We start from the raw sequence: 54,838 nt of genomic DNA, 5'->3' as shown, positions 1-54,838 counted from the left end.
AACTGAGTGTAAACCTCAAACTTGTTGAAGCTGTCGGGAGTTCCTCTCCAGTGGCTGCTTTCTCCTGCTGCTGCTGGATCTGCAGAGACAAGCGGCCCCAGTTCCTCCTCACTGATGTCCGTTATTATTTGTAATCTTTTGATCCGCAGAGATGATAATAATCCTGCCACATGCCTCTCTCTGATTACCAGTGCATAATGCTGAGCCTTTATTCTGGTGCCTTTCAGCTCTTGGCGTTTATGCAACAGGCCGAAGCAGAGAGAGAAAACCGCACACCCACTGCAGATTGAAGGATATCATTATTTAAAAGGTGATATTTTTACTCTGCAGCTGCAGGAAGCTGCTCTTCTTTCACTGCTTCCAGCAACAAAATCCTTCCAGTGTTTAGTCTTTTCTGACCCACTCAGCTTTTCACTGGCTAAAAATATTTTAAAGACCCGACTGATCACTTCTCTTGGCCTCAGCTTAGACCGCTAAAAGTCACTACATTTAAACAGCTGGAGATTAGGATTCAATCTTAATATCTGCAGCAGAAATTTAAAGTTTGATCTCTGAAAAGCACTAGTCATCTGCATGTTGTTATCAAGCCGCAAGAAACAGTTTTCAAGTATTTTGGGTTTATCTTAAGAGAAGGATTAATCCACATTGGGTGCTCTGGTTTTTGTGGCAGTTACTGTATTTGTGATATCAAACATGGATGTCTTTTTTTTTCTCACTGAACAGTAAATCCAGTGAGGCGCTGCCTAAAGGAGTGCCCAGTAGGGGGCGACTCCTCACCTAACCTCTGACCTCAGCAAACACTGACTGCTGCTGGTTTTTTGGGCCTGTTAGAGTCAAAGAGGCAATGAAGCAGAGGAGGGTTTAGAGACTGAATTTGCATTTCTTTGTGTCCCTTTAGATCTAATTCTAGACATTTTAAGTGTTTCTATGTTCATTTCGTGTCTTTTCAGGATTGTTTTCTGTATATTTTTGGTCATTTTTCTTAATTTTATTCAACCTGCTTGCAGTTGTTCTTTTAATATGGTGGTCATTTGGTTGTTTTATATAAGTTTTAAAACATTTCTTTTCACCTTGGTGAATTTACAGTCATTTCACATTAGGTCTTGGTTCCTTTGTGCCTCTCCAGGATTGATTTTGTGTCTTTGGTGAAGACTGAGGTTTTGTACCTCAGGTGGTAAATTCTGGACCAATGCTTATGGTGAAAAACAATTCAGCTGATTGCTGAGGGTAACATTTGTTCAATTTATTTTATTTCGTGCCAGAAAAACTAAGAAACCTTTATTGTAAAAAGTGACAGACTGGTTTTTAATTCTTTAAGACATGGATCACACTGGCTTTGCACATTTATCCAGCACAAAATTACTGCAGCTGATTGAATAAATATGAGACTGATCAATCATCGGATACTGGGCGGCGTTGAGCTGATGCACTGAGGTCTCTCTAAAGGCCTGGTCACTGACAATATGAAGAGCTGGTTTGGGAGCCTACAGCTGACATGTGTCATATGTTCAAACATTACCGCAGTTATTGTTTGACAGCTTTAGAAACCAACTGGTGAACAAAGTGGAGAATTTACAGCTGTCAGTTTGTTGAGGAGCAAAAAATACTCGCTGACTAAAGAATTGTCAATTACAAGTCCTCAGAAAAATGTATTACCCCCAAAACTGTGTTTTTATTCAGCATGACCCCAAAATCAGTGACTGAGCCGTGACCTCGTCAAGGAAGTGGTTCCCTGGCCTAGCCCCTGGGTTCAATAGAAAAAGAAGCAGATTTAGCTCCACCCCCTTTAAGACACTTGTCTTCTGATTGACAGTCTACTACAGCCAGGGTGTGACAAGCAGGTGGGTGTACCTGAGATGACCATATAAGGAGATCACCCCTCTGTGACATCACAGATCCAAGAGTAAAAAAAAACCCAGTATTGCTGAGCAGTCTGAGCTTTTGGCTCACAGGGATTTCTATTCATACACCAACCTGATCTGTGTTTACAGTGAACATCCACCTGACAAGAAAATAAAGAAAGCTGCTTTGTGACAGCAGTCAGATATTTACAGCTCTAGCCGACATTTTAATCTTCTAATTTAATCTACTGTTGAATTTGTCTAGAATATGTAAAAAGCTTTATTCCTAACCCCACAGCCCCAAGTGACATCATCAGTGTCCTTGTGTTTACTTGTACTTCATTAGAAAAAATAAAGCATCTTTGAAGCAGGTAGTGTTTAAGCTTTGGTTTCCTGTTGGTAAATGTGATTTATCTGCTGTCATTAGTGTGATCTGAAGACTGATTAAGTCTTTTTTTTGCTGTAGTCGAATGTTTGAGCTGAGGCTCCTTCACCCACTGGGACAAGATTCAAAACAGCTTCTGCATAAAAACCCAACAGAGTATTTGAAGGGGGTGACTCTGTGTCAACGGGTGCCTTTTTTTTCACTCTCTGGGCTCCTCATTCTGGCTGAGAGAGAGGGAAATCAATAGATCTCAGTCGGCTCATTGATCGTTTGGTCCTTGGAGACTACTGTGGTTGGCTGTTTTAGTCTTTAACAACAATCAACCTCTGTCTACGCCACACTCATCTCTCCTGCCTGTGTGGACGAGCAGACTGTGTCATCACAGCAACACTAATGAAGTTCTGACAGTTTAAAAGCACACAAACACCCAAAGATACCATCTTTTAATGCCAGGAACAAGATGATGATAAACGCTGTGATGACTTACAGTATGACTGGTTACCCACAGACTCTTCTTCCTATTTTTCATCCCTGAGGGCAAAACTGGTTTTACTGTTAGTATCTTTAAATGTTTTTTAGACAGAAATAGGGAAAAGGCTTGGTTCCTTGGATACAAAAAATCCATAATAACCTTTCAACATGTAGTAATTTATTTAATCAGAGCTCTTTACTGAGCAGGTCAGAGAGAAGAAGTCCAGATAGAAGCATGTGGTTCCAACATGAACGAGAACAACAACCTAAAAATGTTAATCTGTCGCGTAAAAGTAAGAGGCAAAACCTGCAGTTCCTCTAGCATCCACTAGAGACCACTAGAGAAAATGTTAAAACTTCACAGCAGAGATAAATAGCGTGATGTAACTTGCCTGTTTGAGTTGTATTAAGGCTTAAAGTTTGCGTTATTAGTGGTGTGGCCTCTTTGACTAACACGTGGACAGAGTCTCTGAGCTGGACCTCTAAGCTGTGTTTGTGCTGTTGGAGCAGTTTTAATGACATTATTTGACCAATAATATGGCTGCTGTGAGGTTACTGTGCTAACAGACTGTCCAAGACGTCCGTGAGTGAAATGCTGGGATTTTATTTGGATGTTACTGAGCACCGTGTAATTAATAACCAAATTATCTTGGATTAGCTTATAACTCAACCCTCTTTCCCTATTTAAAAGGTTATGAAGGGTAAAACTATCCACAAAGGCCAAAATTCATGTTTATTTGTATGGAAAAGACATTTTAACAAGCGAGACTGTAGCCAGCTTCTAGTGGGCATCACAGGAAATGCAGTGTTCTGTTTTGAGGTTTTGGTTTTGTTCAGTCACAACCAAAAAAAACTTTCCTATGAAGTGAAATGTGGAAATTGTGTCATACTTTTACGTTTTACATGTTAGCAGAGCAACAACAGCATGAAGGTCTGCCATGGGCATGAAATCCAGTTGTTTCAGCCTGAGTCATAATGGTGAACCGACCAAACGAGTGTTTATTAAGCTTGCCTCAGCCACTCAAAGCCATAACTAGTGAAACTAACTGGAAACACTAACTCCATCTCTGAATACGCAGTTATCTCAGCTGAATCCTCACATCTGTCTCACCATCTGTGGGATGTTTTCAATTACAGCATTTCTAAATCCAGACTGGCGATGCTCCACTACTTCTGAGAGAGACAGATATTTGAGATAGATATAAGTCCGGTATTAGTTCCTGTGTGAAAGCAAACCTGACATCCAGAAAAAGAGAGGATGTTTCTGAGAGTGTTGCGCTCTCTCGATCCGCTAAGAGGCTTATCTCATGCAGCATGTAACAGCGAGAGAACAACAAGGAGCCAGCGGCGAAATAAAACCTGATCTGGATTGAATCATCAAGCCACCGGAGTGATCGAGCATCACTCAACCTGTAGAGAGAGAGAGAGAGAGAGAGAGATGAAACCATAGAAACATGCCACGTAGCCACAGGCTGCACCACATGACCAAAAGTATGTAGACACCTGAGTCGCTGCTGGATAGAGTTCAGGTTAGGACATCAAACTGTTTCCCAAAGTGAAAGGTTTTCAGCAGGAGGGTTGAACTCAGACACGACACTCCTGCTGGACGTCCTTGCGCCGCTCTTTGGCTCCATTACACATGCGTCTAATCTTATAGCTTAAGTTCTGCAAATAAACCCCTAAAGTCTGACGACCACATGCTAAAACTGTCCACACTCATGGCTAAGAAGGATCAAGCTTCTGCAGTCTGTCCACACAAATGTGTCACTTTTGCTGCACCTCGCATCTACGTTTCTCCACCATCTCCAGAGATGGGCTCTGGAAATGCTGCTGAATCTTGGCACACACATCTCCACAGAATCCAGCCAAGGAGGTTCACCCGTCCAGAAGCTGTTGACCCGTTAAGAACTGCTGACCCATTAAGACCTGACATAGATACAATCCCAAAGCATGTGCAAGTACAACAAAGACTGTCTTATGCAGTTTTAAAAACACATAACCAATAAAGAAACTCTAACCATTTAAAACAAGTCTGAACTTTTAGATTTTCAAGAGCAGGGAGCTTTGATCTTTCATCAGCTGTGGGTAGCTTCCTCTGTAGATGTGATGAGGTGAGGAGCTCATAGTAGAACCCAGAGCTCCTCCACCTCAAGACGAGACAGCTGAGGTGCTTCACCAGGATTGGTCCAACGAAGAGGAGACCTCTTCGTTTGACACAGGACACCCTGGAAAGACTCTCAGCTGACCTGTGACCTCTCTGAGGAGCTGGAGAGGGTGGCTGTGAGGGGGAAGTGTGGGTGTCTGGGTCTGATTGGACCTCTTCCCTGTGGTCACATCTGGCTCCATTAAAACTACACAGTGGCCATAGTTTATATACAGTCTTTGCTTTCTCTTTATAACGTTATCACTCGCTATGACGTCAGTGCATGCTGCTGACGCCAAACCAGCTGAAAGCAGACTTGTTGTTGACAGAGTTATGTGCGGAAGTGTCTAACCTGATGGCCACACAGGTGTCCACACAGTTTTGGCCACGTCGCTGAGCGCGTGTGTTGTGATTTTGGTGAGATGAGCCTTTATCGTAGAAAGTTCCAGGGTTGTTTGGGCTTTTGCAGTGAAGATGAGAAGAGTGAGGAGAGTGGGAGGTGAAGGGTGAGAAGGAGGGCAGGCTGGGGTGAGGTGGGCGATAAAAGAGGCAGAGGGGGAGGAGGGAGGACAGATGAAGCGCTTACAGAACGAAAGCGGTCGCGTTTAAACTCAACAGTTTCTCAGCACACAGCGAGCAGCGCCTCCTCCTCTTCTTCCCCCTCCTTCATCCTCCGTGCATCCATCCTCCTCCTCCTCCTCCTCCGTTCCTCCTCTCCATGCCGGCGGAGGTCTCCGCGGGGCTGCCATGGCGAAGATCCGGGTGTCGTACGAGTACTCCGAGGCCGAGGACAAGAGCATCCGGCTGGGCTTGTTCCTGATCGCCTGCGGGATCCTCAGCCTCTTCATCCTGGGCTTCTGCTGGCTCAGCCCGACCCTGCAGAGCCTCCAGAGCAAGCCGGCCAACTGCACGGTGAGCCCGGCTGCCAGCTCCGAGCTGCCACCGCCGCTGCTGCCGGAGCCGCCGCCGTACAAGGAGGTGTAGTAGATGTAGTAGTAGTAGTAGTCAGGTTAGTGGTAGTATTAGTTAAAATACACACTGAACCCGACTTTTCTTGTCGTTTGTTGTCGGGGTTCACGCTGTGCTGGTTTTCAGAGGTGTGTTTATGTGGAAGTAGTTTTAGTGAGGACTGCTGCTACCACACTTACTGTAGTACTGCTACTGCACTCAGTACACGCTGCAGTTAAATACTTTTGATATCACACAATACATTTCTAGGGCAGGCTTTGACTGTCTATAGTACTTCACCTTAAAATATTATTTTAGCACGCAGCCTATTAATAGTTCTTCTATAAAAAGAAAAAAAATAACTTGCAGCCTACTGCAGGATACTGAGAGCTGTTAAGGATTTCAGAATTTCGCAGGAACTGCTGACACAACCAGGACTTTAACTGATTAATTACACACATTAAAACTACATCAATCACAAGCACTGAAAAGTAGTAAACATATGTCTGCTGTAGTGTTTCTATAAGGCTACTAACACTCAGCGGCAGCAGGGTGGCTTTACCTGGAGCCTAAATTAGTGATGTGACTGTGTAAGTGTGTTATTATCAGCTGTGGTATTAGTGGTTGATAAAGAGAGGAGTGCTTCAGTGTTAGTAAAATAATAAGTGAAGTCAGAACCAAAATAAATGCAGTTTTTAACATAATACTGACATTATTTTCTTCATATGTGCACTCGTCTGCTTTCAGCTCAGTGTGGGAGTCTTTCTTGCACTTATTTACAGTCTCCTTAGTTTCTCCTCACACATGGAGTGGAGTAGACACATTAAGCCAACTCACCACTGTACGTATGTCACCATGAGTTCAATAAAAGTGAGAAACACCTCCAGGCTGCCAACTCTCTGTTAGGTCTCCCGTTGCTGATGGTGGAGTAAACATTTCCATCGATACTCAATATCCAGATTTTGGAGTCAGGATCGGGACACGTCGGCATGATTGGAGATTTTATAAAGTATTAATGTTGATTCAGACAAAAAAAAAGTATTTAAGGGAAAATAATGTTGATTCCTGTGGATCTGGGTCCAGTATTTGCATTTTTTCTGTTTTTAATCATGTGAACTTAATGAATTCACAGCTTTTTGAAATTCTATGCATTAACTGGACAAAGCTGCAGCTTTACTTATAGGTGAAAGGATCCACTTGCCTCTTTTGTTATGCTGCAGTTTTTAGGAAAGTCCAGATCAGAGATGGGCAGTAACGCGTTACGCGTTACTGTAATCTGATTACTTTTTTCAAGTAACAAGTAAAGTAAGGGATTACTATTGCAAAAACGGTAATTAGATTACCGTTACTTTCCCGTAGGAACGCTGCGTTACTGCGTTACTAAAACCGTGATTTTTTTTTGCGAGAATGTCTCATGACAGTGACGTAAGCGAGTGCGCCGTTAGTGACAACAGCTGTGTGCAGATCAACAATGGATCATATATCGATTGTGGGAGAGAGTATGAGCGTGCAGCGTTTAAAGCGTGGAAGTACTGACCTTATTTTGAGTTTGATTCCATAAAAAGTGACCAAACCATTAGCGTCCGTTGTGCGTGGGAAGAAAACTTCTTTTTACAGCGAAAAAAAAACCCCTAAACAAGCACCGAGTGCGCAATGACGTAATGGGAAATTCACAGAGAAACTCGCGGATTCTTCAACTGACCGCAGCACACCTGCACCAGGGTAAACCTCCGCCTACCGCAGTCCTGCTTTACAGGTGAAAATAGAGCAAAAGGACCGCTGAGTCTTTGACTTTATTTATTTTCTGCTGTGTTTTACTTGCATCTATTTGAAAGACTGAGTGTAAACACAAAAAATATTTTATTTTATGTGCTGGAATGTGCAGAAAATAGGTTTAAATGTTAAACTAATTTATTCAAGTCAGAGAATGTTGCATATAATTAAATTTTTGCTTGATGCATAAAGTTAAAAGATTAAAACTGATAAAACAAGTTAAAAAAAGATACTTTTCCATTTGATTACATTTTGTATGATGGATTATGCAGAAAAAGTAGAATTGGGCTGAAAGATCTATCGCTTTATCACCTCTTCAGGTTGTAAATCGTGTTTTTAAAAAGTAACTAAGTAACTAAGTAATTAATTACTTTTGAAAATAAGTAATCAGTAAAGTAACGGGATTACTTTTTTGGGGAAGTAATCAGTAATTAGTTACTGATTACTTTTTTCAAGTAACTTGACCAACACTGGTCCAGATTGTTTACTAGAAAGTCACTGACATATTTACTCTTGTATATTAGAAACTGTCCTATTTCTGTCCTGTCTGTACTTTTTAACCATATGTTGCACTGACACACTGACGAGAAGCACCATGTCGAAGAATTCCTGGTGTTGAGATCAATATTGAAGGATTTCTGTGAGTTTGACTCAGATTATCTGTGCTAATCTCCTTCAGCCACTCGAGAAGTGTCCAGTAATAACTGAGGGTAAACTCTAATGCAGATCAGTTATCAGACTTTGATGGACAGTGAGGGGGATCCCGCCGGTCTGACCGAGGTGATCTAACACAAACTGTCAGTTGTCTGTCAGTGAACGTGGCCCTCGCTGTTGTTTCTAAATTAAAGTCATTCTGACAGCTGAGTCTAACATCTGTAGTCCAGATTCTATGTTAGTCTGAGGTTTTGCTAACTTTAACCTCACAGGTAACATGCTGTAGTTCTAGTTTAAGCCTCAAATTTGGAAAATGCTAAGTGGATACCCAGCAGTCAGACATTTTTTATCCCCCAGAGGATTATTTTTAACTTTTGGTATTTTCTCTTCCATTTCCTGGAAACCATCCTCATAACTCTCTAAAACTACTTGGTATTAGTTGGTATTTAGCTGTAAATTACAAGAAGATCACAGAGAAAGTCCTACACATGGGATATTGAGAAAGAATCACATTGTTATATTTGTGTTTTTTACAAAGAAAATACGTATTAATGCATTAGAAAAGCCAAATATTGCACTTAAACTGATCTTTCTTTTTTTCAAAGGTAACCTTCACAGCTGAAGTTTTACTCCTGCTTTATGCTTGGAAAGTTCCTAATTTGTAGTAGAAGGAGTTCTAGAAAAAACCCTAATATACCACTTGTAAAATCTGCAGTTTTCTCATGCAGTTCATGCAGTGTAGACACAGAAAGAAAAGCATAACTCAACCTTAGTTGAACTTCAATTTCAGTGACTGTCTCTGCAGAATTAGAACATTTTAAGGTGCAACCTACATTTCTAGTAATGTTATGTTGACCTTGTCATTGTGTTGTTTTGATGTCGATGTTTCTAGTGGATCCAACCAGTTACAAACAAAGTTCTGTAAGATTCTTTAACCCTTCCATTGTGGGAATCCATGTTTTTGGATGGACCTTGCAGTGATGATGGTTATTTTTCCTGCCAGATTGATGGACCACAGCCAAAATTAAAGCCTCGTTAAGCTTTTAGTCAGAAAAAGAAGGCTGACCTTAACATTTCCCTAAGCTCATCGTCTTTTTCTTGCTGTTAACTATTCAGTTCAGTTCAGTTCAATTCAATTCAATTTAATTTATATAATGCCAAATCACAAGCTTAAATGCTAGATTGACAAAAGCTTATATTAACAATCATTTAAGAATCTACTTTTATTTCTAGAGAGGAACTTCGTTCCATATGACGTTTCTTGAGATTGTTTATCTTCACCAAACCCATTTCTCAGGGAGTAAGACTTTCAGATGCAGAGGAACTTTTAGAATGGAACTACAGGTTAATCAAACAGATATTCAGTGATTTAAAATTCCGATGTTCTCAAATATTGTCCGGTATTGTTTTTTTCTTTATGACACACAAAACATAAACAGGCTTCTCTGATATTTGTTATGTGTACATATTTATTTAAGTTCCAACACGTGTTATTAGCAGGGAAGTTCCTAAGTGCCCTCTGGTGGACAAAGACAGCGATACATATAATGTTTTTGAAGGGTGTTTTTTTTTCCCTTTTTAAATTTCGGCTGTTAGTCAATAATATCGTCCTGCTTATAAATTGGCCGGGCTCAAGGTGGAACTTGGAGTGCTTTATGCTGTTTTACAGTATTTTGAGCTTCACAGAATATCTTTTGATAATAATAATGGATTGGATTTATATAGCGCTTTTCAAGGCACTCAAAGCGCTTTACAATGCCACTATTCATTCACTCTCGCATTCACACACTGGTGGAGGCAAGCTACGGTTGTAGTTCAAATTCTTTTAAGCCTTTATCTAGAGGAAGACACCCAGTAGGAATTTGAAACGATGAGCTTGAATGAGTCAACATTTTGATAAGTTCGTCATCATTTTGTTGCTTTTCTGATGCTTCAACTGACTAATTTACCTGCAGCTGCATCTTGGTAGCTTCTAAAGCTATTTTGCATTGTCTTGTTGCTGAATAGGAGGCCACCACTGTGCAATCAGAGGGATGATTGCTGTGAGAAGAAGGCAGTATAATTACTTTGTGAGATATTTTTACTGAAAGGGAGACAAACTTCCGTCTATTACCTTCAGTCTTAACAAACTCCACTGCCATCAGAAACATATTGAGAAAACACAAGCAGCCAATCAGTTTTTCTAGTTTCAGCTTTTTGTTCATGTAGCGAATCCATCTATTATTTTCAGGGGAATCTTTTTTGGTCACAGACGGTGTCTCTGAATCTCCTTCCAGACATCTCAGTTGTTTCATTTTTAAACTTTTTCTTCGATTCATATGCAGCAGGTCAGTCTGGTGTTCTGCTCACTGGCAGCTGTTTCCCCAGTTGGTAAAGCCAATCAGCATTCTCCTGCTTCGGAGCCAGAGAACCAGTGACAGAAAAATGGCAACAAGCCTGAATGAGATCAAGACAGCTGTGCAGGTTTTGTACGTTGAATTTCCCAAATAACAACTCGTAAATCTCAGTGTTTCTTCAGATACCCTAGTCACAGATTCTCCGTCTTTAAAATGGATCAATTAGATTGAATGAATCAATATTTCCATTTAGAGCTCCTGCTGCTCTCAGAATACAAAATTACCCTTTAAAAAACTTCTCGTTGGGTTCAAACATTCCTCTTCTTGCTGTACATGGCAGAAGAAAAAAACATGACCATTAGTTTTGACAGAAACTAAAACATATTGTTTGAAATCACAGCTCAAGCAGCCTGAGGCCTTTTCTGATTGAGTTAGTCATTTATTTAGATTTTTGTTGTCAGGACAAAGCGTCCATCTTTAGCTGTTTCGGTTCACTCGTGCTGCATCACTTTCCGCTCTGGATCGTTAAAAGTGTTTGCACAGCGTTTTGAAGCCATCGGGACTTCTCATGGTATAAATTACAGGCAGCCACAGCCTGCACTCCCAGCTGTTTACTGTGGATGATGAATTCATACCGGCCTGATTTATTTGGCTTTTAGCTTATTGCATCATTTTGGAATAATGTTCCAAAGTCCAAAGTCATGTGGCAGAGAGCACGTCTGCTCCGTCATTCACTGATCCATTGCTTAATAACACATCAATCACGATTGCAGCTTTGTGACCTCTTGAGTGATGAAGCGGTCTGACTTTTATCAGATCTGCAAAGACTGACTGATTATTTCTCATGGACATTGATATTTATTTTCATGCCCGAGGTCGTTGTTTGAGTCCAGTAATGAGCCGGTAGACAAGTTTCCGCCATCGCTCATCATTAACATCCAGACATATAAAAGATTTAGACTGTACTCTGTGTCCACACATTTTTAAAAGCTGCACAAACAAAAGTTCCCACAGATATAAGTGTTTACTAAAAACTGATGCTGACAGAGTCTCAAGAGAGCTGCTGCTCCCACTGCAAGGATGTGGACTCCGTCAGAGGCTGTGCAGAAAGCACAGTCTCCTCTCGAGCGTGGAGATGTAGTTGGACACGTTCAGCAGGACAGGACAGGACTTAGATTTGGGACAAGTTGAGCAATGTGGCACAAGTCCATCTCAGATGCTGGGCCAGTGAACCAGCTGGGAAAAACTGAAACATCACAAGCTCAATTGGAAGGATCTCTGGAAAATGGAAGGAAGCAGACTCAGCTTTATAATCAGAGGCACCTACAATATCCTCCCTACAGCCCAAAACGTCCATTAGTGAAGTGGAGACGACCATATGTATGCTCTCTGCCAAACTCCAGCAACTCTCAGGCAAAAAAAGCCTGTCCCAAGGCCACAACACCTAGAAATGTACAACTTCCACAACCAGGTCCTGCAACAACTGGTGATTATCTCATAAGGAAGGAAAACTGACGCCAATGCCCTCGCTCCTACAGTGGTCTGAATACCAAGCCTCATTCCCTTCATGAGAGCAGGAGAACTTCTTGTGAAGTCATCGGCAAGAGTAAGCATGACCCTGGAAGATGCAGGTCAACCCTGATCACACTGGTCTTTCTGATAGGAACAATAACTAATCTCAGGCCAGACCTCATGTTGCGATCAGCTTTGCAGAAGATATTAGACATTCTGGAACTAATGGTACTTTGGGAATCTGGAGTTGAAGAGCCATATGAATGGGAAAGCTTGTCATAATAGCAGCTCAGGCAGAACCTTGCTGTGGGGGTTGAGTGTAGAGGGCTTATTGTCAAGACCAAAACTCCTGAAGAGGATGGGAGTGCGAGGGCACTGAGTGAAGTAGTGACTGGTTGTGGATCAAGAAAAAGGACGCCAGGTGTCATGTTGAGCCCTCTGGAGGTATTGTGGAAATAAAATCAATGAAATACTGAGGATGGAAGATGCCCATCTGATGACCCTAATGAAGCAGTTACTGCTCACCCACTAAGGACCCCAGGCAGGAAGCAGTGCTGATTACTCAAAGGATTGAACCATCAAGTCCTATAAGCTCCACTGAGTCAGAGTTCCTGTATTTGTTTTTAAATCCTTAAATGGTATTTACCCCGAGCTCTCAGGTCATCTAACCAACTGCTGCTACATATACAGAAATCTAAGTGGAAACTCAGAGGGTACAGGATTCTCTATCGCTGCCCCAAGGTTATAGAATAAACTGTCTTTGCATGTTAAACAGTCACCTCAACAGTCCATTTTTAAAACTCATCTTAAACACATTTTTCCTCCCAGGCCTTCAAATCAGCATGATACATTCAAATCATATTATTTTTACCTTAATCCAACCTTCGGTTAAAAACCCAAACAAAACATTCAAATTTACCTCACAGAAAATTGGACAATTAGCAAAATATGTATATTTCAAATAAAATTACCAGTAAAAAATGTTATTTTTCAACGAATCAGCTATCAGAATCGATGCAGTCCACTAACATATCCATCACTAATCGTGTGCTCCCCCTCTTGCAGGTGGTGTCGGTGTTGCGTCCGGAAGAGATGTTCGAGTGCGTGTTCACATGTGGAGCAGACTGTAAGGGAACTTCGCTCTACCCCTGCCTGCAGATCTTTGTCAACAACTCCGAGTCCAACTCTGTGGCTCTGCTGCACTTTGATGAGCAGCAGCTGGTCCTCAACCCAAAGGTAACGACACCTCGTTTTACCGTGTGACGTGAAGGCGTGAGCGGCATGTTTTTTATAATGTTTTTCTTTATCAGTTAGGCTCTGATGATGCTGAGCTGCTGTCCTGATAGTCCGAACTACTTTGTATCCGCTGTTTGGTCATTAAAACAGAGACGCTCATCATGTTTCAGCGCTAAAGAGGATTTTATTGAACCTGTTTATTTCCTTCATTTACTTTTTAAATTAGCTCTCACATCAGATAAGCTGCATTCTCCAGTTTGAAGCATTTAATGTCAGCTAATTGATTCATTGATTAATCCTTTCAGCCCATATGACAGCTCATTCTGTGGATGAAATAGTTTATTAAAAAATCAGCTGTTCCAGCTCTTATATCAGACAAATCAACAGCCAGCCTTTTTGAACGTTTTCTGAACATCATCTTTGTGCAAATTAATCAGGTTAGTTTTATTAACACCTGATCATCCATAAGGTGTGATCAGATTGCCCACACGACCTTTAAAGTCGTCTTCACCTTTGGAAGCATTGCTGCTACTTTCAGATCACTTCCTGTTCACTTACTGTGTGCACTTGGTTGAGGGCTATTGCTAATGTTTAGAACTGGGTCTTCTTCTACAGCCCAGAGACCAAACAGCAGGTTTCAGTCAAAAACTTGTACAGTTTGCAGTCAGGACAGTTGTTCTTCGGTTTGTTTGTGTTTTTCAGGATTCGTTGGTTTGTCCAGATCTCCAGGCTCAAAGTCTCATATTTGACTGATGCCAGTGCTAGCTTTGTATTAAAGGCTGGCTTTTAAAGGCCAGTTTTACAGCCTTTAAATGAAACTAATAAGCTTTGCACTGTGAATCAGTGTTGCTATTACACATCTGAATTGGGGCAGACCTGAAAACCAAGGCTGTTGGATTCAAAATGTCTGAATGATTATGGACGATAATCATCGTGTCATGAAATAACACGTAAGCTCATACGAGTGCTTAAAATTTGATTTACCAGTCTCTCTTTTCACAGATCATTTATTTTAGTACAATACACCTCACCTCACCGACGGTGTGAGAGATTTCACTACAAGCTTAATTACTGACCCTTCATTTAGCATCACAATGAGTGAAGAGTGAAAAGCTTTAATTCCTGCTGCCAAATGTGGAGATTTACAGCAGCTCAAACTACAAAATATTAACAGTGAGGCTGCCAATTACTCAGAAATGAAGTACTCTGAGTACTCTACAGTGGTATTTGTACTGCATGAACACCCAGAAGTTGTAATATCTTGAGGCAAATGCAATAATCCGGGAAAGCTGATTCTGTTCACTGAGAACGCCGCCTCCGGATGAACACAAACAACTGTCTGAGTTTTAATGGCAGCAACAACATATCAGGCAATCACCATATTAGGGATATTTGCTCTTGGTGACATCATACAGACCCAAGACTGGAAATTTGATGTGAAACTTAACATTTAGCTAATGGGTATAACTGTAGCCACATTATTTAAATCTTTGGCCATGTTTCATGTGAACGTCACCACTGAAACAGCAGATTTAGGGCAGATTTAAAGTAAGTAGTTTGAGTACCCTGATAAAAGGTGGTCTACGCCTCAGTGGGTCAGCGGTTAAATGGCTGAAATGAGGAAAAAATGGAAGTGTTGCAGTGATCTTGCCATATTTTGCTGTTTTAGTTCCATCTGAGTGTCAGGAGATTTTCAGTCTGATTGTTTTTGTATCGCAGCATCTAAAGTCAGAGGTGAACCTAAACAGATCCGCTCACTGTGTGAATGAAGGACTCAGAGCGCCATTAACAACCAGCTGATGGTAAACACTGCACAGCTGCGTGACTCTGGGTCTGAGGGCTGGCTGTTTACAGTTTGAACCCCTCCGGGTTTCCACTTTAGCTGCGTGGGTCATGAAAGAAAAGCACATCCATGTAGTCAGGTTCAATATCTGGTGAAACCAAAACAGTTGAAGCTTTTATAGCAATGACACGCTTGCATAATCTGGATGGGTCCACATAAATTTGGATAAATAGTGCAGAAAACCCCCCACGAGGGGCCAAAAGGACAATATGCAACAAAATAATCAAACAGCAACAGAGATAAACACAGAAGTCTGTGCTGCTGCTGCTTCTTCTTCTTTGGTGCATGCCTGGGTCGTCGCTACAGCAACAGAGTAAATATAGAGGGGAGAGACGGGGCGTCATCGATGCTGCTCAGTCGCCATGGCAACCCATGATGTGGAGATGGAGAAACGGAGAGAGAGCGAGAGAGAGAAGTCACGCTTCATTCAGAAATCCTTTAATGTCGAGAGAGAGAGGCTGAAAATTGGAAAAGGACGGATGTCGCACCGCTCGTCGGCTGGGTGACCTTTACATGTAACTGAAAAAGGGGTGGGCGAGGGTTGGAGGGGAGGGTTCCTCGCTTCAAATATAAAACCTTTATTGCTCCGTCTCCTTCAAGACCAAAACATCGTTAACATGTTGGCAAAAAGACAAAAATGAGCTTGTTGGCGGGTCCTCAGCCTGCCTCACAGCGTCATCAGCTCCTCACAGATTCCTCAATGTAAACATCCAGATTCATAACGGGAATAATAAGCACGTGTGCGTCACACACACACAGGTATACAGCGATCATAAACAGACAGGTGCACCGAATGAAATATGATTTCATTTGGTGCTCACTTCCTCCTCCACGGGTTTGTTTTCAGACTCTCTTACAGCAGCTTTGTATGATTCATAGTTAAAAATAAGCCATATCTTATCCTGGGCCTCAAGCAGCCCCTTCGTCTCAAATAAGCTATAAGACAGCACAGAAGGTGGGCAGGGCTTCTGTGCCCAAGATGACCATCTTAGGGTTATATCTTTGTGTGACATCAGAAAGATCCAAGAGGAAAAAAAAAACATGAAACTGAGTGTTCAGAGACGTGCTACACAGAGTGCTGTTTGAATATAATACCAGTGCTGGGTTCTGGTTGTACGGTCGCCATGTTTCACATGGCTTAACATCGGGCCGGTGATTGGAACAGTGGGGCGGTGGTTTGATCCCGGGCTCCTCCAGTGAACAAGTTTAAGTGTGTGAGTCTGAGTGCAGTAGTTAGAAAGCACTTAAAGAATAGAGTGTTTTGTGATTAAAAACCTCTTTGAGTGCTGAGTTTGTGTGGAAAATTTGCAGTTAGACGGTTATGGTTGAAATTTGAATTTTACTCTTTGTTCAGGATCAAGGAAAAACCAACAACAGCTCCGTATTTCTGTTCTTGGACTTTAAAACAGCAGCTTTGCTTGATCCACAGTTCAAAATAATCGTTCTTTAACATACACTGGTGCAGGCCCTCAGTCTGAAGTGAGCTGTAAATTTCCTCAGACTGGCTGTCCCTCATAAACAGGAGGCGTATGGAGCTCCCATGACTAGATTATTAGAACTTCAAGGAGGTGTTATCCAGCTGTCTTTATGAACATTTTAACATGGTTAAAACCCTGAATGGAAGTTTGATAACATTTGAAGAATTTTTTTTAAGAACTGTAAAAATGTATAAAACGTAGAAATTACAAAATTACAAACATTCAAAAAATTGGAATTTTCACATTTCTAATTTTGTAAAAACACAAGAAAAACAAAAAAACAATCAACCAACACAAAAACACGTATTTAGTTTTTCAGTTCTGTGTCTGTGATTCATGCAGTCGATGGATAGATCCAGCTGACATCAGCTGATAACTTAGCACTCCAGCTTGTTGTTCAAATACGGTCACTTCTGGCTATTTCTGGTGCTCAAAATGCTAAAGTTTAGGCTTCAAATGGCCAAATGTCCACAGCAGATGGGTGATCAGGGTGCTGGTGTGTCTTTTATATAGAGCATATGGTTTGGGGCAGTGCAGTAATAGATGGTTTGAACCACAGCTGTCTTAAGCAGCTTTCATGTGGTCTCAGATGACAAAGATTGTGAAACTTTGTCGTGATATTTTTCCTCTCTGAAGCTGTTTGGACTTCAGCTCATTGTAAAGGCAGATGAAACAATAAAAGGCTGTGTGCTGCTAGCTCTGCAGGGGTATAAAAAAAGACAGCGCTGGGATTTTAGCCAATCATGATTTTAATAAATGACATATCGGCAGAATGTATCTTCAGGGCCACAGCAGATCTCAGACGAGCAGGCGAGACGCATCGATATGTCTGTTTGGTAACCTCTCAGAAGGTTATTGTAGACGACACGCACACACCAGCCGCAGATACACAAAGTGACGCACACCTGCTGAACCACTTCATGTTTATTGGGGTCAGGAGTTCATTTCATTTTTGTTGGAGGAGAAATGAACTGTGAAGACACGAGCAGAGAAATGAGCTGCAAGAGATTTTATACTCAGCGTGTGTATTTAAGTGTACTCGCCCAGCTATTCTCATGAGGACTCGTGTCATTTTCAGACCTCGTAAGGACCGTGGGGTAAAAGAAAGGTCATTTTGGCCAGTTGTGATTTTGGGTTGCTTCTGGTTATGACGTGGTTTGAGAATTGTCACAAAAGCAGAAGTGAAATATGTGTGTTGGGCATGTCTAGCTCTCAGCTTGTGTTTAACCACGAACTGATAAGCTGGTGTTTCTGATCAGATAACGACTCAGACCTGCAGCTTTAATTAAAACCTGACAATCTCTTACGTGTGTGCCTACATTACTGTGTGTGTGTTCGTGCATCACTGCGTAAATCCAAGTGCCGTGTTCACTTGATTCAGCAGGTGTGAAAACAAATATGTGGCTGGATATGCTCTCTCCGTTTCCTAATTTAAATCTCTGAAGGTGACATGAAAAGTGCAGCAGGAAGGTTGTTGGAGAGCTCGGAGAAGACTGTTGCATTTTAGTCCCATTACATTAAGAATACTGATAAGTACTGATACAGATCAATGGAGCCAGTATTGATAAAATCCTGATGATAGCTATCTGTAATCCTCACATGTGGTTCAAGGTTCAAGGTTCAAGGTTCTTTATTATTTGTCACATGCATAGTTATACAAGTATAACACACAGTGAAATGTAGCCTGACACGCTCCTCGACATGTGCAAAAATGGGGGGGGGGGGGGGGGGGGTGTAGAGGAGGAACATTATATATATATATATATATATATATATATATATATATATATATATATATATATATATATATATATTAGGGGTGCAACGATACACAAAATTCACGGTTCGGTTCGGTTCGATACTTTGGTGTCACAGTTCGATATTTTTTCGATACAAAAAATGTTCATGCATTTTTAATTTGTCATTTATTAAAATTATAAATATATATTTTAACTCAAAAGTACAGTTTTTAAATTTAACCCTAACCCTTGTGCTGTTTTTTATTTCGACAGCGAATGCGCACCTGCGGACCACTTATGTGCAGCCCTGGTTATTTAGCTCGTCATATTGCAGCCACAGAAATTCTTTTGTCCATGAAACCATAAAGCTGCACTTTCTTTTTGCCTTATAGTCTGATTTGTCATAACTTCTCCGTTTTGTGGTAAGCTTTTCTTTGGCTGTCACTTCTTCACCCTGACCTGTCTTATTTGGCTCAGCAGAACTGAAATGCTTTTACACGCTCACTCACATAAGCTCAGCGATTCTCTGCGCGATCAACCTCTCACATGTTTAAGCTTGCTGCGGGAGATTTCACTTGTCATGTTTGCATAGTAAGCTAACGATTAATAAGACGATGTCAGAGGAATTGGTGCACAAATTATCATCACTCACAGATCAGTGCTGTCGCTCTCTATACACAGTTCGCACGATTGCAAAGTGAAAGCAAAAAAACAAGCGCAAATTCAAACGCGACTTCAATATGTCACATATTGACAGTGGCTCACCCATGCCAATGACATAATTACCCAGCTACATTTCTGAAAGAATGCAAAAGCATTGACATATATTTTTCCTACAATAGCCCGACGGGCAGGGAAGAGATAGATTTTGGTAGCCCGACTGAAAAAATCGCTAGCTCCGGGACGTCGGGCTAGCGATATTGCAAGCCCTGTATCTGATTGAGGAATCACTCATCTTTGGAAAAGAGAGTTTATTACAGAGAAATGGCTCTTTCCAAAATAAAAGCTATACTATACGCTTCTTCTGGGCTATATTCTCAGCAGCATAAGGAGAATCATGTGCTAACAGCTGTCTAAATGACTCGGCTAAAGTTAGTAGCATGCTTGTTGTTTTTGTCTTTGCACTAGGATGATGTCGGCGTAAATGTGCAGTCATATTCGTTGTGTTCCCACTAGTGCTTTCAGGTTAATCTCGTTGAAATGACCTTAACGCCACAACACGGCAAATCTCCGTTAACGAGCTACCGCTGATCGCTCCGTGCATGGGGCTAGACGGCAAACACGTTAACGAGCTAACTGCGCTAACACACTAGTTCACACCAATGTAATTGAGCATTGCATGGCACATCCAACATACTGTTTTACTTTAGTCCATGACTCGCTTACCTTCAGGGTCATACGTCACATGAAAACCAAAATAATTCCAAACGCCAGATCTGAATGTTGCAAGTAGAGCTTAACTTCTGTCTCGCTAGCTTGCCCTGCGCTCTTCCTTCTGACTATGCTGTCTGTGTTGAGCGCTCAGTGGATCTGCGCTCGACAGTGCAGCCTAGGCGGAGTAGTCGAACACAGATTCACTGAGCGCTCAACACAGACAGCATCGTCAGAAGGAAAATTGATAAAATAAATTACAAATGTTGTATTGTTCGATACATATGCGTACCGAACCGAAAGCACTGTATCGAACGGTTCAATATCGATACGAATATCGTTGCACCCCTAATATATATATATATAGTATATACACTGGGTGAATGTGCAGTAGTAGCAGCAAGCAGGTGAATTCTGTACATTAATATGAATAGATATCTGCAGATATTGATTTGACTTCTGTTTACTGCATTATTCTTAAAGCACCTCAGTTTTCCTGCCTTTGCTTTACATGAACAGATTCAGTTGGCCTGTGCTGCTGTTGATCTTAATGTCATGTCAGTCATTTGGTCCACAGGCGGCTCCATTAAGTAATCCCCCCCCATAGACACAACACCAATTAACTCAGAGTGTCTGTCTTCTTCTTCTTCTTCTTCTTCTTCTTCTTCTATCTCTCAGTCAGCTGTTTTACAGCCACAACATCCATTTTAGACACAACTGCAATTAAGGTTCCCAGTCTGTCATTGAAAGGTCATGAAGAAAATGAGCTGAACCAGAGGTGCTTTTAAAGATGGAATTTGTTTAGATGGGTTCCCTGTTGGTTCTGTCTGGATTATAGCCAATGCCATGTCAAGTTTTTTGCCTAACTTTCTTTAATTTCTTACAGAAATTTGTGCTGCCAGTCAGATCTATAGCACAATAACATGAAAACCATCCAACGACCAATCAGCTTTCTGCAATCTAACTCTATATAATGTCATCTGCAGGGCAGAGTGTGTGGATATTGACTCTTCCTGGTTTTTCTGGTGATGGTGATGGTGATACACTTTGGGGTCCACAAGCACTCAGTGGGGTAGCAGGATGTAAAAGTTTCCAATGTTCTACTGACTCAGTAACTGCAGATCTCCAAACCTCTTCTGTCATTATCATCATTACAGAAACTGTGCACTGGGATCTTCATGGCGTGGGTTTCCATGGTTGAGGTGTAGGTGTAATGTGAGAGTAGCCCAGAACTTTTCTTCATGTAGTCTATGTCAAAGTCCTTCCAGAACAAGATCTCATAAATAGGCAGCCATCTTGAAATTCCTCCCAGTGCTAATTTTTATTTGAGTAGTCACCAGGAAATAAAACTAAATCTATAGAACCACCAGGGAAGTCTCATCTTAAAATACAAACACTTAAAAGGTTTGATCCAAATTAAATGTTTGAAAAATATTTTTCCTCTGGGAGTTTTACTTCGACCTGCATTTCCTAGATTTTTATTTCAGGAGTGCTATGTCTGTCTCTTATAACATCTCTGCTTATGTCCCATTTTCACTTCTTGGGCTTGCTGTAAGTTGTGAACACTGGAGTGGGATACCATACAAACAGGACAGAAATAACAAGAGGCTAAACAGAATGAACTCCAAGCAGGACATGAGGATGAGTATAAATAAACTCAAAAGTAAAAAGAACATTAGCATGAAAATTCAACAAAAGTCAACAAAGCAAAATCCAGGACCAGGAGCTACTGAAAGAAATCAAGCAATTATTAGCAGATTCTCACAGAAATGACCCCAGACGTCTGCCTGTAATGTTCAGACCTGTTTAAATGTGAGACGGATCTGGATTAAAGCCGCAGCAGGGACAAAGAGACATTCTTCAAGGTTGTTCAGTTACAGAGCCACTCCTGAATTTAGGGGAGTGTTTAATGCATAACATAAAAAATGTTTCTGCCTGGTCTTTGTAAGTTTATCCAGCTGAAAGTTATGAAGTCATAATGGTGATGAATTGATGTGTTTGATTAATTTCTCTGTCCTGCTCTGTTTTATTCTTTGTGTGCACTTCATCAGTCCAAACTCACAGTGTCCCTCTGGCTTTCTGTCAAACACACACACTGTTCAGTTCAAATTTAATGGAGTTTGCCAATCCAAGCTAGGCTGGTTACATTAGTGAGTGTGTGTGTGTGTCCAGCCCATAAAGTATTTCATGAGTGCAGAAATCCGACTCTAAAGTCTTAGCAACAAATTAAAGCAGCTTTGGCTTCGCTGCAGCTCGGTAATATCTCAGCACAGCGCTCTGCAGATGTTGGTGTTATGGCAGGATTACTTCCCGGCACTGACTGGTCCTGCTGCAAATGTTTCCACTGATGTCCACATCTGTAACCAAACGTGTGGGGTCAGTTAGATGTTGCATCGTATGACGTATGATTTAGTGAAGAACGATCATAAATGTTTCAAAGATTTTTTTTTTTTTTGGGGGGGGGGATAAATCAAATATATGCACAGAGTCAGTGTTTACAACAATGGCACTTCTTCGTGACTTCTTCGTCACTGTGACTCTCTGTGGTGTGCTGGATACTGATTGATGGACATGTCTTCCTGTCTCATCAAGTGATTGGTTTGTGGGCTTTTTAAATAGATTCTGGATCAGACTGTGATCTGGGGAGTTTCATAGCCATGAATTTAAAGTGTAGTTTGATGATCTCCAAGGTTCTTGATAATCACTTTTGCCAAAGGTCACTCCATCGTGGTTGAAAAGACACAGATTGAGGACATTTTTCCATATAGTCAAAAATCAAGAAAACTTTAGTCAGCCCTTAAAAAGAGATTGTATTGTCAATTTGTAGGCTGAAATCTCTCTGCTGCTTCACTGGACACTAAAAATACCAGAATCATTTCATCCTGAGTTCATTATCCAGGAAAGCCATCAGAAGTCTCTAAATACTCTGCCTTCTGTCCTAAAATTTATCACTAAAAGGCCTCACAACCTGCAGAGGCCTGACACGCTCCAAGAAATTGATGGTGGTTTCTCTAAAGTGTGCCTATCGAATGTGCCTATTTTACAGTTGTCTCAGTTTTTTGGGGGCCCACAGTTAGGAGTCAACTTAATTAGCATTACTGTAAGAAACAGATGAGATAACGCACAGCCCTGAATCACATGTTACACGGGACACGTGAGGTAAAGTTAGTTGCTCAGCGGAGAGAAAGGAAAGGCATGACTGATGAACTAGGTCAGTGTAAACTGAGTTTCAGTCAATACGTGTATGAAAGGTTTTTCTTTTTGGGGATTAACATTTTATTGAATTTTCCAGAACACTACAGTCCACTGTAAATACAGATCACAACATGTAAAAATTGCCTCAGCATAACAGCAGAACAGTATTCTGTGATCTCTGACAGCGCTCGTCAGGACCCCAATGTCTGTCCCACTCTAAGTTTTAACCTAATCCTTTTATTCTGAACAGATACAGATCCCGCTTCAGGTGGAAGCTCTCCATTCTTCACTCCTTTAGTGGAGAATTGAAGAAAGTTAGAATCATGCAAAAGGCTTGAGTTTAGCCTCCATCTGGGAGACTTGAAGGGGCTACCAAATGAGGTCAGATGCTGGAGCACCGAGGCATGGTCAAATAAGTGTATACCTCCAATAGAACAAGACATTGCTCAGGGCATGATAGAATTTGACATAAGAAAATAATCAATCCTCGACGGAGCATTGTGGGGGGCAGAATAAAAGGTGTAATCTCTTGTGGATAGGTTGAATACTCTCCATGCATCTACTAAACCCAAGTTCCTACACATTTTAAGAGCAACTGAAGCTGATCTAGAGTGTCGCTGTGAGGGAGTGCTTTGATCTAGTTATCATCCACTACCAAATTGAAGTCCCCTGCTATCAGGATTGGGTAATCACCCATATAGCTAATTATACATTCCAAATGACCAAAAAGGTAGGGTTGTCAACATTTGGTGCACAGATATTGATTAAAATCTTGAAATCTTGAATCTCAGCCAAGAGTAGCAATGTCCGCCCATCTGCATCCTTAACCATCCGGGTGCATTTAAACTGTAGCTGCTTATGAATCAAAATTGCTACACCCCTACTCTGACTGCTGCCACATGAAAAAAATACCTGACCCACCTAATCACGGCAAAGTTTATCCAACTCCTGGGGGGACAAGTGAGTCTCTTGGAGAAAGGCAATGTCAGCTTTTTTTGATTTGATAAATGTAATGATTTTCTTTTTTTTAATTGGATGGTTAAGGCCCTTTACATTCCAGGTCAATAAGGTAAAGGGCCTTTGGTGCTTATTCGCCATCATGCATTTTGTATTGGACATATAACAGTGGGGTAACATATTATTAAAACCAGGAGTTCAACACCGAGTGGACAATATATGGATGGCTGGCTATAAATAAAATAGGCTATAAATAAAATATGGAAGTAAATAAAAATAACAACTGATAAACATTTAAGCAAATACGTCTGGGGTGACAGAGAACACTAGTTACCCTCAGGTGGGCCAGGAGCCCCCAAAAGCAAAACATAAACTTTATGGTCCGTGACTCTAACCAGTCAAACAGTCATAAACAGGACCCGTTGCCTGCAGCAGCAGCATACCAAGTCAATGTATTGTGAGCAGAGCAGTCATTTCAGGACTTAGCTCCCAGAACACACCTCTGTGCAGGTTGGTTAGAACTGTCCCTTGAAAGACAGTCTTTAATAGTCTTAGTGAGATTCTCTACCAAGCAGATTGCGTCGTATTCTCAAAACTAAAGTAAGTGAATAAATCAAATCAAAGCGTGAGACCCTATAATATTGAAACTTAAACAGTTAGGAGGTGCAAAATATATCAATAATTTTAAATACTATAACTGAGCACCAGCCAAAGCCTGTTATTCAATGGCATGTTAATTACGCTATGGCAAAAAAGGGCAGTTTTTAAATCCAAGCCCTTGACTGTAAATAATTCCCTTAAGGTAAAGACAGAATGTAGTCCTGGACTTTTTTTGGGTCGATAAACTCATGTTTGCCCTCCGTCATTTTCAGCACAAGCAACGCTGGGAACAGTAGGGAGAACTTGATCTTCCTTTCGTGTAACAGCCGTTTACAGGGATTAAATGCCGCTCGTTTGTGCATCCATACCCTTGCAGCCCTCTGGAAAGCAATCAAAGCGCAGGTGGTTTCTCCGTCCTCTGTTTTCGAGGTGGTGTAATTCCTGTCGTAGAGCGTTCACTTCGTCACTAGTTGCAGGAGAATTTTCCTTTAGTGCTCTGCTGGCATCCTCAAGGAAATCCAGGCAAGACTCAGCATTGCTTAAGCGAGTAGCCAATATCCCCTAACTTAGCCTCCACTGCCCTCGTAGCAGTTTGAATTGCATTGGGTTTGCTCTCTTGTGTCTCGGAGGTTTCCTTAAGTGTGCGTAAATACTTGCAATGTCCTTGGCTATTTGTTCAGTTGTAGCAATTTGAGTAGTATTTGACTTTGAAGGTGAGGGTGGCTGCACATCATTAGCTTTCACCGAGGCTTCCTTGCTAGCACCTTCTTGGCGTTGAAGTGTACGCTTTTGTTGGTGACTTGGCATTATGAGCTTTCACAAAGAGTCTTAAAGGCTCCCGCTGTCCTGAGGTGATATTTTGTAAATGTTGTGTAGCGTAATGTTCTAATAATAAAAATACATTTTATTTGAGGCGCCTTTCTAAAACCAAAGGTCACCTTACAAAGAGAAAAAGACATAAATAAAATAGAATCTAATACATTAAAATACAGAAAACAACAAATAAAAACAAAAAACACAAATAAACAAGATGACAGCAAGTAAAATCTGTATTAAAATCCACAAGCAGTAAAGTCAGAGATAGAAACGACAAGGAGCAGGTGCATCTAGTACAGGTAGAGCTGCTGCAAAAACCCACAGAGCTCAGCAGCCAGCGCAACAAATTCTGGATCCTTGGCTTTTAGTTAGCATTAGCAGCACATCCTGCGTCCGATGTGAAAGGACTTTTATGCTGCGCACTGTGACTCACAGCAATGGTCCCGGGTCAGCCCTGACTTTGTGTTAAACTAATCCTAAAGTAATAATGGTATTTCTAACCACTGATATACCAAAACTTTATCCTTTCAACAGCTGCTGAAAGTTAGGGGACCTAGCTGCTATCGGATATTTATATAGAGATCCTCCAGCTTCAAACTGTATTACCCTTCAAGGACCTGCAGTTCAAAAAAGCGCCCCTCCGACAGCCAAACCCATCTGTTCTCTGATTGGATTGTTACATTTGTGATTGACATGACATTCCAATCAGATGAAAGGAAGAAAAATAGGGTCAAAATTCGTACTTGTAACTTGCAGGTTTTTTTTTGGCTAAGTCCACACACAAATCTTTTTTACCATCCATCCATCCATTCGCTTCCACTTATCCTTTTCAGGGTCGCGGGGGGCGCTGGAGCCTATCCCAGCGCCCTGTCATAGGGCGAGAGGCAGGGTACACCCTGGACAGGTCGCCAGTCTGTCACAGGGCCAACACACAGGGACAGACAACCATTCGCACTCACATTCATTCACACATTCACACCAGGTGACAATTTGGATTATCCAATTAACCTATCCCCACAAGCTGCATGTCTTTTTTATGCACACACAAATTCTTTTTCCACATACAATTCTTTTTTCCACATACAAATCTTTTTTACACATACAAATCTTTTTTACACATACAAATCTTTTTTACGCACACGCAAATTCTTTTTACACATACAAATCCCGATTTACAAGTACAAAACTGATTTACAAGTATCTTATGTACCTATCTTAAGTATGGGCCTCACAGCCCATTGTTCCTTCAGTGGGCTGGTTTCAGTCATTATGCAAATGTACTGTTTATAAGATTGGGGAAACCTGCAGTCAGCTGAGACTGAAGAAGTCACTTGGATGAGTGACGAAACGTTTCTCCCAGAAAACGCTACGTCCAGATGGACAGAATCAACTTTTGGTGATTTACAAGTACAAAATATTTATGACCATAAATTGAGCCCATATCGAGCCTCTAGTGGACGTTAGAGGAACAGCAGCTCTTGGCTGTTGTTTTTATTTTTCACCCACAGAAGTTGAAGTTTCCATTTCAAATCAAGATGCCACTAAATTCACCCCGTTCTCCTTTAATACAAATGTTAATCCTGATGTAAATAGCTAACGCTCCATTTTTTGTATTGTTGAATTAAACTGTTAATCAGACTGAATTAAAGTGAGCTGCAGCTCTGGTCACATATGTTTACGCAGAAGGCTGCTGCACGCACCCACTGGAAACTGCAGGTTGTATTTAGCAGAATAAGTGTGTGCTGTGTTGGTGATTAAGGAGTCATTGAGCTGTTTACTGCACATCTACTCTGATTTTTCTCTGTGACAAGCAGCAGAAGAAACGTCTCACTCTCCCCTCCTGTTAGGCAGATTGATTTAACACTCCCTCTCTGCTCCGGTTTCTGTCATGTAGCGAACAAATCGGCTCTAAATCGTGTGTTATGAGCAGTAAAATGAGGATTTGGCAGCTGAATAAAGCGATGACATGAACACAGTGTGACAGCAGAGAGAGGAAGGAAGCAAGGAGATGAAGGCAGGTGGGCGGTTTCACTCAGCTAATTACTCGCCGAGTAATTTCCTCGTCTGTGACTTAATTATGTCATAAATGTAAATGACAAGAGCTGCAGGTAACCAGAGGGCAGCTGCACACACATACATGCATGTTTTGTAATAATCTCCCCACCCAAAGTCCTACCTTTTGCATTATTTTAATATCAATAATGAACTTTGACCCCAAACTAATAATTTCTAAAGATAACCAGCAAAAAGGTTGCTCTGTAGACTTTGTGTTTTCTCATATTTCTATCAGTATGAGGACATTTAACACAACGCCAAAGAAAACAGATTTTACTGGAATCTTTTAAAAGGTGTCTAAAACTTTTATTTTTTTCTAATTATTTAATGTCAAAAATTTCTTTTAAATTATTTTTAATCATTGATGGTTGCCAGGGGTTCACCAACTGGTCTCTAGGCCTGTGTGAAGTCTAATGATTTGAACTAGACTCTACTTAAATGTGACAGATCAAATATGTCAAAATAATATAATTTAAAAACTCAAATATAAATAAATACAATAAGAAATAAATGACCCAGTTATAAAATGAATGCAATTAAATACTCAAAATATTACATTTCTTTTATCATGTTTCATTTAGTTTGGCATTGATTTACCTTTTTATGATATAATTTTTTTGTTTTTATCATTTATTTTGTATTAATTTATTCTTTTAAAATTTGGTGGTTCATCTTCTGTATATAAAAATTTATTTATTATTTGGCCGGTTTTGGTCCTCCCTACATAAATGTACTGCGGTTACTCATAAACTTATAACACTGAAACACATATGATTCTTTTTTTTTTTTTTACCTTGTGCTTTTTGATCAGTCATGAGATATACAGATATAACTCAGCAGTCTGCTCTGTTTCATGGAAGGCATTACATCTATGCTGCTCAGGGCTTTAAAAGAGTGCAGGTGTTGTGTTTTAATACTGACCTTTTTATGCTTTAATCCCAAAGAAATAGGCAGCAAACATTTTTCATTTTTCTGTTCATATGAGGACATTTGGAGCTTACAAATACAGCAAATCTCAGAGCAGCTGGAGAGGTCAACAGAAATAAGCCGAACTATTAATTTATGAAAGTATATTTGGTTCATGCAGACAGAAAAAAAACATTTAATATAATCACTGAAGAATGACGACAGCAATAATGACTTGTGTGTGTATGTGTGTGTGTGTCATGCTAAGTTAAACTAATTAACTGTGATGAGGCAGCTTCTGGAGCTCCTGGACGCGGTGGAGGTGGGAGGCAGTTGTCAGTATCTTCCTGCCCAGCCAGGAGGCACTGTCCCTGGGGACAAACGCTACCTCTCTCCACCTCTCCTCTGCCTCAGAGGAAATGTTCAGCTGAGGCCGTTCAGACATTTGTGTGCTAACAAGTGTGTTCGACCTCTACCTAAACTGTACTAGTTTATACTTTACTCAATTCCTGGACCTTAACTGATCTTTGACAAGTGGTAAATGGCCAGTTTTGTCTCTGGGTGCTTTAGAGAAATCTTAAGCGTGTCTCAAGTCATTTAATTTGAAGTTCTTGTGCAGGTGTCGAAGCTTCCAAAGAACCTGAATCAGGTTGAATGTTGATGATCAGTCAACATTAAAAAAAAAATGAGGTGCTTATTTTTATTTAATAGTGTTTTCATTAATTATTGAATCTGGATCCAGCGCAGAATTTAGTGCAAACTTTAACCGAACATTGTGATATTCTTTAAAATCACACATGAAGTGATTTTCAGCCACTGCTCCTACAAATAGGATTTCTTTGGTTTCCAGGTCAAAAGCAGGTATTTTATTTAACCACTACAGATGACAAGATGACAGACTGAAGTTAAACAGATGAATTATAAAAATATGGAAAGGGGGGGAGGGGGGGGGGGGTTTGTGGTTTATTCAGTTTATTCATTTTGCTCTGTGAGACTGTAGCTGGTCTGTTCAGTAATCCATGCTGAGAAGTATGAAGTCATCATCGAGTGGATCTATAAGCTGCTGCTGCGCTCTGATGGGCATGCAGAGAAATAATGCGCTCTCTAAATGTACTCGATGAATATTTAAAAGTGAGACGTCAACAAGACACTAATAAAAAATCAGCTGGATTTACGGCTGTCGTTGTATCAGCTGGCCGTCAGAGAGACTGACCACCTTTCAAGTGAAGGATCTCCACATGTTCGTCTCCTCACTGAAAGCTTGAGTGGATGCTGCAGTGTTTGATCCAAGCATCTCTTCATCATTTACACACTGCCTGAGACTTGGCATAGAAAGTCAAATATATAAATTATTAAAGGCTCCATAGCGCTCCATAAAGGTGTGTTTGTATTCCCATCAGTATAGATTTTAATAAAAACTGTGACTACGAGGAGCAGAACTGAAGGGGTTAAAGAGACTGCTGAGCCACTCATTCATCACCATACTGTTCATCCACATAGAGGCACACAGGTGGACAGACAGGTCGTCATGACCTCATGTTAATCTGTTTAGCCGAGTCAGACTGAGAGGCGGCAGCAGGTCACAGAAGACCAAAAACCTCAGAGATTCCGATTATCTGCTCCAATTCAGGACAGAAACGCCGCTGTGCTACCGTCCTGTCTGTTAATCCAACCGCTGCAGTTCCTCTAACGTCCAGCAGGGGCTCCGGCAGTGGCTTAGTCCCCACAGACTCCCATGTTAAAATGTTACATCAGAAACAAACATGTTTCCAGCCTTATACCAACACTGGTTTATCTCTATAGATAATTCCCCACTCCATGTTTTTAACTGTTTGCATCATTGGAGGTGTGGCCTCCCTGACAGGGAGCTGTAGCTACTAGCTGCCTAATTGGGTCTCTGAACTGGACCTCGGGACAGTGTTTGTGCTGTTGGAGCCTTTTGAATGTGATTATCTGACCAATAATATGACTGCTATATAACTGCTATTGACTGACTGATATTGTGCAGTTTTGGGGAAATTGGAGAATTTAATTAGTGAGCACCTATGAGCAGGTATTTGTGTCTGTGTGAAATCTGTTTTTTCTACTCTTGAATCTCTTTGACATCACACAGAGCATGATAATCTCAGAAGGCCCAGTAACTTTCTGTTTATGAGGAGCAACCAATCAGAAGAAAGTAAATTGTGCAAAGCTACTCTGGTAGAGTCAAAGAGTAAGAACATGGGACTGGAACAAGCAGAGTGGTTTTGCAGCTATTGTGATCACATGCTGGTGATCACATGTTGTTGTAGTCTGAAGGCTTTTGTGGTTGTTGGATTGATTTAAATTTCCTTGCAGTTCTTTGATTTTTTTTCCTCTCCAACAACAAATAATGACAGCCGCTCAGCAGTGAACAGAAAGCTCTGAACATGTGACCTCCTGAGAGCCCCCACGCGGCTGATCAATAAGAAATATAAAAATCAGTGAACAGATCGATAACTCCCCGCAGCGTCAGCTAGAGCTGAGAATCCTGCTGAGAACCTTTGTCTTACAAGACACAACAACAAACACCTGAAAAAAAAACACCTGAGAGTAAAACATGAACCAGGCTTCCTAAAGTGAGAGCAAATTTACAGAAAAACCAAAGAGCAGTAATTCCACAGGTACAGCAGGTGACACTGTTGGTAAAGTTGGTGCTGTTAATCCATTACAGAAAAAAACTGAGCTTGTTTCATGTCTTAGTCATAGACTGAGATGGACATAGCAACTATGATATCATCCACTGGCCTCTTGGTGCTTTAGCATTTGCCATGAATGCGTGTCAAAGGCTAAGCTAGCCTGTATCACACGGACACAGATACCTGCTAATAGCTAACTGGAGCCTCCGGTGGACGCTGGAGGAACTGCAGGTCTTTGTGTTTCTTTAAATTTCTAGCAAGTTTCCAGGGGTCCGTTCTTCGTACCTCGCTAAGTAAGTTAGCTGGATTTGATTGTTGACGATTTCGCGTGATCTTGGATCGTTCGGTTCTCCGAAGCTCATCCGGGACTTGCTGTCATAGCAACAGATCCGTAAGCGTAAACCTGCTCGGGAGCAGGCTTACTTTATGTAAACAAGATTAGATCGCGACCACTCAGGTATGTCCGCTTCATGTATACGAAAGCAACAGCGATATTTTACCACTGTTTTACCATAAATAAATATTATCAATGTAACCAAAGATAATGCAGTATTTGATCCTTTTATTGATTCCATACAGATACATACAGGTCATTTCCTAAAAAAAGGGAAATGTACTATTAATCATTCTATTTCATGTATTTGATTATTTCAGATGTAATTCATATTTTAGAGTAGTAATAGTAAATTACTTTGTGTAATCAAGATGAGAGACCACGGCTATAAAAGCGAAGGTGGATTTGGGAAGTCTGTCGCAGCCATGTCCTGTCCGTATACGCGAGCAACCCATTGCGGAAGGTGCAAGATTGATAAGGAGAGTTTTCAGAATTCAGCATATATTGCGGGATAGACAGGATCCTTTAGCTCAGCGCGACATTGTGCTCATAGAGAGATATCGATATTCCCGTGAGGGTATTATTTACTTAACCAACTTGTTGACGAGGGGGTGCAGAACCACCACCTGTCTTTTTTTGCTCTGCCCTTTTCTTGGTTGCTGTTATAAACAAACAGATTATTTCAGAGTCTCTTTTCAAGAGACTAAAAGCAATAGAAGTGATAAATATTACCATTCTGTAGGATATTCTTATATTTCACTTTTACTTGTTCCCATGTTCTAGTGGGTCCTGTCGTGGCTCTAATGTGAAAGAGGATATAATGTAATAGGCCTATAATGTAATATAATATAATAAATTTACCCTACCACCTACTGGTGTTGGCCAGAGGGGCTGATGGCGCGATATGGCAGCCTGGCTTCTGTCAGTCTGCCCCAGGGCAGCTGTGGCTACAACCGTAGCTTGCCTCCACCAGTGTGTGAATGTGAGAGTGAATGAATAGTGGTATTGTAAAGCGCTTTGGGTGCCTTGAAAAGCGCTATATAAATCCAATCCATTATTATTATTATTATTAAATTACTTACGAGTTTAATTTGTCAGCAACTTTCTGCCAGCCCTCTCTCCTTGCTTTTGCAGCCTTTGCAGTGTTCCCTTGCGTTTTAATTAAACTCTGAAACTCCTGAAATCCCTCAATCAAGAGTTCTTGCTCTGCTGCTGAAAAATACCGAGCGTGCTCCTTCGACATTTTCGCCGACCAATCAAAGGGTTGCCGATCAGTGTTTTTACTATCGATGCGTAGCCCCTGTTAAGCCACCCAGTGATCTCACATTACTTCATCCAGCTATACTAATCGTCAACAACAGGTGTGTTCGGAGAACCGGAATAGCGAGCTCAAAGTTAGCGCGATGATTTGATCTTGGATGTGTCATTTGATCTTGGATGTAGTAAGCGAGGTACGAAGAACGGACCCCAGGTTGATGCCCTGTGTCAACATGAGGAAAATGACAGTTCCCTCATTCCCTCCTGGAAGCTTCAGTGCAGTTAGCTGATCTTTGCAGGACAAAGGTCACATGTTCATTACCGTCCAATCAAAAAACATTTCTCCTTGTCTGATCTAATCAAGACAGAAGGTGTTTGTGCTGTCAGCCTGTCAGGACATGATTGATGTTCTTCAACTCACAGCTAATTGTTTGTGTGTTGTCATGTCCCAGTCGTTTCCTGGTTATTTGGGTCAAGTGTTTGTTCAAGCTGAGTTTGTACTGAAATTTAGACTGAATGAAAAAAAACCCAACACATTTTGTACAAAACTGCGTCAAACTAGCTTTTTACCTGAGTATCTTTGTGACGGATCATTCACCGTCTCACTCTTTTAATGCTCCTAATGCAGCAGGACCTCTCAAGTTCTTCTAACATGTGGTTGAAGCTGTGAAAAAGTATCGCTTAAAACTGCATTTTCACCGCTTTTTCAGTGTTCATAGGTTGATGGCTCCGTGTCAGAGCACTGGCTACAAATCTCAGACAGATCAGGCCTTAACTTAACGAAAAAGTTATCAATCGTTCTTTTCATCTTTTCTCATTACCCACAGCTACATCCACTTCTGTTGGGCCTAGGCTACTCACTAGGGCTGGGTATCATCACTGATTTCTATAATCCATTAGATTCAGATTCACAAGGTCCCAATTCGATTCGATTCAATTTTGACTCAGACAGTCAGAAAAATTATAATTCTGATCACTTGTGAGACTTCATCTGAGGTGTGAGTGTCACAGCAGATGCCTTTGTGTCAAAGTAAATGAAGATAAAACACAGAAAAGCATGTAGCAGATTTTCCTGGCCTTGCTTTTTATAGCAGATAACCTTAAAAATATTCTGCAGTAGATCAAAAACTGAAGAAAACCATGAATCAACATTTTAACATTACCTGATGCTGTTGAAGTGAAGGAGAGCAAAGTTACAGAGGGTTTTATTAGAAACACAGCTAACTCTTTTGCAATTTGCCATCATTTTAAAAAGTTTAAATTTCTTCACTATTAAACAGCAGAAATTAGGCTTTCTTGTCGGAGGTAATATTTGGGAGAACAAAAAAGAAAAACAGCGGCCAACTGTGCAGTACATGACTTGTGCGTAATAAGCAAACAAATAATGCAGAAAACAGAGATTTGAGATGGGAAACTGTTCTAGAATTACACTGAGAGAAAGAAAGAGCTGTGCAGGAAGTGGGAATTTAATTGTGGTGGAAGCAAAACAGCAAAAGAGGGAATTTATGACGATGTTTATCAAATGTGAAGTGTAGCTTGGATCTTGCTGGTTCAGTCAATTTTGGTTGGAGAGAGAAAAAGCCTGCAGCTTCAGAATCTGTGCAAAAAAGACGTAAACACAAAGTGCGGACCCGACGCATCAGAATCAGTGAGTTGTCGGCTTTAAGCCCTGACAGCTAACCGAGTATGTGCTGTCGGGTGAGAAAGCCGACATCTCGCTTATTCTGATGCGTCGTGCTCTGTGTTTACGTCTTTGTGCAGAATCTGTTTACCTGGGGTCCGTTCTTCGTACCTCGCTAAGTAAGTTAGCTGGATTTGATTGTTGACGATTTCGCGTGATCTTGGATCGTTCGGTTCTCCGAAGCTCATCCGGGACTTGCTGTCATAGCAACAGATCCGTAAGCGTAAACCTGCTCGGGAGCAGGTTTACTTTATGTAAACAAGATTAGATCGCGGCCACTCAGGTATGTCCGCTTCATGTATACGAAAGCAACAGCGATATTTTACCACTGTTTTACCATAAATAAATATTATCAATGTAACCAAAGATAATGCAGTATTTGATCCTTTTATTGATTCCATACAGATACATACAGGTCATTTCCTAAAAAAAGGGAAATGTACTATTAATCATTCTATTTCATGTATTTGATTATTTCAGATGTAATTCATATTTTAGAGTAGTAATAGTAAATTACTTTGTGTAATCAAGATGAGAGACCACGGCTATAAAAGCGAAAGTGGATTTGGGAAGTCTGTCGCAGCCATGTCCTGTCCGTATACGCGAGCAACCCATTGCGGAAGGTGCAAGATTGATAAGGAGAGTTTTCAGAATTCAGCATATATTGCGGGATAGACAGGATCCTTTAGCTCAGCGCGACATTGTGCTCATAGAGAGATATCGATATTCCCGTGAGGGTATTATTTACTTAACCAACTTGTTGACGAGGGGGTGCAGAACCACCACCTGTCTTTTTTTGCTCTGCCCTTTTCTTGGTTGTTGTTATAAACAAACAGATTATTTCAGGGTCTCTTTTCAAGAGACTAAAAGCAATAGAAGTGATAAATATTACCATTCTGTAGGATATTCTTATATTTCACTTTTACTTGTTCCCATGTTCTAGTGGGTCCTGTCGTGGCTCTAATGTGAAAGAGGATATAATGTAATATAATATAATATAATATAGTGTAATATAATAAATTTACCCTACCGCCTACTGGTGTTGGCCAGAGGGGCCGATGGCGCGATATGGCAGCCTGGCTTCTGTCAGTCTGCCCCAGGGCAGCTGTGGCTACAACCGTAGCTGCCTCCACCAGTGTGTGAATGTGAGAGTGAATGAATAGTGGCATTGTCATGCGCTTTGGGTGCCTTGAAAAGCGCTATATAAATCCAATCCATTATTATTATTATTATTAAATTACTTACGAGTTTAATTTGTCAGCAACTTTCTGCCAGCCCTCTCTCCTTGCTTTTGCAGCCTTTGCAGTGTTCCCTTGCGTTTTAATTAAACTCTGAAACTCCTGAAATCCCTCAATCAAGAGTTCTTGCTCTGCTGCCGAAAAATACCGAGCGTGCTCCTTCGACATTTTCGCCGACCAATCAAAGGGTTGCCGATCAATGTTTTTACTATCGATGCGTAGCCCCTGTTAAGCCACCCAGTGATCTCACATTACTTCATCCAGCTATACTAATCGTCAACAACAGGTGTGTTCGGAGAACCGGAATAGCGAGCTCAAAGTTAGCGCGATGATTTGATCTTGGATGTGTCATTTGATCTTGGATGTAGTAAGCGAGGTACGAAGAACGGACCCCTGCTCTCATTTACTGTTTGGTTGTTGTTAAAATAGTTTTATGAGCTTTAACCTGAGATTCTGGCGTTTCTGGCAAAATATATTTATATTTAAAAGTCAATTCAGGATTTAATGAATCGATATCGCTACTCACCTCCCTCTATCCGCCTGCGCTTTCAAACTTACATACACGTAGGCTGACAGGAATATCTGGACCAGGCCAATCAGAGAGGCCCCGCCCCTGACTATCTCTGATTGGTTTAGACCATGATATGGGCATAATGTGTGTCTGTTGTTGATCACATAGAGACTTTCAGAGTTGCAGAGACTTTTTTTGTACTCGAACGGCTGGTCGAACCAGTGCGACCTAGGATTTTTTTTAGTCACACCACTGAGAAATTAAGTTGCATATGCGACCAATTTGGTCGCACTCTAGAGCCTTGCATAAGTTAGGCAAAGACCTGAAAAAGGTCATGCTAATGCCTGCAAGTCCACTAGAGGCTCCAGCAGTGAGTCAGTCCCCATAGACGCCCACGTTAAAATGTTTAAAGTGTTTACACAATGTCACATTCCTATTTATCAGGATGAACATGCATATTTCTCTTAGTGTTGTTAGCTTTAACAAGCTTGTTAGCTCTAACAACACTATTCCATATTCCAAGCCCTAGATTTTGCACATTTTTATTGATTTTAGTTTTTGATTTTAAAACTGTTTCACTGTTTTCAATGTCAGTGTGAATAATTAAGATGAATTTTGCTGTATATCGTCAAATAAATTAGATTTTTCCTGATTTAAAAGGAAACAAACACAGACTGATGTTTGATTCTAAAGAAGTGCCGTTAAATGCCTGAGTGAGTCCACGCTTGGACTGTGAGGACGGGGAGATAACAGCAATCAGAGGCTGGAGTGAAGCGAGCTTGTGCGTGGAGGAAACCTGCTGCGTGTTCAGAGCACTGCTGCTCGCTGATCGCCGCGTGATGGTTCATCCTGTCAGCAGCAGGCCGCTGCTGCTTCAAACCCAAACTCCTCTCATTCAGGGCGCTTATCACACACTACAACACACACACACGTAATTATAACCTCAGCCTGTTGGCATGGCAACCGCAATCATCTGGCAGGGAGCCTCACTTATGATGTCATCAGGCGAACCGAGTGTGATTGGACGGGTGATGAATGGCTGCTGAGCTGAGAGGGCTGATGAGCGGGCGTTTACCTGAAACACAGAGACAGAGCGATGGTCTCACCGACTGCACGACAGGCAGAAACTAACCCCCGACGGTCTGACGTCTCTGCACTCTCAGTAACTGTCCAACATATCACAGGCAGACCACTTCACACCCAAGCAAATGAGAGCTGAGGAGCTCAGATTTTAAGTGTAAGTTTTTAGATAAAAGACAAAGGTCTCCAAAAAATACCACCTGTGGTTAGAAAGTGAGCAGTGGGCACTTTCAGACATGAAGTCCACTCATTCAGATCATCTAAGATCAAATCTAGTTAACTATTTCTCCTGTATTTGGACTGGATATCCATAATAGCCTTCTGCAGCAGCCCATTCATTTTGCAGCAGTTGATGTGGGTCCAGGCTGTCAGGGCAGCAGTGATGTTCAGGTCTCACTCTTCTCAGACGTCACCTGCAGCTCTTCTCTGGGGACATAAAAGAATTTCCAGGCCAGGATTAAAGTGTAATTCGTGTTAAGCAAAGGGTCCCAAGGTCCCTCAAATGTGTCCATCTGCGTAAAAGTTAGCATTTGCTAGATGTGGATTGGTTGACAAGTGAGGAAAAATTAGGGAACGAGGGAACCACAAAAAACTTAGAACATCTGTCTTCTCCTTCTGGCGGACCAACAGCAGCACAAGCAGGAGTAGCCCCCAGACCGCTCACTCCACCTCCAACTCTGCAGGCAGACAGTGAATGCACCACCCAGGAGTCCAGGAGCCATCATAATCACATGCTGAACCACCTCAGCTGCTTCTTTGCCAAGTGGAGGAATGGTGGCTCAGCTCTAAGTGCCTAAGGCCGAGCCATCCTCCAGAGGAAGCTCATCTCTGCCACTTAAATCCACAGTCTCATTCTTTCAGTTACCCAGAGCCCATGGTTGTAGCTGAATGTTTGAACACCAGCTACCTGGTTTCATGCTCACTCGTTTGAGACAAGCTTTCTGTTCATTCCACTGTGAGCAGCACCTCGTCCCTGTCCTGGAGTGGGTGTGTTCAGTTATCATCTGACAACCACGGCCTCAGACTTGGAGGTGCTAATTCCCAGCCACTTCACACTCTGCTGCAAACCACCCAGTATGAGCTAACGGTCATCATAAAACAAAGCCAGCAGAGCCACATCAGCTGCAAAAAGAAGAGAGGTGATCCCGACACCACCTGAACCATCTCCCTTCTCCTCTTACCTGCACTTACAATTCTGTCTATGAAAATTATGCACAGTGAAAAACAGCAGCTCTCATCATCATCCTAACAACATATCGAGGCTTGTAGATCAATAAAATCATTGCTCGCATTCAGAAGAGAGAAAGTTGCTCCTGACATCAAACATGAGAAACTTTATATCTAAAAGAACTCTACTGCCATCAGGGCTTTTGCAGGAATGATGACATAATTTTCCAGGGAGCTGATTGGTTAGTAGGTGTTGGTTATGTACATGTTGAGTTGTTATGTCACATAACTGAAACACCTGCTTCATAACACATGAGGTTACCTCACTAAGCCAGTAATCTTGCAAGACTCTCAAAGCAACTCAGAGAAATTAGAAAATAATCCTCCCCATCACTCCTAAAACTGATGCCATATCAAACTGTTTTGATTTGAAAGGTGTGAAAACAACCATAAAAATATTTCTGAATGAAAGTGGTTCGATGAGGGAAGACCCACATTCAGAGGCCAGCCTGAAAAAGCCTGAATAAGAGCAGTTCAGTGAGTCACACAAGCTCAGCGCTCACAGAAGAATAAACCTTAAAAGAAAACAACAGCATCCCTGCTGAGAAACACGGATGAGGCTCAGGTGTGTTATAGGGCTGCTTGGCTGTGTTGAACCTGCGCTGGACTCATAATCAGAAGATTATCAGTAAAACCTGGAGGGAAACAAACCACCTGGTGTCAGAGAGAGTCTGACTTGGTCGCAGCTCAGCGATCCTGCTACAGGATAATATGCATGTAAAAAGCATGGAGTGTGCTGAGAAGGGCCTTACTTCCTGATCTTAATTAAAGTGAACAGCTGTGGAAAAATCTGAAAGTCCTCAGAACACTGGCAGGATTTCTCAGTGGGAGGCCCACGGGAAATCAAAAAACTGCCCCAGAAATTAATTAATACCAAACGAGATGAAAATTCATCAAGTTCTCAGGATTTTAACTGTAGACAGACCTGCCCCACTAAACATGCACTTGGAGCCATGGCCACAGTGAAGCGATGACCCCAGGGTCTGAAAAATAAATCCATTGTAGTGAAATCAAAACCTGCAGTTCCTCTAAAATCCAGCAGAGGCTCCCTCAGTGAGTCAGTCCCCACAGACTCCCACATTAAAAAAACTCTCGATAGATATTAAGGGACACCCCCATTAGCCCCTCCGGTGAATCAAAGCTGCAAAAAAAGAGCTTAATTTCTAGCACCGTTCAAAGGTCTACTGTATTTCTCGCACCATAAGGCACACCGGATTATAAGGCACATTAAGCGAAACAAAACAGTCAGATAAGTCAAACTTTACTCAAGCCACTCTTCTTGCTTCCTCCACTTCTGTACCATTGATTCATTTTCTTGCAGCTGCTTTATTCCCATGTTGTTTCAGTATATTAATGACTAACCTCGTATTGTGGATGGATTATCTCAGTTGTTCTCCTGACTGAAGTTTGGTCCGTTTACAGCATCCTGCTATGCAATTGCATTTGTCTCTAACCATCTGGAACGCTGCCATTAAATTTTATGGAGTGGAAAAAAGTTAGCATTCATCCTCCAGCTTCACTGTGTTTGTTATGCTTACATAGCTGTGTAGCTAGCAATCACGTAGCACATCATTATATACCAGCTAGCCCAACTTCAGTAACCCTACAAAAGTCACTGCTGTTTAGTTTTCTGTCCTCATTTATGTTGGAAGTGATAGCAGAGCTGTATGTTTTAATTTTTTCAGAATATTTTTTCTATGACATTTGTACGGAAGAAGATTAGGGTCACTGGAAGAAAAAAAAAGTGTGAACGTCTTCTTCTTTTTTTTCTTTTCCAGAATTCTGAGAAAAAAGTCAGAATTCTGACTTTAATTTCAGAATTCTGGAAAAGAAGAAAAAAAAAGACATGCCCACTTTTTTTTCTTCCAGTGGCCCTAATCCTCGTTCGTAGATTTGCATTAGTTTTGGTTTTTAGGTGATTTTTTTGCTCTACTAAAGAATAAATTTAACGTATTTCGGCAGTAACACATCTGGGGCCACAGCTGTGCACACTGGTACCTCATCTGGAGAAGAATGGTTGATTATTCTTGAGCTTTGTTGGGAATAAATGTGCATTAATTAGCTCAAAGAGATTTTTTTCTGCTTTCATACGGTGACTACACATACTCAGGGAGGGACTGAAGCCAATCCAAGCAGCTGCTGTTGCCCCTCCAGAGGAATCATTTAGCTGGCTGTCATCTTTAATTTAGTTCCACCTACTGTCCACAAACTCAGGTGTGGCTCCATGCTGGTGAGAGATGCTCCGTTCTGCTTTTGACCTTTGAGCTTCTGATTCGGTTAAAAACATCCACCACAGTTCCACAGAGTCCACAGCTTCCATGACTGATGGAGACGACCCCCTGCCCCTTCTCTGCACCAATCAAGTCATCATCATGGCAACCAGTCGATTCACAGGAACCAGCCAGACACCAATCAACCTCCTGCTACATGAATCTGAGTGTGTGTGTGTGTGTGTGTGTGTGTCACAGAGGTTATTTTTGTTCGCTGAAAATAAAACTGAAGAAAAACAACGCGATGCCGACCCCCCTTTAAACTTCAGATTATTGTGACCTCATTAGAGCACCTCCTGCCGAGTAATCACTGTCATTTATTTATTCATTTAAGAGCTGCCACAAAAGCAATGTGATGAAACACTGAAACACTCTGTCAAACCCTCTAAGTTTTGTCTGTACAGTTTATATGTTGTATATTTTGAATCTTGTTTTCACCTGTTTGCATCACAAACTGTATATTCAATTTAATTCAATTCAGTTTTTTTATATATAGAGCACCAAATCACAACAACAGTCACCTCAAGTCACTTTATACTGTAAGGTAGAGACCCTACAATAATACAGAGAAACCCAACAATCAGAAGACCCACCATGAGCAAGCTCCATGATAGTAGGAAGGAAAAACTCCCTTTTAAGAGGAAGAAACCTCCAGCAGAACCAGGCTCAGCTTTTTGAACCCCATTGTGGTTTTCACCATCTTGTTTCTAAAACCAGAAGTGTTATATTTGGATACGTTATTAGCCAGTCCTAGCTAGCAGTGTTGGCAAACTACAAGATTCAGTACTACTAGTAGTTTGTTTAGATGCTGTTAGTACAGTTACCTCACAGCAGCCATAATATTGGTCACATCATGTCATTAAAATGCTCCAAAAGGCTTCAGCAGCACAAACATGGTCCAGAGATCCACTTCAGTTAGTTGAGGTGTAACCTAGCAGGCAGCTATCAGCTACAGCTGGCTGCGTCGTGTTGTGGAAATTTTAATTACCAAATCCTGCAGACACGATGAGTTGTAACAACACCTTTATTTCAGCTATCTTATGCATAAGGAGGGACGTCAGTCAGGGGGCACTGAAAGTCGTCTCTCACAATGAACAGTTCAGGTCCCTTTTATACACAGTCGCAGAACAAAAGGCTTTTACAGTTGCAGTTCACACCTTGGCTCTAAACAGAAAGACTCTCTATCACCTGTGTGAATCTCCCCCACTCTGGGGTCAAGTCTTCCTGTGTGAGCTTCCGTCTCCTGGCTTCCGTCTCCTGGAAAACATTCACCAGTTTCTCACCGTCTGTTTTCCGGCGTGAATGAGGTGTGAACCAGACGTACTAAACTAAGTAACATGAAAGCATTTCATCAAGACAATACATTAAAGGACAATACATTAAAGAGAAATCCCACAACAGTTCCCACCCTCTTGATTGCATCTCAATCACTAGTACCAAGGATTTCTCTTCATAACATTCTGTTAATTACATCAGCAATATTGCACACTCAAAAGGTTTCATAATATGCATCATTCTTACAGTGTCAGGAAAATAATTTCACTCGTCACAATCATCCTTGCTTTCGCTATCATCAATGTAATCTTCAGCCTGCAATAGGGGAAGCTGCAACTTGGGAGACTCGCTTCCTCTTGTCAGTGCCACTGTGATTAATCTACTCAATAGGGTACGGAGGCATGGGATCAGACAACAGCCGCAGCATGTGAGAATGGCAATAAAAGTGGCTATGGACATTAGCAACGACATTACTATGGCCTTATACTTCCCAAACTGTCTGTTGAACCACCCGTCTAAGGGGTTAGTAATGCCGGAGTCCTCTGTCATTTGGGATGACAGTGTTCGCAAACCTTCCAAGGCCCTGGTTACAGTGTCATCTGAAGCTGTGTTGTTTGGAATGAAAATGCAGCACAGAGGACCCACCATAGCTCGTGGGTTGCTCCTTCTGTTGCACGAACCTCCTTGGATGTTGGCATGGTGCTTAGCTGCTGATCTCTCCAGAGGCTCCACCAGAGGGTGATCATCAGCCCACTAAAGGGCATCAGAGCTACCCCAGTGATGAGCTGCTTCCTGGCTTGCTGCATTGTTGCAGGTAGAGGGTAGACTGCCTACTACCTGAATTAGGTGCGGGGATTATTCTGCCCCGTTTGTCTTTTCTGGTTGTTCTCCTCCAAACAGCTTACAGTGGCTGGCGTGGATCCAAGTAACTCGTTCTCCAACCTTTACCGCTGTTTGTGTGGTCAGTAGGACTTGGAATGGGCCCAGCCACCGCTTCGCCTTTCAGTGTCTCCTCCTGAAATCCTTCACTAGCACCCAGTTCCCTGGTTTGAACGGGTGCAGGGGTCCTTCTGCTGGCCTGGGTAGGGCTGCTTTCACTGCTCGGTATAGCTGCGAGAGAGTCCTGGAGAGATTTTGACAGTACACAATCATGTCGCTGTTGCACAACTCTGTGGACATGCCAGTCCATTTTGGAGGTTCTGCCCCCACTCTGGCAGGTCGTCCATACAACCCCTCATAAGAGCTGAGGTGTGCTGGAGGTCTGGTTCGCGTGCGCACATACATCAGCACGAGGGGAAGTGCGTTTGGCCATGTGAGGCCAGTTTCTTCACAGCACTTTACCAGCTTGGATTTTAAGGAGCCGTTCATTCTCTCCACAGCACCTCCAGATTGTGGGTGATATGCACAGTGTGTTTGCAATTTGAAACCTAGTTGCTCGCTAATCTCCTTCAATGCCTTGTTCACAAAGTGAGTACCATTATCACTTGTGATTTTTCCCGGGATGCCCCACCTGGGAATGATTTCTGACAGGAGGGCTTTTGCCACTGCACTGCTGTCTGCACTTTTAGTGGGGAATGCTTCTACCCACTTAGAGAACATGTCCACTACTACCAGACAATACTTCTTTCCCTCGGCTGGTGTCAATTCAATGAAATCCATCATTAGATGGTCAAAAGGCATGTCTGGTGGGGGGTGTGCTGCAGTGTTTACCTGTACTGGGCGTCCTACATTGTTGGTTGCACAAATGAGACACCTTTTACAATACCTCTCAGCTGCTGTGGAAAACCCTTTGGTGAACCATAGCAATGTTACTGCTTGTAGCATCCCCCCTTTGGACGCATGGTCTAACCCATGTGTCCATTTTAGAAACCAGGGGAAGAAGTGTTTAGGTAGACATGGGCGGCCGTCAGGAGATCGCCAGACAGATTCGACCAGTGTGCAGCCATGTTTGCGCCAGAGAGTTTTCTCTGGCTGGGAGGCAAATGACTGTACAGCAGGAAGATCAGTGAGGTTAGGTGTGGACAGTGGTGCCAAGACAAGTTGGAAGGGTAGGCCTTCTTTGGCTGCTGCTTTGGCTGCTGCATCGGCGGCGGCATTTCCTTGGGAGACAGAATCAGTTTTACCTGTGTGTGCTGCACACTTCACTACAGCAATGCGGGCAGGCAGGACGATGGTGTCCAGCAGTGCTGCTACCTGGTTAGCATTGAGGATGGGCTTTCCATCAGATTTCAGGAACTTTCTGTACCTCCACAAGGCGCCAAAATCATGCACCACACCGAACGCGTAGCGAGAGTCAGTGTAGATGGTGGCTGACTGACTCTCCGCAAGTTTACAGACTCTCCGCAGTCTGTGCTGAGAAGTGTCTGGGCAGCGAGCGTAGCATGATCAGAACACACAGCAAAATCCACCCAGTTAGTTCCACGTGAATCACGTGAGGAGGAGCCATCTACATATACTGTAACACTATGTCAGAGTTCTCGATGGGAACATCTAACAAGTCAATCCGAGGTGTACAAGTTTCACCCAATACAGCAGTGCAGCTGTGTGGTTCACCATCCTCTCGCGTGGGGAGAATAGTGGCTGGGTTAAGTGTTGTGCATCGTTTCACTGTGATGTTGGGCATGTCAAGCAGTATGGAAGAGTACCTGAGCCAGCGAGCTGCAGAAAGGTGTGAAGTTTTCTGCTCCAGCAAAATGAGAGAAACTGCATGGGGTACCTGCACTGTCAGAGGAGAGTACCCTATGATGTCACGTGAGGCGAGCACGGCCTTCTCACACGCAGCTACTGCTCGTAGGCATCCAGGCAGTCCTGCAGCCACTGGGTCAAGCTTGGAAGAATAATAACCCACCGGGCGAAGTGAATCATCATGCTGCTGTAAAAGAACAGAGGACATGAAACCATTCTTTTCATCCACCATTTGTGTATATGGTTTGGATGGGTTTGGAAGCGCTAAAACGGGTGCTGTTTGCAGCAGCTGTTTCAAGGAAGTGAAGGCAGCTTCAGCCTCTAGTGTCCAAGAAATGCGATCATTGGCTGACAGACTTGCACCATGAATGAGTGCAGTGAGTGGGGCTTCCACAGAGGAGTAGTGTGGAATGAAATTGCGGCAGTATGATGTGGTTCCTAGGAATGACATCATCTGTTTTTTGGTGAGAGGTTTTGGAATGGTCATTACAGCTTCCACCCTCATGGAGGAAATCTGGTGAGAGTTGTAAGAAATCACATGGCCTAAGAATGTGACTTGCTCTTTACAAAACTGTAGTTTTGACTTACTAGCTTTGTGGCCCTTGTTATACAAATGTGTCAGTAACGCGAGGGAATCTGCAAGACACTGCTCTTGTGTGGGTGCACACAGTAGCAGATCATCGACATATTGCAGTAACACTGTGCCTTGGGACAGGATCAAGTCTGACAGAGAGTCTCTTAAGGCTGCATTGTAGATTGTGGGGGACTCACAGTAGCCTTGACACAACCGAGTGAATGTGTAAGCCTTTCCCTGGAATTCAAAGGCAAACCAGAACTGGCTATCTGGGTGAACTGGAACAGAGAAGAATGCATTAGTCAGGTCAGCAACAGTAAACCACATAGCGTCGGATGGGATTTGGGACAAAATGGTGTGGGGGTTAGGAACCACAGGGGCTCTGGGGATTACAGCCTTGTTCACAGCTTGTAAGTCCTGCACAAACCGCCATTCAACAGGTTCATTTGGTCCTCTGATTTTCTTCACAGGGAATAGTGGAGTGCGAACCGGAGAGGTGGGGCATGGGATAATTACTCCGGCCTTTAACAGGGATTCAAACACAGGAGTAATCCCCTCTATGGCTTCCTGTTTCAGAGGATATTGTCTTTGGCATGGTCTAAACGAGGACTTTGGAGTGATTACCACTGGCTCACAATCTGTAATCAGGCCTACATCATACTTAGATGAGGCCCACAGGGCGTCAGGCACCTCTGTCAGCAGGGGGTGTGAGGAGTTTAGAGGAGGTGTCGTTTGAAGCAGACAGTGTGAGACAGCTATGTTCGCTAGCTCAACTGAGTGGACACACTGGACTGTATACGTCATGGTTTTTTTGTAGGCTTTCATTTCTCGAGAAAACAGCACTGTGGGATTCTCTCTAGTCTCCCAATCGCAAGCGCGGTAGCACCAGTGCATAAATTCTCCCATGTCTTCCCACTGGCAGCTGTGAGCTTTTGACAGGGGAACATGTGGGACGGATGCATCCATAGTAAACATGTTTCTTTGCTCATCGGTGAGAGAAATCGCAAGCGCACCAAATATGGAGCTCCAAAACATACATGTCACAGTTAGCAAATCGTTCTCGGTTCTGTACCATTCTTCCTCATAACTGTCATCAGGGCCATGCAGAGAAAAGTGAGACATGCAACTCAACTCTCCAGGAGCCATAAAACAGACATCTGGAGGCATGCAGTTGCGAGTTGCTTGTATGAATTCTGTAACAAGCAGTCCCTCTTCCAGCTTCCACCCGTAAGCAAAAGCCGGGGTCACGGGGTTATATTTCACCATCATATAATCATAGTCAGATTGCGTGATTGTGATGCCATTATAGCAGAAGATTAAACTTATTTTCAGTTTACACATCAAATCTCTGGCAAGTAAATTCACCGGGCACAGGTCTGACCGCAGAAACTCGTGTGTGAATTTTCTACCCTGTCCGTCTACACAACACAGGGGTATGGTGAAAGTTTCTCTCTGTATGGTTCCTGACGCTGATACAGAATGAGTGAACCTCTCACCCAGCATGGGCTGGGGTGAGAGAGAATCTGAGCGTAGTACAGAGTGGGTGGCCCTGGAATCTACAAGAAATTCTACTTCCTGATTACAAACTAACATTTTATACAAGGGCAGTGATTTATAAGGCGCGCTATTTAAATGTACATATGTACCAGCTGGTGACAAAGAAACGTGTTCTACATGCTCAAAAGTGTGCTGTATTAAAGTGTGTGTGTCTGTGTGTAAAACACTTTCTACATCAATGGGTGTGTGTATGTGTGTGTGATTTTCACTTCCCTGTTCTGATGAGGTGGGCAAACCACAGCCTGAAGCGTACTCTGGCGTCCTTTCCCTCCGTTCTCAGTCCGCTTGCTCCCACCGTGGGCTCAGCCTTTGGTAATTCCGGTGTTGTTGCTGTCTATCTCCACGACGGCCACGGTTAGGACAGGTTCCTCGCCAATGTCCATAGTCCCCACAGACAAAACAGGCGCCCCGATCTCGTCTTGACTGCTGTTGTTGTTGATAATGTCCTCGGTCTCGTCTGTTCTCCCCACTTCAGCCACGCCAACTGTCTCTGTTGTGGAAACCTCCGTGTGGGTTTGCCACAGCTTTATACAGTATTAGGGCTGCATTATGGAGGTCGGCATTCTGTTTTTCCTCTCTTTTGATTTTCTTCTCATCCATGTGGCTCTGAGCGTGGCGGGCATGGCGTCGTAGCTCCGTTAGCCGCGGTTCATCTTCTCCCCCCACGTACGAATGCTTTACCTCGGCTGCCACATCTGATCTCAGTCCCCGGAAAATATGGCCGCAGAGATGGTGCTCATATGTGGAGGCGGAGGCGCCCGTCATGTCATCTTTGGGTATTCCACCATTAGCTTCAAACACAGTTGTCATGCGATGTATGAAATCATCCACAGATTCTTCCTTTCTTTGCTTGCAAGCCTGAATCTTTGACATGTCCACCTTATCTGGGAAAACCTCCTTTAGCTTATCCATCAGGTGGGTCACTGCAGTACAATATTCACGGTTTTCTCATGCTCATAGGTCAGGTGTCGTATCCTCAGCGTAGGATCAGGCAAGTGAGGTGATATTCTCCTCAGGTCGCATGGTTTCAGCTTGCCTGCCAGTGCATGTCTAATTTCTTGACCCGTGGGACGATATTCTTGGCAGAAAATTAGGAGCTGCTCACCGAACTTTGCACCTGACACGAGAGGGTCAGGTAGATGGCTTGTTGCGTCAGCGATGTCTGACTGTGTCCACGGTCTGTGAACTAAAATAGGTCCCTCGGGTCCCACCACTTCCACCATCGGGAGCTGCAGGGGTTGTCCTTTCACCTGTTGCTGTCTCCGCGTTCTCTACCCGGTCTGGAACTTTTCGACCTCCTAGCTGCTGTCTGCGTTGTCTGTATTGTCCCACTCATCATCAGTGAGAGAATATTCAGGCTGATCCGTGGCAAAAGGCAGGGCGTAATATCCATGGCGGCTGTCCTTACTTCTACTCTTTTCTCTCACATCTCTCCGTTGCGGTGTTTTGTCTTTCGTCGCTTCAGCTCGCGGAGCGTTTTCAGCTCGCGACGCGTTTTCAGCTCGTGGCGCGCTCCGTGTGTGACTGAGCGCTGTGTCGGATCTGAGTGTCATTCTTTCCGCTTCATCCTGGCGGGGCTGTCGCTCCTCAGTTGCGGAATCGGCGCTGGCATCCTCTGGCGGTGAGGCATGTGGTGCAGAGCGGGATAGGGAGGGAAAGGAGTCCAGGTCCGCGTTGGCTTTCAGGCCCTGCAAAACAGCCTGAACTGCGGAAGCACAAACAGTGCGTGAACAGGGAAATGATGTTTTGTTCTCCGTCTTATACGGAGGTGGAAGAGGCGCTGAGGCAGATTCTGCGTCAGCCTCCCTTCCACGCACTTCTCTAGGTAATTCTTTCAGAGCTGCTTTGTTTTCTCTCCTTTCTGCTTCCCCCATCCACATTTTCAAACATTCCTTCTCATCGCTTACCCTAAGCAGATCTATGGTCCTAACCTTCCCTTTCTTCAATAATTTTGCTTCTTCCTCCCGCAAATGTTCCTCTATTTTCTTTAACTGGTTAACACTTAGCGATCCCTTTTCAGGAAACCCGTTTACTTTTTGCCACTTAACAACATATTTCATACACCCAATTCCCCATTTCTTAACCATACAGTCAAATATTGAGGTTTGTCCCTGGCCACCTCGTGGAGCGCTTGCCACAGCCGCCTCTCGAGCCGCTAGTCCGGCTCCGCTGGCTGCCTTACTGGATCTAGATCCCATATTACTACACGAGGCGTCCCCCGTGAGGTTCCTTGCCTTCTACGGACCAAGGAACGAACACCGCCACCCCCAGTCTCCTTTGAAGAAGTTAGGATCTTTTAGAAGACACTAGGGATGTCACTCCGTGATTCTACACGAAGACTCTCCGTGATTCTACACGAAGACTCCCTCGGAGCTCTTGCCCTGGAAGGTCGTAACATGTTCACCTTCTTGAGCTCCCCGAAGGCTGCAACACGCTCACTCGGCCAAACACAAAACTCTCGTGACTTGTTAAAAAAGGTGGATACAGCTCACCGTTCTGCAGGAGTTTCCCCTTGATTCGTCAAGGTGATCTCGGTGGTCGCTGAAACACAGGCTCCGTGACTCTGCCTTTCTCTTTGCTTTAAACAGCTGGCAGGACCGAGGCGTTTTGCTACCTCGGGGTGATCAGCCGTCCCAGAGCCGTCCTTCAGCAAGAACACTGGATCACCCTGCTCACAGCGCCAAACTGTTGTGGAAATTTTAATTACCAAATCCTGCAGACACGATGAGTTGTAACAACACCTTTATTTCAGCTATCTTATGCATAAGGAGGGACATCAGTCAGGGGGCACTGAAAGTCGTCTCTCACAATGAACAGTTCAGGTCCCTTTTATACACAGTCGCAGAACAAAAGGCTTTTACAGTTGCAGTTCACACCTTGGCTCTAAACAGAAAGACTCTCTATCACCTGTGTGAATCTCCCCCACTCTGGGGTCAAGTCTTCCTGTGTGAGCTTCTGTCTCCTGGCTTCCGTCTCCTGGAAAACATTCACCAGTTTCTCACCGTCTGTTTTCCGGCGTGAATAAGGTGTGAACCAGACGTACTAAACTAAGTAACTTGAAAGCATTTCATCAAGACAATACATTAAAGGACAATACATTAAAGAGAAATCCCACAACAGTCGCCATTCACCTGTCAGTCAAAGAAGCCACGCCCCTAATAATGCAAACTTTAAACAGGTGTGTTATTAAATACAGGCGTTAGGAAAAGAGAACAGTTTCTGTATCCGGCTGTAAACATGTCTAAGTGTGCTGATGATGTTTATATGATGTAAAACTTCATGTAAATTAAATTGAATATTTGTGCTGAATTTTTTGTCGCAGTGTTCGTTTGTGCCTCCGTGTGAGAGGGACAACCAGAAGAACAGAGACAGCGTTCTGTGGTGGGAGGATTACTTCACCAAAGAGGTCAACAGCCAGTCGTTCATCTGCTTCTTCAACCAGCAGCGGCGGTGAGGCTCACGCACACGTTTACAGCTCAGTCTATTTGGAGGTGCGATTCAGATAAATTGGAAATCAAAGAAAGTGTGATCCTGTCACATCATTGTTACCACAGAAGACGAATGACCGGACTTTCTGACAGACACACTTTCCACTTTCAAATTTGCTGTTCCTGACCTTTGACCCTCAAGAAGTGACCTCTGACTTCACATTAATAGTCTTTCCACTTCCACTTATAATTAAAGCCATTTTTTTGTCAGTGCCCTATAACTTCATGCTTATACTTAAAATTTTAATATAAATTCAAATTTTTATTTCTTTTATGCCATGTTTTACCTACTGTCTAATAATACCATCATATTATTCATTTAAAGGTTTATCTTACTATAGTTTTATTGTAATATTCATCTTTTCTTCTGGTTTCATTAGTGCTCTGTGTGCATTATACACGATTTCTATTTACATTTTGCTTTCAGGGTGAATTTATGTTGCAGGTTCAGATGAGAAGTGGTCTCTTAGCTCTTTAACTTTGATGCATTTTTAAGAAATGTTCATTCATGCTTATTTGAATATTTAAATACATAAAAATATACATATAAAACATGATGAAAAACAAAGTGATTATACTGCATTTTCAAACAAAATCCTGTCAAACACCAAAAATCCTCAAACCGTTGGTCTTTCAATCGTTGGACCAAAAATTGTTTAAATGAATAAAAAATAACCTTTAATTAAAATCCCAGACCACTTCATTCATTCAGATTTTAAATGCCTTATACATTATTGTTATTTTAATTAAAAAATGTGAAACATCAATTCAGGCTGCAGCCTGAATTCTCAAAATATATCTTGTTAACCAGTGAATAATTTCAGTCTATAGAACATGGAACAAGTACAAAATTAAACCTAAAAACATCAGTCGTGTACCGTCAGCAGTGACGTTGTCAGGAATTCAGGTAGATGATGCTTCAAACTAGATTATGACACTAATCAGAATGTTTTTTTCTTGCAGAGTGAAAATAAGACTGCAGAGTCAAATAGAGACCAGCAGAAAAAAATGACTTTGCTGTTCATCTAAAATAAGATATTTTGACTTTCTGAATTTCCTTTATCACACTACCAATGACATAAAGGTGAAAATGTAGGTCAACAGTATGATGAAGGTGGATTATCAGAGGTGAGCAGGAGACACTGAGCAGAACAGCAGAAGGATGCTGAGGTTACAACCTGAAAATAAACACTGCAGTGAAAGATAATAAGAGCAGGAGGAGAGATGTTTGAAGAAGCTCTTCTTTCCTCTCTTTTTATTCAGGCTCTGTCCAAAAAACTGATGAGACAAAGAAAAGCCAGAGATCTGCTTTAGCGTGTCAGCTTAATCCTCCGATAATTCACCGTCAGTGCTTACCTGTGACCTTGGTTAGTTTTATTTTTATCTCTGCACCAGAAAGATCCGAATGAGGAAATGCTGGTTCATAAATGAGGCCCCAGTGGGAGCTCATTGATGCTACACATCAGCTCTTCTTTGGTGTTTTAGAGAACAAACTGGAACACGCAAAGTTTCTTTTTTCATTAAGTTTAGAAAAGCATGTAGTCTCTAGATGTCTGGCTTATTTCAGAGGTGGCATGAAGGTTATATCCCAAAACTTTTTGGTGGTGTCAGTCAGAGTATGAGAGCTTAAATTAGACTGTGCACAGCTGGAGGAGATCTTTCTTCTGGTCACTTCCAACTCCCTAATTTTTATTTTGGGATTCCACTAGAGCATCGGCATGATTCACAGTTCACAAAATCCTTACTGATCTCATAATGGCCCAGAATTTAGATGCTCACTTCAGCATGAACTTTACTGAACACTTTTTAACCCTCATCCTCCATTTTCCCTCCGCTAATGTGTTTGTATTAACCTAACCACAGCTCTATAGCTAGCCACCAGTTATCACACCACTATCTGTCAACTAGTAAGACTTCACCAGCCGCCCAAACATTGCTGATATTTAATTTTCTGTCTTCATTTACAAGTAACAGCAGTGCTGTACATTTTAACTTTTTTGGACCCTGAAATGATTAAAGATGCTCCACAGCTAACTGTGGAGATGAATGTGTGCTCAGTTACACTGCAGATAGCTTAACTCTATTTTTGGGAAATTTGCTATGTTAGTTTTTGTTGATACATAGAAGCAGCTTTGCCTTTCTTTGTTAAATTGTTAGGTGTACAATTCATTTTAATCATGTGAAGATTGAGATTCAGAAATGAGACAATGCCACTTTTCAAAAGGAGAGATAGATTTTGTTTATCTTTAGTAAGATGTCTATTTGAGTATGCCGATGTTGGATTGCAGTTAACGATATCCAGCTAATGTAACATTAGTTATACTACCTAAATGAATAACAACATAAACACTTGTTGAGTTAAGCAAGCTAGTCATTAAAGATACTCCGAGTGAGGCCCATGAACCTTAACTGCATTCTTTCTAATGACCAGCAGGGGGCAATTCCTCTTATAGAAAAAAATCATTGTCATTACTGTGGAAAAATTACTCTACTGCTCACCTGATTCGGCACTTCCAAACAAAGCTTTCCTAATGGGATGTGATTAAGGGGGTGTTTGCTTCTATCTTGCTTTCATTGTCTGTAACATGAAATATTAGTAGGAAGCCTTTAATTTTAGTGACAGGAGATGGTTTGGTATGAAAAAGGAGTAAAAGTAGAAGGACCTGTAGGAGGTCAGTGAATTAACAGTCAATCCCAAGAGTAGTGTTTTAACACCATGTTAAATTCATGCTTTTACTTTTTCTTCTTTTTATTTCAGGCCTGATGACGTGTTGTGGCGCCGTTCCCATGACACCAGTGTCCTGTTACACTGTGTTCTTTGGCCAATGGTTTCCCTCCTTCTGGGCACGCTCATTGTGCTCCTGACGGTATGTGCTCGCTCCCTGGCTGTTCGAGCCGAGGCCCTCCAGAAGAGGAAGTGCTCCTATGAGGTCTGCCAAGACCTGTCTGCCATGCCACCTGACCGCTGCGGCAGCAAGGCCAGAGACCCACTCACGACAAACTCTGACCCCGAGCTGTCATCGCCCTCAAGGACCCTGCCGCTGTTTGCGGTCCCAGTGCGGCGCAGAGATCGGGAACATTAGAGCGAGCAGAAAGATGTTTCTTCAGCATGAAATCACTAAGAATGCCAATGAGCCGGTGGGCGAAGTCGACTTAATGGCTAAAGACGCCACCAACAACCCATTGCTGTCCGGACTGGTTGGTATGATCAGAATGTTTGAATGAGGTGAAGATGAGGGGACATCCACTGTTGCCTATAGATTTCAGCAGGAAGACTGTACAAAACTTCAGACTTTTTCCTGATTTTAGCTTAAAGTGGATCAGTGGAAATCTTCTGACTAGCAATGAAAGGCTGTTTAAATGAGGGTAGTTGGTGTTGGGTACTGATAGCTGGTTCTACTTTGGGTCTGGTTTCTAGTCATCAAGAAACCCAGACTTATTAAGTTCTGGTGTTTTAAGGGTCTCTTATCAAGTATCTTTATCTGTTATACTTGTTCAGTCATTTCAGCTTACATGTGAGCTCCAATATTTGGATTAGATAATTTGTTATAGACCAGCTATATAAATGAGTTTGTTCCAACTATTAAATGGGAAAAATCTGTATTCATCAGAGATCTTTCAGTGATCATCCATCAGTTTCTGGCTTCGTCCAGCAGCAACTAATCACATATAGAACGATATATGTTCAAGATATTCTGGGAATGGGCTAAAAGTTATTTAAATTTAACCATCTCCAGTTCAGATTATTGAACTGGAAGTCCCATTATGACCTACTTTTGCCTCAGCGATGAGAGCTGGATCTCCTCCAATCTCAAAACGATAAACACTGATCTTAATTTCAATTTTAGAAAAGTGGACAAAGTTGGATTGAGGTGAGTCTGGCAAATACACTGTCGTAAGAAAATGATTGAAATCAGCCAAATTTGAATCAGGTAGGGTTTTTGATTCTTAGAAATTTTTGACACCTTGTGCTGATCTTTGACTTGTGTTTTTAAGTTGTTATACGAAGCATGAAAGCTGAGATTCTATCAGAGATTCAGATTTAATAGGATGCTATCAAAGCCCAACCCAAACCCTCGCGCTGTGATTGATGATGCAATCAGGACAAGACAAGCATAAGGACTGACTCTTGGGAAGTAACTGCTCTTCTGTAGCTCTCTTATTAATGTAGTTTCCCTTCAAGTCCCAGTAGCCATGAATGTTTCTTAACAGAGGTGCAAAGTCTTGATGTTACCTTCAGGATTGTCTCTGCTCTTCTAGCTTGTGCAACTCAAGGCAGTCTTTTGCTGAGAATTTCTTTCATCAGTCTTCTAACAAATGAGACATATTACATATGTGAAGATAAATGGTTGTCTACTACAGCACTTTTATAGTACAATTTGAACCCTATAGGAGCTTAGCAATGATTTTGTTTCGTTGAAAAAAGTTTTTACCAGCACACAGTCACAACTGTTGTTTTCTCTTTGAATGGTCATAGAAAATATCTGGATTGTTTAGTCGTCTCTTGTGCTCTTGGTTGTTTTCTGGGGGGGGGGGGGGGTGTTGTGCAAGATGTTTTTAACCTCGTAACATCTGCCAGGTCACTAGTTTAGGTTCACATCAACTTTTCCTTGTAATTTTCACCTGTTTTGCATACACAAATGGACATGACTGAAGAACTGTAAGACTGTGAGACTGATATTTAACTCTCATTTAACAACTCTAGTTTCTGAAGCCCATATAACCCTAAAGTAGGGGTCCCCAAC

The 54,838-nt window shown here is 42.2% G+C and overlaps 1 protein-coding gene across 2 annotated transcripts; it reads left to right on the top strand.

Moving 5' to 3' along the window:
* The first annotated feature begins 5,060 nt into the window (after positions 1 to 5,060).
* LOC120744125 (calcium-activated potassium channel subunit beta-4-like) lies at positions 5,061 to 54,510 on the top strand. 2 transcript variants are annotated; one of them, XM_040048280.1, is made up of 4 exons: positions 5,061 to 5,818; positions 13,129 to 13,299; positions 49,928 to 50,055; positions 52,852 to 54,510. In XM_040048280.1, exons 1-4 carry the CDS (start codon positions 5,588 to 5,590, stop codon positions 53,174 to 53,176), a joined length of 855 nt encoding a protein of 284 aa, XP_039904214.1. In that variant the 5' UTR covers positions 5,061 to 5,587; the 3' UTR covers positions 53,177 to 54,510. The 2 variants fall into 2 exon arrangements, with proteins under 2 accessions (XP_039904214.1, XP_039904216.1); XM_040048282.1 differs by having other exon boundaries at positions 5,066 to 5,752.
* Positions 54,511 to 54,838: the final 328 nt, after the last annotated feature.

Source organism: Simochromis diagramma, unplaced genomic scaffold (genome assembly GCF_900408965.1).
Source record: "Simochromis diagramma unplaced genomic scaffold, fSimDia1.1 OVJJ01000557.1, whole genome shotgun sequence".
Lineage (NCBI taxonomy): Eukaryota > Metazoa > Chordata > Actinopteri > Cichliformes > Cichlidae > Simochromis > Simochromis diagramma.
This window is presented reverse-complemented; position numbering and strand designations above follow the sequence as displayed.

Excerpts from the sequence above, each read along its gene's own strand:
- LOC120744125 (XM_040048280.1), top strand. The coding sequence starts at position 5,588 with ATGGCGAAGATCCGGGTGTCGTACGAGTACTCCGAGGCCGAGGACAAG. Across the intron at positions 5,819-13,128 it reads AGCCGCCGCCGTACAAGGAG|GTGGTGTCGGTGTTGCGTCC; the intron begins GTGTAGTAGATG and ends CCCCTCTTGCAG. Across the intron at positions 13,300-49,927 it reads AGCTGGTCCTCAACCCAAAG|TGTTCGTTTGTGCCTCCGTG; the intron begins GTAACGACACCT and ends TTTTTGTCGCAG.